General features: G+C 38.0%; 1 protein-coding gene across 2 annotated transcripts; it reads right to left on the bottom strand.

Annotated features, from left to right (window-relative positions):
- Positions 1–8,147: 8,147 nt before the first annotated feature.
- AGGF1 (angiogenic factor with G-patch and FHA domains 1) lies at positions 8,148–41,059 on the bottom strand. Of its 2 annotated transcripts, XM_054489754.2 has the most exons (14): positions 40,386–41,059; positions 36,750–36,852; positions 35,545–35,747; positions 34,568–34,732; positions 31,595–31,783; positions 27,177–27,507; positions 25,568–25,679; positions 24,863–24,914; positions 20,769–20,870; positions 19,424–19,589; positions 17,944–18,026; positions 13,627–13,754; positions 11,564–11,663; positions 8,148–10,298 (listed from the first exon to the last, which is right to left on the bottom strand). In XM_054489754.2, the coding sequence occupies exons 1-14, from the start codon at positions 40,593–40,595 to the stop codon at positions 10,098–10,100; spliced, it is 2,145 nt and encodes a 714-aa protein (XP_054345729.1). In that variant the 5' UTR covers positions 40,596–41,059; the 3' UTR covers positions 8,148–10,097. The 2 variants fall into 2 exon arrangements, 1 of the variants encoding a protein (XP_054345729.1); XR_010126404.1 differs by lacking the exons at positions 8,148–10,298; positions 11,564–11,663; positions 13,627–13,754 and adding an exon at positions 16,795–17,031 and having other exon boundaries at positions 17,650–18,026; positions 40,386–40,982.
- Positions 41,060–55,989: the final 14,930 nt, after the last annotated feature.

The raw sequence follows: 55,989 nt of genomic DNA, 5'->3' as shown, positions 1-55,989 counted from the left end.
ATTTCCAGAAAATCCTAGAAAGAAATGCAGCCCTTGTTCAGTCCAACTCCATCATTTGATAGATTAGGAAAACAGGTTCTAGAGAGTGACTTGTCCACTGTCAGGAGATGGTGGCTGTGGTGCGTCATCTGACTCCAGCCTACTTAATGCATTTCAGCCTCTTCGGCCTTGAGGGCTCCTGCTGCTCACCTGAATTCATTCCCAAGGAACCCGCAAGAGCAGGTTCCCTGGGAGGATTCCTGAGAACACCTACACGCAAGCCTCAGAGATCTGCCAAGACATTCTCTTTCCGATAAATACTATTTAATATTTTTCTATCAAATAGTTGCCAAATGACCTCCTCCAGTCAAAACTCAATCTGACTTGTGACTACAAAGTAATCTGAGGAATCCCAAAGTTACATACAAATCTATCCATCTAAGTCATCTCTCTTCAGAGTAGAAGAAATGCTTCAACATTTCTGGAACTCCTCTTTTAGAGTGGCCATGAGTCCGTAGCACATTCTTTAAAACATCCTTGAGTTGGCAAATACTCCTCTTTCCAGGATAAATTTGATTTTTTAAAAGAACTGCCAATTATTCAGAGTCTGGTGAATATGGTAGATGATTAACCAGATTAACATTTCTGGTTAATAAGGTGAGATTATAATAAAACAATGATAATTATTTTAGTGTGGCTCATAAATTGGTCTTGACAGTGGTATATTAAGGTTAAGTAAAGGCAGCATGGTCACCGTACAGATTAAAGCCCATTTTAGTTGGTTTATGATGTGAATGAATTCAGGTAGCACTGGGAGTCATTATATGTTTAAATAGTATTAAATGTTTCTTTTTATGAAAATCTTAATTATGACATTCTCTGAAATCTGGTTTCACAATATTAAAATGAGGCTTTAAGGAAAAACATTAAATGGTAATGAAAGCTTTATTCTTTCAGTATATATTCTCGTGGGCTTTTGGTCAAGATAAGTAATGACCAGATGAATGAGCTGGCAACCTTCTGCCCTCGGAAGTCTGCTAGTAATTGGAAGCTAAGTAAAACGTTGTCACATGTTTAAATATATTTGATAATATTCCACCAGCTTCTCCCTGTATTCTGCATGCTGGGCAATGAAATACCATAGCATTTTAACATAGATGAAGAGTGAGTTTTTTAAAGGAAGAATTTCCAAAAGTCATTCTTGGCTGGGCATGGTAGTTCATGCCTGTAATCCCAGCACACTGGGAGGGCCAAGGTGGGAGGATCGCTTGAGCCTAGGAGTTGAAGACCAGCCCAGGCAACAGAGGGAGACCCCGTATCTACAAAAAATTAAAATGTTTAGCCAGGTGTGCTAGTACACACTTGTCATCCCAGCTATTCAGGAGGCTGAGGTGGAAGGATCGCTTGAGCCTGGGAGGTGAAGGCTGCAGTGAGCTATGACCATGCCACTGCATTCTAGCCTGGGCAATAGAGGAAGACCTTATCTCAAAAAAAAAAAAAAAAAAAAAAAAAAGACATTCTTACATAGCAGGCAAACATTCTTTGCCTCCATTCACATTAACTTTCCGATCTGTGTCTGCTCTTCACCCTCCAAAGACTTTTTGATTTACGTGTTTTCCATCACTTCCAGTTTCCACTGACCTGATTCCTGTTGCATTTTTTTTTGTACAGTCATGAACTGCATAATGCGGTTTCATTTTTTTTGGTAGAGTCATGCACCACATAGTGTTTCAGTCTATGACATATCACACATACAATGGTGGTCCTGTAAGATTACCATACTGTATTTTTACTGTACCTTTTCTATGTTTAGGTATGTTTTGATATACAAATACTTACTGTGTTAGAATTGCCTACAGTATTCAGACCACAGAATGCTGTACAGGTTTGTAGCCTAGGAGCAATCAGCATACCACATAGCCTAGGTGTCTAGTAGGCTGTGCCATCTCGGTTTGTGTGAGTACCTCTACGATGTTTGTACAGTGACGAAATAACCACCAAGGCATTTCTCAGAACATATCCCCATCGTTAAGTGATACATGACTGTACTTAGTGCTCAGATTTAGAACCATAGAACCCAGATGTCTAAGCAGGCAGTTATTATTCTCAGGTAGAGGAGATACATAATTGAACAACGGGCTGAAGCCTCAATGAGGTCTGTTGTCTACATACCCAGAACTCTCAAACACATGACTAAAAAGATTTCGAAAGCACAGTTTATAAGATTCCCCTAAATAGATCTGGTTTAGAAACAGTCTGAAAACATTAAGAAAAAAGCCCCAAATCCTTCCTGTATCACACACTCCACCCAAATTTTTGCTTTAAAATGTTGGCTTTAAGACTTTGGAATGAACAGAAACTATTTTGGATTAATACTCTCTGGAACTATCAAGGCCTGCATGTATTACTTGGCCCTTACATTCTGCCAAATCCTATCTAAAAATACATGTAAGCTCCATGAAGGCAGGGAGCCTTGACTGTTTTATTCACTGTTGTATCCCTAGTGCCTAGAACAGTGCCTGGCCTATGCTACGTGCTTCATGGCTATTTGCTGAATTAATGTATGCTGTTGAAAGATTTTTACATATGGGGATCTGAAATCTACTTCTTCTTGGAATTCTCCCTGTAGCTCTTGTGCTCCCATGGAGTACTGAGAGCCAGGGTTGCCTGGCTAGATCTATCATTCCTCCAGATGACTCCATTTCCAAAGTCATGTAGAATCCATTCCTCCTCCTTTAAGGATGATGAGTCACCTACAATAACTTCTGTCCTTCCTCAATATTGTCTACCAATCTCCTCCTCATTCTCTAATATTCACTTAGAAAGCCAGCTCCTGACTCAGTCTTCTTGTCCACACCTATCTCCTATTGCCTTGTGGAATGAGGATGACCCATCCACTACTTGCTACCCTCATTCCTCATCCCACCTGACTTCCATAACCACGATCTCTACTCTGGGATTCTACTCCTACAACTATGTCCTTGGTATTGCTAGCATGGATAATAACAATGCTAATAATCACTAATATTTGGAGGCTCATTATGCACCAGACAGTGTGCTCAGTGCCACACAAACCTTATTTAATCTTCACCAAAACTTGAAACCACCTTTGCAAAAATTATGACAGTGAAAGAGATTTGACCTAACTGACTCCGTCTTGCTTCTAACCTGCACGCTGTCCTTGTTCATTCCTTGGCAAAGACCAAACTAACTTTTAGAGGAACTTAGTTTATATTTTAACTTTAAAACAAAGATGATAACAACCCTTTCCTGAAACAAACCCCCTTCTTGCTTGGGGACCAGACTGCCTTTGTAGGACTAACAAATTAGCCACAAGATTAGAAATTATTGTTTAGGAGTTATGCAACCAGAGGCCATAAGATTTGAACCTCTCCAGTTGCTCCTAGGGATAAAATAACTATTGTAAAACCTAAGATTGGTGGTTGAGATATCTTTCAGACCCTGCATTCTGATGCACCAGCTGGAGCCACCCAGACTGATAATCTGGTTCAACCAGTCCTGGCTCACCCAGGAACAGAAGACAGCAAGAAGAACCCACTTTGACCCCCTATGATTTCAAACCCATCAGTACTCCCCACTATCCCAGCCCCCATCTGCCAAATTATCCTTAAAAAAAAAAAAACCCAGTCTCCACATTTTCAGGGAGACCAATTTGAGTAATAAAACCCATCTCCCACTTAGCCAGCTCTGCATGAATTAAACTCTTTCTCTCTTGCAATTCCCCTGTCTTGATAAATCGGCTTTATCTGGGCAGCAGGCAAGGCGAACCTGATGGGCGGTTACAAACTCCATAGAAGACACGGGTAGAGAGGGTCAAATAAATGTTTAAAGGTCACTCAGCTTGGAAGTGGTAGAATTTTAATTTAAACTCAGGTCAGTCAGACTCTTCAGCCTGTGCTCTTAATCATCCCTGTGGGATGGAAAGAATCAAGATAGAAACCTCAGCCCTGCCACTTCTGTCACACCGGCTTTTTGACTTTGAGCAAAATAAAAACATCTTAAGCCTCAGTTTTCTAATTCATAAAATGGTGTCCAGAATAAATGTATTAAGGGCCTAGCACAGTGCCAGACGCAACACAAATGTGCATTCCATCCATTCCACCAACAAATGCTTATTGAGGACCTCCCAAACATTCAATCCTGTGCTAGGTGCTGAAGATACAGCAGTGAATAAGACAAAGAAGGTTCCTGCCTTCCAAGATGTGCACAGCATTTGGTGGGTGCTCAATAAATATTTGAACAAACTCTCAAAGAGGTCAACCTACCCTCAAGATTTCCAGTCACCACTCTGCCTCCTTTCAATCAACCACAGCTATTCTGCTATAAAGCAATCTAATGAGGTTCCTTTCTTGCTTAAAATCCTTCAGTGGATTCCTCATTGTCTCAGAGATAAAATCTTTCATTTCTTTTTTTTTTTTTATTAAGTATTTATTGATCATTCTTGGGTGTTTCTCGGAGAGGGGGATATGGCAGGGTCATAGGATAATAGTGGAGAGAAGGTCAGCAGATAAACACATGAACAAAGGTCTCTGGTTTTCCTAGGCAGAGGTCCCTGCGGCCTTCCGCAGTGTTTGTGTCCCTGGGTACTTGGGATTAGGGAGTGGTGATGACTCTTAAAGAGCACGCTGCCTTCAAGCATCTGTTTAACAAAGTACATCTTGCACCGCCCTTAATCCATTTAACCCTGAGTTGACACAGCACATGTTTCAGACAGCACGGGGCTGGGGGAAAGGCCATAGATCAACAGCATCCCAAGGCAGAAGAATTTCTCCTAGTCAGAACAAAATGGAGTCTCCTATGCCCACCATTTCTTAATTGTGTAAATTTCTTAACACAATATGCGGTTTTGGCTACAGGTAAGAGGCTCAGTTTTGTTCACCCCTTCTTTGTTATGCAATCAAACCTATCTGGAAGCTTGAACTGCAAATCAGATGAAAGTAGACCTATTGTAGTTAAGGAGCCTGAGAACTGGAGTCACCACAGTTTGGCATCCTAAACTCTCCCCACCTCATCATACAAACATAGACTCACACAGCTGCAGCTCCTAAGGCAATGCAATGGGTTCTCTGAAAAGGTTTGAAAATCTGATTGTAGGACACAGCCCATTAGTGCATTATGAAAGCAATTTAGTGGATGCAATCAGTGATGTGGAAAACAAGAGTGTATTACATGAGCTTATGGCAAAGTACTGGTATACAAAATCTATGTTACATATGCTATGAACATACTCGCGTACTGAATTGTAATACACATTGTATTCATATTATAGATCATCATCAAAACAGTTTGAAACCATTGTTGTAGATCCTCTATGTAGCCTCAGTTCCCATGTTTCTTCAGTCACAGCTTGATAAAACTCCATTCAAGCCACTTGCAGTTACCCATTGTTTGCTTCAGTGCTTATGGTTGTATAAACCAGATGTGGTGCTAGGCTCTAGGGATGCAATAGTAAGCATACCCAAGGTCCTGCTCACATGGCACTTAACAATCTAGAGAAACAGAGAAATATTACACTAACCACACTAATATGTAACTGTGAACCAAGCTAAGTGGTCTAAATGAAAGAACTGGTTTTTCAAAATACGTATCAAAGGCAATTAATCTAGTCCAGGGCTTCAAAGGAGGCATCCCTGAAGATTCAATCAGCAGAGACCTAAAGACTATGTGAGAATTAACTATGTAAAATGGGGGAGGAAGAGCATTCCATACATGTAATACAATGTTAAGAGGCTCTGTGATGACAGAAGGCAGCTGTGTTTGACAAACTGAAAAAGGGGCCAGCATGCTAGGGCCCAGAGAACAAGTAGGAAAGTGACAAAAGATGAGACCAGGAAAGCTGGCAGTGGCCAGATCCTTTAGGGTTTTATGGGCCTGGAGTTTGTTTTATGGCCTCAAAGTAATGGGAAGCCAAACAGGAGACGACGAGATGGAAGTTGTCTGCAGTGCGGAAGACGGAGGAAAGAATGCCTGCAGGAAGACCAGTTAGGAAGCCCTCAGAATAATTTTGGTGAGTGGTAACAGTGAACTGATTTAATATATTGGAAACAGACAAAGGGGAGAAGAGCTGGTGGTTGTGAAACAGAGGCTGACTCAGGCTTCTGGCTCACACAACTGGATGGATGGTGTTACCAGCCGGAGAGAGTAAACTAGAAGAGACTAGGTTTGGAGAAGATTATGGAGTTAGTCTTGGAGTTGCATTTAAAGTGACTCTGAGGTGGATATGTCAGTCATAAGCTCAGAATCAATATCCTAAGACAGCCTAGAAGTCATGAGTTTATAGACGGTTAAGTGAAACTGGGTATATATGTGAGAAAAATGCCTTGGTTTGAGCCATGAAGGCTTAACCACAAATTTAACCACTTCTGGGTAAATTCTTACCACAAATGTGTATATACATACACATAAACCACACACCTGTTTACTTTTTTAAAGTTCAAATATAGAAATAATAAAATGTGAAAGTTTGCTCACTCTGGGTAATTAGCAACTCAATACATACCTTTGTAATTTAAAAATAAAAATGGGATTATGCCATATATACTTTGCTACAATCTGCTTTGTGAGATATTCTTCTACACTAGGGTATACACAGTTCTATCTTATTCATTTGAATGGCTAGAAAGTATTACATAGTAGGGATGCATCACAATTTAAGCAACCCTGTAGTCCCGACTGATGAACAGGTACATTATCTGGCAGTTACCTACCTGCCCATTCAACATCCACTGCCCCCTTCTGCTTGGTTCACTGAACCTATTTCATTCCAATGGCAACATTCTCAGCTGCAGGTGATGGTTCATAACTGGCTTAAGCCAAATGTGACCATCCTGTTACCCACTTTTATAGCATCTCTTCTATGGGTAGCCATGCTATCTGGTTCTGGCTAATGACCCTAAGAAGTCAGTTTCTGAGTAAGCTGTTGTTTTCCTAAAAAAAGAGAACTAACACTACACTCTGCTCTTTCCTCCTTCTTGTTGCTTTAGGTATGAATATGATGTCTGAAATTTCAAAAGCCATTTTGCAACTACAAGGCCATAAGCCAACACTAAGATTAGTAAAACAGAAAAGCAGAAGAGACAGCCTGGGCCCTGAAACACACAGAAATATAAGTAACCACTGCCTCATTTTAAAGAATCAAAATGCATTTCCACTTTAAAGGCTGAAAAAGTAAAATGAAATGTTTGAATCAAAGATTCAGAGCAGAAATATAAGTTATGCCCTACTAAAAGAAGCACACTTACAACAAGATGGTGGGGAAAATACTTTCAACTGTTCCTGAGACTGCCTTTGAGTTTTGGGTCCACAAGTGCTTTCTTGCCCCCTGCCAAAGACATCCCTCTGTCCTGCAACTTTACAGAATGGCCTTTGTATGCAATCTCCAACGTCTCTTGCTTTCCCTTGTTTGAGATTTCTATCTTCTTTGCCTGCTCTTTAAAAATATGTCAAATTAAGAAATAATCTTTTGGACAGGCATGGTGGCTCACACACGCCTGTAATCCCAGCACTTTGGGAGGCTGAGGCAGGCAGATCACCTGAGGTCAGGAGTTGGAGTCCAGCCTGGCCAACATGGTGAAACCCCATCTCTACTAAAAATACAAACATTAGCCAGGCATGCTGGCATGCACCTGTAATCCAGCTACTTGGGAGGCTGAGGCACGAAAATCGCTTGAACCCAGGAGGTTGAGGTTGCAGTGAGCTGAGACTGCACCACTGCATTCTAGTCTGGGCAACAGAGCAAGACTCTGTCTCGAAAAAATAAATAAAAAAAAATAAAAATCATAAAAAATAAAAAATATTCTATGAAAAGTCAGAAGGTTTTTGATTTGCATAAACCATTACGTTCTATAAATGCAGGATAAAAATGACATATCAGAAGTAACACTTGTTTCAAAAGCAGCAAAAAGTTCCTCTTTTTGAGGATAAGAGTGCTTCCTCTATTTAATACTGGAAAAAATTTCTATTTTACTCTAATGTTGAAGGTTTCTTCTGTTCTCAACTTTGCCAGCTTCTTATGTTCTGGCAAAAATATTAGATGTTAGATTTCTTAAAATTCAGAACTTGCAGCTCCACTTAAAATACATACTTAAAAGCTACTCAGAAAATGTATAGTGTGATTAAACAAATATTTAAAATTAGACACAAAAAAATTTATGCAAAATTCAAACTGTATATAATTCACATTTATGCTTCTAAACAAATAGAAGCTCACATCTGTACTACTTTTACAATTTACAAAGTGCTTTTATATACATTTTCTCATTTGCTATTCATGACAGACATATGACACAAATATTCTTATTTTACAGATGGAAACAGACCCAGACATTATTCAGTACTTTAACCACTAATAGTGGAACCCTGAGACTTTAGATCTGCAAAGGGGTTTAATAATGCAAATATCATATATATTTCCATTTTTAACACCATATTTAAGTTTTCCATTTTCTTAACAATAGAAAATGATAAAAAATGTTTTCCCCAATATAATAATACAAATGGAAAATATTATAGACAGTCATATACTAACCCAATGACCAAGATTCACCAGAAGCAAAATCTATTTGGAGAGGTCCTATGTTGTTACATATATACAGGGCACCAGCACCAGAACCACATTTAGACTAATACTTTTTATTTCTAATTAAAAGAAAACAATGCAGGGCACTCCTGCAGCCTGCAAGTCTAATTGTACATACATATGTGTCAGACTATGCAGGTGGCCAAGAAGAATGCAGAGATATTTTATCCAAATTTGGAGTTTAGGGCCTGATTGTCCTAGCTTAAGCCCATAGGAACTTGACAACTCGTTCATACCTCTCATCTTTAGTCATGGTTTCTCCTTCTCCATCCCCTTTTCTCCATAACTACCCTGTGCCCTTTAGATTGGAAATTTGAACAGGTAGCTTTTTCTTTCTGAATTATCTTTACTACTGTATAATTTTTATTTTCAGAATATTCCTCATTGCTGCATCTTGAAAACATTTCTTTATAGTAGATGGGGAAGCCAGAGCTTACATTCACTGCCAGAAAAGGGTCAGTTCCAGTGTTAATTTCCCAGCAAACACCTGAGAGAAAAACTGAACAGAAAAGAATAGTGATAGATGGCAGAGCAGTGACACCTGTGCCCAGAAAGCCGCACTGCAATTGTCTACTATTTGAGGCTCTCCTTTGTTATAACTCTGCCAATTTAAACTAGAAAATTCTGGCTGCTTGAAAATTCAAAGCAGATCAATACATTTAAATCACCGGTTCAAAAAATCACTCTTTTTCATGTTATAATGTTTTTATTGCAATTGAGGACGTTTTCAATAAGTATCTTGAGCTTGAGGCCCTGGCTAAGTATTCCTTTTGTACTAGAAATCAGATTTCTCTGGCACAATTCCATTGCCTGCAATGGTCTTTATCAAAACTACAAAAGCCAGCACACTATTTCAATATGTATTCGGTTGTGCATATCTAAATACCTCATTAGCTATGAAACAAACCAAATATAAATGCTGAATATATACTACATAGCAACAGATTCTTCACAGAAGAAAACAATGAAAGACTAATTTTCTACAACATGTCACCTGTTCATTAGTTCTTCAATAATATTACTTAGGCTATTTCAAGGAAAACAAAATGTATGCGCCACTACCCATGTTTTCTCAACATTTTTTATCTAGGTTCTAAAGGGAATAAATGAGGATGCACATAGTCAGATTTATTTTTATAAACTTCTGATGTTTCTTTTGTTGTGCATCTTACATGAATATATGGAGACAAGAACAGATGTACACTTAAGTCAGTAGTTCTATGAATTTTGCTTATATGGCTAGTTGCTTATATGGATGTTGTAAATGACAAGATAAAATAACGAAGTTTGATAAACTCATCCGTGCCCTGTGAACTTTAGTCTATTCACTGCATAAATTGGTTGTCACTATTAGTTTTTAAAAAATGGTTCTTAAAAGCTGCAAACCATACACATTTCTGAGTCAGGAAGAGGTAAACTGTGACATAGTTCCCCCATGCTGCTGATTCTTTTGGGGAGAAAAAATAAGTTTCCAAATTCTATTTTTAAAAAAACTAGAGTTTTCTTCTATGATTAGCCTTCACTCTAAAGTCCCTTTTACCCAAGGCATGGTCCCTGGGTCATCTTTTTGAGGCTTAGTTTCTGGGAAGTTTTCAGTAAACCGCTCTCGTGCTTTGTCCCAGTTTTTTTTGTTCTTGTTTTGGAGAAGGTGAATATCTTCAATTGAGGATGGTTTGCCTGTCCCCAAGCCTGCATGTGTTCGCCGAAGCTGAAGCTGGATCTGTTACCAAAAGTTGAGCAGAGGACTTTAATTTTAGAGTCTAAACACATTGAAATCTGCTGTGTCCAACTTAGGACTCTATAATTTTTTGATTTATTAAAGATTGATGCAAAAGAAAAACCTGTCAAATGCATCAAATACATACAGGAATATATATACCTTTATACATGGAACTTACACTCATTTTTCTATGTTGTCTTGCCTTGTCAATAAGTACAGCCTACTTTACAGAAAATACAGTGCTCCTTAACTAGCAATCACCAAATTTCATTTAGATGCTGCAGAGATATCATTCCACCCTAACCAGAAATAAAGGCAATGGATATGTTTAAACCCACTGTCCTATCCTTACCTAAGTAAGTGAACAAGCAGGTTAAACATTAATAACCATAAAAAGAATTTGATTGTTTTCATAACAGGAGGGGAGCACTTCTCAATATTTTAAGAACATTCAAAGCTACCATTTACTGAGTGCCTAATGTAAGGTACAATGCTTAGGGGCTTTATCTTCAAGACAACCCTGAAAAAGAGTTCTTATCCCCATTTTTTCATAAGAAAACTAAAGTCCAAACTTGCCCAAAGCCACATAGCTAGTAAATGATAGAGCACATATTCTAACCTAGGTCTGACTACAAAATCCTTGTTCTTTCCACTGTACCTCAAAAAAAAATGAGAAAGCTGGTATATACTCACACTGATCCATCTATTATTTCTTTAGGTACTAAGTCATTATCCAGAAAGTTCTACAGTCAGGTTACTTATTAAGGTTTGTGTGAAAGATAACCCAAACCTCCTATGAACCATGGGACCATTAATTAAACCACTATGTTGTTTTTCAGACATTGTTCTCTATATTTCATGTTACATGCTCTGATTCTTGAACCAAACAGATTTTTCAGCTCATACACAGTCCACCTGTTTGTAAACTAACACCATGATTGTTCTTGAGTGCTCAATACCAGGCACAGTATGACAGTTATTAAAAATGACTCTAAAACACAGAAGAACCTTTGGCTCAGGAAACAGCACTTCTTACCCTAGCTTTAATGTAGGAAAAAAAACTCAAAAAGAGGCTTTCTAAAAATATAAAACACAAAACAAAGCACATGTATATATTTGGTAATTGTGAATGCCACAAAGGCAGTAATCATGTCTCCTTTTGCTTTCTACTATATTCTTAGCACTTAAGGCAACGTTTGGCACATTAATGTACACAGTAAATGTCTGCTCTAGGAATAAATGAATAAAAAAAATGCAAGTCTTACCGGAGTTTTCATTCCTCCACCATCCTTCCCCAGGCCCTCTCCTTTCTTCCAACCCATCTTCTCCAACATCTTCCGACCTTTGTTGCTATCAGTAATTTCACTTTAAGGAATATTAAAATGATAGTTGATTTATAAAAGATCTTTTAGGTCACATTTATAATAAATTCATGAATTAAAAGTAATTGGTACAACTACTTTAGAAAACCGCTTGGCATTACCTAACAAAGTTGAAGACACACAAATTCCACTGGTACATATCCTACTTAGAAAAGCATGTGCATGTGCACCAAAAGACACATACAACAATGTTCTTCCAGCAAATCTAACAGCAACAAATCAGAAATGATCCAGATGTCTGGCAATGATTAAAATGGATAAATTGTGGTATAGTCATACAGTAGAATATTATTCAGCAATAAAAATAAACCATACCTAACAAAATAATGTGGAACAAAAAGAATATAGACACAAAATAAATATTGAATTGTTCCATTTCATTAAAATTTTAAAATAAGTGAAATTAATCTATTCCTGTCAGGATGGTGATTACCTTTTGGGAGGAGAGCAGGACAGTGATTAGGCGGGGCACAGGGAGAATAAGCTTCTGGGGTTACTGATAATTTTCTATTTCTTGTCCAAGAAATGTGTATTCTGCAATATGTTAATCTTACGATGTATCATTGAGCTGTATACTTATAATTTGTGTAATTTTATGTACATGTTATATATTAAAAAGTTCAAATGAAATAAGACTTCTTAATCGCTGTTTGCATTTTGTCCTATGATTCTATACTCTGCTAATTTAAGAGTATTTTATGTTCCATTATATCTTTTCAGTTCCACAAAATATGCTGTTAGCTCTTCAGTTAATAACCAAGCAATGTCAAACCAATGTGTTTTATTTTAAATGTCTTATTTAATTTGAATGCACTCTTTATATTCTCCAAGATTACATTTTAAATATTAAACTTAAAAAAAAGGTCATGTTGCTTAGTGTACCTACTTTGTAATCCTATATTTCATCAAATAAAATGTTGGTAATGGATCAAACTCCATCAACTCTAAGGTACACCATTATTTTATGTACCATTAAGAAAAATATGTTGCCATTTATAACCGTAAAACTCTTAAGAGTCAATGCAATATGATATTGAATCAAAACTTTATAATTAGTTATCAGTTCTACATGAAAAATTTAAATTTTAACTAAACTCAAAATTTATATTCTGAGGAAAAAAATGCAGCTAATATTTGATTAAATGCAGAAATACAGTCATATTACAAACCTCAAAAATCACCTTTTTCATTTTTATCCAAACTACTTTGCCAAGAGAAAACTGAATCAGAGAAAAATAAATAAGAAAAATTATATTTCAGGGTCATTAAGAATGAAAGTATTTGAGTATTAAAATAATTATTAAAAAATACCAGTCCATACCAAGTTCTTACCAGTCTAGGCTTCTAGATACCTAGCATATAAAAGTATATACACTCAACTGTGTGGCTAGACTGTTAACATACACATACGTGTGTTTAAGTACAGGTGCTCATGTATTTGCTCAGCAATTTTTTAGGGGATAATAGAATTCTAAGATTAGTGGAAAGAATAAATAGACTTAGTGTCTCCATTTTGTTGTTAAAGTGTTAATTTTAAGGCCACTTATCGGCCAGACGTGGTAGCTCACGCCTGTAATCCCAACACTTTGGGAGGCCAAGGCGGGCGGATCATGAGGTCAGGAGTTCAAGACCGGCCTGGCCAACAACATGTGAAACCCTGTCTCTACTAAAAACACAAAAATTAGCTGGGCGTGATGGCACGCATCTGTAATCCCAGCTACTCAGGAGGCTGAGGCAGGAGAGTCGCTTGAACCCAGGAGATGGAGGTTGCAGTGAGCCGAGATCACACCACTGCACTCCAGCCTGGGCGATGGGGCAAGACTCCATCTCATAAATAAACAAATAAATAGGCCACCTATCAGGATATATAGCCCTGAACATCAGACCACCCTATGAATGTTATTATGAACAAAGGATGTTTTGAGCCACCGTAATTCAAAACTTACGAATGAACAGATGCAGGAGCATCATCTCTTTGGAAAGTTCCTTCACTTCCAACCTGCTCCCTACGTTTTCCAGCTCTATCTTTATATTTTGGATTCTTCAATGTCTTTTCATCTTCGTATTCTGTATTCTTAATAAACACAAAATATTCATTCAGGAAAACAAAGCTGATAAAACAGAATTTCTGTACATGTGCCTTACTTAACAAATATGATTCAATGTGGCCTCTATAAACAATGAAATAAAACAAGCTAAGATATGAAGAAACTGCTGGGTGTGGTGGCTCATGCCTGTAATCCTAGCATTTTGGGAAGCTGAGGCAAGAGGATAGAGCTAGAGGTCAGGAGTTTGAGACCAGTGTGAGCAATATAGCAAGACCCCCATCTCTACTTGATTTATATTAAAGTTATAAAAAAAAGATATGAAGAAATTGTCATATTAGATATGCTACTTTTATCCTATTCCCTTTAAAATGTTTATATTTCAAGTTATGCCACAACATACATATACATAAGAAGATGACATGGTGAAAATAACAGTATATTCTGACTTAATGCTGTGTTCTCATCTTGAAATATGAACTACTAGTATTCCAAGAAAAATACAGAATCCCTGGGGTTTGGGGGAAAAAAAAAATCTATCTCCCCTTTTCTCTAAGGAACTAAAAGTTCCAAGAGACCTATAGTAGTTTGATACTGTTTCTTGGAAGGGAGAAATGTAGAGACTTTTAAAAAACCCATTTACCCTGGCAACAATAGTTTTTTGCTTCAATAAAGCTCCATTTAAGTGACCAATTAGTCACTTAACAAACATTCACTAGATAAAGAGTATGTCAAGCTCCGTGCTAGGTAATGGAATGCCAGAGGGAAGGCACACATAACCTTTGGCCTGTTACAGTATGAGTGATTCAATAAAGGTATACACAAGGTGTGGTGGTGGCACAAAGAAGGGGTAGTCAATTCAGCATTCATAGAAGCCTTCCCTTTCCCTTTGTTATAACTTGCTGATCTTTATATAAAAAGTATGATACTCATCCAGAGAGATGCTAGGGACTGGAGAGCAACTCAAGGAAGGTACGACAGAAGCTTTTAATTAATTTTGCTTTTAAAAAGAGAAGAAAAATATAGAACTATCTATCCTAGTAAGTTTTTCCTCCAGAAGACAATAAAGAAATTGAGCTAAAATTTTTGACAAAACAATTTTATTCTCTCCTTAAATGTCTTCTATTTTCCCCCCAAATTGGCCTATCTTGTTTTTTTCTATGATTTCTCTACCTTAGTAAAACAGCAACAACAACAAAAAATACAATTTGACAGAAAAATATGTTATTTTGGCAGCAACTTCTTTTTCACATCTTCATGAAGTATAAAAATTTAGCACAAATATACTTAAGACCTAGATTCTATATCTAGCTCTACAATTTAATAGCTGGGCTACTAAGCTTTAGTTTCTCAAAAGTAAACTAGAAATATTAATTAATTGCCCTCCTCGTCTATTTACAGGATTAAGTGATAACTTTTTAAAAAACTTTATTGAGGTATAATTAACATAAATAAATCATACATACCTAGTGTACAATGAGATGCTTTTGAGATTTATGGACCTATGAAACTATCACCATAAGCAAGATAATAAACATATCCATCTCTCCCAAAAGTGTCCTTGTCTCTCGTTGTAATCCAACTCTCCAGACCTTCCCTGTGTAGCATTCCTTCCTTGTGTCTAAGCAATCACTCATCTTCCTTCTGTCACAATACATTAGTTTGCTTTCCTAGAAGTTTACATAAATGGTGCAGAACAGTTCTTCCCACTTTCTTGTTTGTAGTTCTCAACACCAACCAGAATGTGCTGGGAATGCAACATCCTGAGGTAAGGAGGGATTGGCTAAAACAGTCCAGGCTCTGTTCCAGTCCCCACCTGGAAACAGGATGTCCTTCAACATTTTAGCCCAGTGAGTCAAATGACCCTGAGGTACATAACCCAAGGTGGGATGCTTTCCAGGGTCCCTCAACTGCTGTGCAAGTAGGGCACACACAGTTGAGACTCCATTCACCTAGAAGGCAGCTTTCTGAGCTTTGGGGGGTGGTTTCACAATAAATCCTAGGCTTCTGTCATCTCTTGCTCACTATTTGTAAGTAGTAAGTTAGCTTCATATAACTTGTATGAGAGTGTGTTCTGTCTCACAGACCTCAGACAAGTTGGAAACCAGTGAATAGTGAAACTGTTCCGCAAGTGGAAGCACATATACGTGTTTTATTTGGCTTCACTCAACCTAACTATTTTGAGATTCATCCAGGTTGTGGCCTATATTACTAGTTCCTGCTTTTTTATTGCTAAGTAGTATTTTCACCATACAGATACACCATAGTTTTTGCTTATCCATATATGATGGACATTTGAGTTTTTCTCAGTTTTTGGTTATTCAAAAAAAAAAAAAATGCAATCAACATTTGTTTACTGGTCTTTTTATGCACATATGCTTGCATTTATCTTGGGTAAATGTCTCAGAGTAGAATGGCTGAACTGTAAAATAGGTGTATGTTTAACTTTTTAAGAAACTACCAAAGCAACCGCACCATTTTACATTCCCACCAGCAGTGTATGAGATTTCTAGTTCCTCCACAACCCTTCCAATACCTGTTATAGTCAGTTTTGAAAATTTTAGGCATTCTAATAGATGTGTAGTGGTATCTCATTGTGGTTTTAATTTGCATTTCCTTAAAGACTGATGATACTGAACATTTTTTCAGGTGTTTATTTGCCATCAGCATATCTTCTTTGGTGAAGTATCTATTCAAATCTTTGGCCCATTTTTTAACTGAGTTGTTTTCTTATTATTAAGTTTTGAAAGTTTTTTGTATATTCTAGATATAGAAGTCTTTGACCAGATACATGATTTGCAAATATTTTCTCCAGTCTGTGGCTTGTCTTTTCATTCTCTTAATAGTGTCTTTGGAAAAACATGAATTTTTAATCTTGAAGAAATACAGATTATCAATTTGTTCTTAAGGATTGTGCTTCTGGTGTTAGAATCTTTGCCTTTAAAAAAAAAGTTTCTAGAAGTTTTAAAGTTTCAGGTTTTACTTTTATATCTATGATCCACTTTTGGATCATTTTTATAGATGGTTCAAGGTACAGATGAACATTCTTTTTGTCTGTGGTTTTTTTTTTTTTTTGGTAAGGCCATCCAATTATTCTACCACCATTTGCTGAAAAAGACCACTCTTGGCCGGGCACAGTGGCTCGCGCCTGTAATCCCAGCACTTTGGGAGGTGAAGGTGGGCAGATCACCTAAGGTCAGGAGTTTGAGACCAGCCTGGCCAACGCTGTGAACCTCATCTCTACTAAAAATACAAAAATTAGCCAGGCGTTGTGGGGGGCACCTGCAATCACAGCTACTTGGGAGGCTGAGGCAGGAGAATCACTTGAACCCAGGAGACATAGGTAGCAGTGAGCTGAGATTGTGCCACTGCACTCCAGCCTGGGTGACAGAGTAAGACTCTGTCTCAAAAAAAAAAAAAAAAAGACCACTCTTTCTCCACCAAACTGCCATCACATCTTTATCAAAAATTAATTGTCCACACATATATATATGGATCTACTTCTGGACTATTATTTTGTTCCATCCTTTTATCTTTATGCCAATATGATACTACCTTAATCACTGTAGTTTAATTATAATAAGGTCATATTAGTTCTCCAACTATGTTGTTCAATCAATGATAGTTGATTTATAAAAGATCTTTTAGGTCACATTTATAATAAATTCATGAATTAAAAGTAATTGGTACAACTACTTTAGAAAACCGCTTGGCATTACCTAACAAAGTTGAAGACACACAAATTCCACTGGTACATATCCTACTTAGAAAAGCATGCATCTTTTTTGTAGAGATAAGATCTCGCTATATTGCCCAGGCTGGAGTGCAGAGCCTATTCATAAGTGTGATCACAGCTCACTGCAGCCTTGAACTCCTGATCTAAACCGATCTTCTTGCCTCAGCCTCCCAAGTACCAGGGACTACAAACTACAGACACTATCATGTCTAGTTATGTCAAAGCATCTTAATGCAAGTTTTCTGAAAACTAGAAATGTATATTCAAATGTAGGCTATTATCATTTTTCTACTGCAACTTCAACAGTTTTTAGGTTATGAATACCAGAACAGTAAACTAATAGAAATCACAAAATCATACTACACAACTATTTATATATAAAATGTACTGAGCATATTTAAAGTATATTTGAGTAAAAAAGATATTTTTACTCAAAACCAGATATACAGCTTAACAAATGAAACAATATTCAACATCCTCACCTGTAAACCATATTTTACTCGTATTTTCTTTAATTCTTTTCTTCTTTCCAACTCTTTTTCCTCCTTACTTAGTGTTGGACCAACTGAAAGAAAAAAAGTTTTGTTAAAAAAAAGCCACTAAATCTGATTTTGTAGAAAATTAAAACGAACGTTATTTAACTAATAAAAAACTAATATAACCCATTGGTAACCCATCCCAATTAACCAGATGTTGAAATAAACATTAATATAAAGGATATTGTGTTGTGATGACGCCCTTTCAGCATTTTGGTAACTAAACCTACTTGAGAAGTAAAGCAAAAACTACAGATAATAGGAATCTTATAGTATAGATACCAAAATGAACAATGAACATCTCGATTTTTCAATATGATTATTGTAATAGAATCTCAAATGCAGAAATATTAAGTCAATGTTGCAAAGGAACATAGCCATATGCAAAATGAAAGCCAGAGAAACCAAAATTTATGTTACTGTGTAATGCAACATATTCATTTTCAAATTAGTATCAGAAAACAAAAAATAATGAACATGCATACTTGGCATTTAGGGGGAAAATTTATGTCAAAAAAGATGACCTCTTACTAGTTCAAAGCATCTATTTAAATTTTAAGAGCTTTAGATGTGTGGGCTGAAAGCACAACAGTAATATCCTACAGTGCTATTATAATAAAAAATAATGGTACATAGACAATATACAGCATGAGCTATCAATAGGACAGAAAACATATCAATCAATAAACCCTTCATGCCTTGGCTTATTATTTCCTATGTTAATATTATATGACAGAGTTCAACTGTGGATGACTTTTTTTACATCGATACATACATGTCAAAAGGAAACCAATCTTTATTAAATTATTACTTTATTAAGTCATAACTACTTTTTAAATTATTTTAATTGATAAAAATTGTATATATGGTATACAACATGATTTTTGATATATGTATACATTGTGAACTGGCTAAATCAACCTCATTAACGTATCCATTACTACTTCATGTACTTATCATTTTTTGTGTACGGTGAGAACACTTAAAATCTACTCTTACCAATTTTCAATTACAACTGCTCTTAAGTACATTTGACTACCACTACAGTCTGCCTCAAAAGCCTACTAAACTGGATTAGCAGAAAGAGAACTAATCAATCTCTTTCCTGGTGAGAAAGCAGACCAATGCTACATATCATGAAGCTAAATTATTACACAGAAAAATTAACTACAATTATAATCTATTAGCCTAGTCTCAACCTCCAAATATATGTCATTTCTTAGTCTCATTTGGTAATATTTACTGAAATATATCTCAATCTATTATTAGATTAACTGGATACAAGACCGATAGCTTTGTATAAATATCTCTCAATGCAGTATCGTATCAATTAGACATGTAGCCAGTAGCTGACTGATATTTTTTAGAACATTTAGGTAATGAAAGAGAAATGTTATCACAGCCACATTTAATCTGTTTCACATACCAAAAGATTCATCTTTCTTATCAAGGCGAAGGTGGGCTCTAACTTGCCCTGGCTCACAGCCATCACAGGTATCACTGCCAGGGTGAATGTGAAAGGACAAGACAGTTTCTCCAATTTTGACTTCATCTCCATGCTCAAGTACATAAGGGTCACATTTAGTTTTCGGCTAGAGGGGAAACATTTTACAAAACAGATTTCAAAACAATCACTTATGGTTACCTTACATCTATTGTAAGTAATGTCTGATTTTAATTTTTAAAATATATTTAAAATAGCTATAAATGAAATAGACACATACACACATGCACACACGTCCCCAACTTAATGACCCATAAAAAAAGTACTACTAGTGGAGATGAAGACAGCTGAAGTGAGCAACTTGTCAAATCCACCAATCTCCCTATCCAATCAGAAATATCCAATTCTAGACTTCAATCTATTACCAAAACATATAATCATCACAATAAAAAAAGATGAAATGTTAAGAGAATGGGATAAATGCATCACATCTCCCTTTTCTTCTCTCTTGATAACTCAGTTTTATTTCCATTTTTACTCTTACAGACTAAGAATAAGGCCTCCCGCCTTCCTATATATTTTCTTTTTTTGAGACAATCTCACTCTGTAGCCCAAGCTGGAGTGCAATGTCGTGATCTCGGCTCACTGCAACCTCCACCTCCCCGGTGCAAACGATTCTCCTGCCTCAGCATCCCAAGTAGCTGGGATAACAGGCACACACCACCACGCCCAGCTAATTTTTGTATTTTCAGTAGAGATGGGGTTTCACCATGTTGGCCAGGCTGGTCTTGAACTCCTAACCTCAGATGATCCACTGGCCTCGGGCTCCCAAAGTGCTGGGATTATAGGCATGAACCATCGCGCCTAGCGCCTATATTTTCTTATTTTATGCCACCTAGCGCCTATATTTTCTTATTATATGCCAAATACTTTGCTACATGCTGAGGATGTTAAGTGTTAACTGAATAGACATAGTTTTGCCTTTAATACAGTTTTCAATTTAGTAACATTTCCATTAAGACAACAAAAAAAGGGAGGACCTTCAAAGTTGCTATTGAGACATTTACACACTTACTCTGAATAGCTTTACAATGGATTCATAACTGAAAATAAGGCATAGATACATAATTAGAAGTCAAAACTCAACAGCCAAGTAAGTACCCACTGATTATACACTTTTTTCAGCCTTTCTGGAAATTCCTTCCAAAGTAACACATTTGGGCTTAACTCTACTCTGAACCAAATGATAAAGATTATGCCCTTCAGAAATAAAAAAATTCAGTTTAAAAATAATGTGCAGGTAACAAATGAATACATATACACTCACCTGAAGAATCTGTTTTCCATTAACAATTGTGCCATTCTGACTGCCTTGATCCACAAGGACATAACTTTGTAAGTCATGGTCAAAATAAATTTCTGCATGAAACTTAGAAAGTGAAATCAAGCAATTATTAATTATTACACTTTTCAAAACTATGGACAATTTCTGTATGACATGATGATGTTAACTTGAGTCTTTGATAATTTAAATTTTATTATACTTAATACTTTTTTTAGAAACACAAACTATTATATGCTTCTGGTAGAAACAGAGGCTATAGAAGAAAATGTCATCTATAACTCTACCTCTAATTACCATGAAAAATTTAGAATATGTCCTACCTCTTCTCCTTTTGTACTAGAGATTATAATTTGAAAAATTTTGACCTAATGTAAGTATTTGTCCATATCATTAAAAACTTCTTTTTTTTTTTGAGACAGGGTCTCGCTCTGTCAACCAGGCTACAGTGCAGTGGTGTGATCACAGCTTCCTGCAGCCTTGACTTCCTGGGCTCAAGCGATCCTCCCACCTCAGCTTCCTGAGCAGCTGGGACCACAGGCGTATGCCACCATACCTGGTTGATTTTTGTATTTTTTGTAGAGACAGGGTTTCACCATGTTGCCCAGGCTGGTCTCAAACTCCTGAGCTCAAGTGATCCTCCCGCCTCAGCCTCCCAAAGTGCTGGGATTACAAGCATGAGCCACCACACCTGGCCAAAAATTCTTAATACAAAATGTGATTTGAAACACTCAAGGCCAGCTTCTCAGAGAAGTTCTCAAGATCTTCAATAGTTAGGACTAATCTTTCCCTCCTTGTTCTATAGCACTCTATCTATTCCTCTTATTTTGCTCCTTTAACATTAAGTCATGAGGTTCATCCAGTTGTTATACACAGTTATAAAGTTGTCGTTCATTCATTTTGCTGAATGGTAATCTATTGTGTGGATATACCACAATCTATCCATCCATCCTTCTGAAAACGGACATTCAGGGTTTTTTTTCCAAGGTTTTACTATTTTTAAAAATATTACTATAAACCTTCTTGTACCCGCAATCTATTTGTATACAAAATTCAAGTGTTTCTCTGGAGTACACACTTAGGAATGGAATTGCTAAATCATAATATAAGCAAATCTTCAACTTTACTAGATAACTGTTTTCCAAAGCGGTTGTATCAATTCATATTCCCACCAGCAGTCTGTGAGAATTCTTGCTGCTCTATGTATACTAAACCAAAACTTGATGTTGCCAAAATTTTTAATTTTTGCTAGCCTAAGAGGTGTGAAATTGCCTTATCATTGTGATTTTAACTTGCATTTCCTGGATTACTACCTAAACTTTTTTTTTTTTGAGATGGAATCTCGCTCTGTTGCCTAGGCTGGAGTGCAGTGGCATGATCTCGGCTCACTGCAAGCTCCACCTCCTGGGTTCACGCCATTCTCCTGCCTCAGCCTCCTGAGTAGCTGGGACTACAGGTGCCCGCCACCACACCCGGCTAATTTTTTGTATTTTTAGTAGAGATGGGGTTTCACCGTGTTAGCCAGGATGGTCTCGATCTCCTGACCTCATGATCTGCCTGCCTCAGCCTCCCAAAGTGCTGGGATTACAAGCATAAGCCACCGCGCCCAACCCCCAAAACTCTTAATATTTATTAGCCATTTGGGTTTCCTCTTCTGTAAATTTTCTTATGTCCTTTGTACACTTTTTTCCAACTGCATTGTTTAGAATAAGTATTTCTGTACTGCCAAACCCTATTCCAAAAAGCTGTTCTAAATTACATTCCCAATAGGAGTGATATTTAATAAATGATGAATGAAAATTCACACCTTGGCTTCATCTGTACTTCTTAGATTACTAGAAAGACTGAATGGTTTTTCATATATTAACCATGATATTTCCTTTACTCTGAACTGCCTGATGTATCTTTTGCTCACCTATCTACCGGTATCACAGTGGAGTTTGAAAACATAAATTTGCGTGAACTTTTCAAAAATAAATAATGTATATTGTGTCATATTTGTTGTGCCTGTCCGAGTCTGCCTTCTAAATTGGTTCTTAACATATAAAGAGCAAGATTATTTTGTCCTTTGTAATTTTTACCATTTTTTAAACTCAGAAAGTCTTCTATCTAGTGGTCAAATACTTGTTTTTTCCCCTAACATTAAGCTTCTTTTTTAAAAGTTTTTCGTCTATTTGGATACATGTTATATGTGCTATCAAACTGACTTCACCAACAAATTATCCACCCCACTAGCGGATGTTAGTTTAAAAGAAAGAAAAAACAGAAATGCCACCAGAAGCCTGGTGTGGTGGTGTGTGCCTATAGTGCTAGCTACTCAGGAAACTGAGGCAGGAGGCTCACTTAAGCCCAGGAGATGTCAGGGGCTGTGGTGCGTGCCACTGCATTCCAGCCTCGGCAACACAGTTAAGACCCTGTCTCTACATAAAAAAAAAAAAAGAAAAAGAAAAAGCCACCATAGAACTATCTATGGTTTAGACTGGAGGTGGAGAAGGATCTCAGATCCCTTTGCTATTTAAGTTACAGATTAGGTGTTGTTTTATTTTTTTGGAGGCAGGAGACTCACGGTCATAGTAAAAAAGTAAAAAAGCAACATAATCTGGTTAGAATTAAAATTATGAGGACTTTTTCCTCTTTCTGAATGAGTCCCCAAAAAGTGAAAGTAAATGGACTTTCAAATTGAAAATGAGAAATTATATTCCAAAAAGACAAAAATCACATAAAATCTACTTTAGGTCCACATTACAGTCCATTAAATAAAAGCAAAATGGGAACGATGGATGGTCAAAAAAAGGGAAAAGCAAAACAGGAAAAAAGATAACAACCATAACAGAGGAGAGAAAACACAGAAAACATAGTACAGGAAAGAGAAACATAAAAAGCCTCAGCCAGACGTGGTGGCTCACGCCTGTAATCCCAACACTTTGGGAGGCAGAGGCAAGTGGATCACTTGAGTTCAGGAGTTTGAGACCAGCCTAGCGAACACCCAGGTGAAACCGCATCTCTATGAAATACACAAAGATTAGCTGGGCATGGTAGAGTATGCCTGTAGTCCCAGCTACCTGCGGGGCTGAGGTGGGAGGCGGGAGGATTGCTTGAACCCGGGAGTTTGAGGCTGCAGGGAGTTGTGATCACATCACTGTACTCCAGCCCGGGTAACAGAGTGAAATCCTATCTCAAAAAACAAAAAGAAAGTAAAAATATATAAAGAATCTCAGTAGCTAAACCTTTAGTTATTTTCTACTTATAACTTGAGTTGCAATTCTGTTCTATTTGTTTTGAAAACTCAATTGTTCTTTTTCCTGAAACCATTAGATGCTCAACTGGGAGAAGTTTTAAACAAAATCCCTGAGTGGTATAGGATATATTCTTGGGTTATAAAATCCTCCGGCTCAAAGTAACCACCTACTAAAGTAGCCAGAAGCCAGGTAAGATTCATTTTTTAACGGTCATAAAATGTAGCCTATTTATTTCACTCAATAAATATTCATTAAATGGGTACTACTTTAAGACTTCATATGTTTTCTACTCTTGTCCAGATTCTTAAAAATAAACATAAGTTTGTTGATTCAAATTGGGCCGGGCGCGGTGGCTCATGCCTGTAATCCCAGCACTTTGGGAGGCCGAGGTGGGCGGATCACCTGAGGTTGGGAGTTCGAGACCAGCCCGACTAACATGGAGAAACCTCATCTCTACTAAAAATACAAAAATTAGCCGGGCATAGTGGTGCGTGCCTGTAATCCCAGCTACTCGGGGGCTGAGGCAGGAGAATCATTTGAACCTGGGAGGCGGAAGTTGTGGTGAGCCGAGATTGTGCCATTGCACTCCAGCCTGGACAACAAGAGTGAAATTCTGTCGCAAAAAAAAAAAAAACCAAACAAAACAAGCAATCAAATTGTGATGAAGAATTTTTATTTTCTCAAGCACTGGAATAAACAGATCTGCACTGCCTTCATTACCATTACTACACTGCATATTAACCTTCCTATTAAATGAGAAAAAGCCCTAAGCTTTCTACTGTAATAATAATATAAAAAATTACATCTAGGGGACTATATTTGATAAATCAAAGAGCTTACCTTACTGACACCAACTTCAGGGATTCGGAGAGTATGTTCCATATCCTTTTCTCTGCAGAGTTAAGTAAAGTGTCTTTAATAATTTTTGAAGCATATTATATAAAGTGACATGGAAAGAATTTTAAAAAACAGATAATGTTAAAATACACGTCTATCAACGGTAAATCTCCTGGTTATGGATTATCCAGTTTCCTTATTGCCACTCTAGATTTCCTGTGCTTTCACACAGTGATTATTTACTCATGTCTTTTTTTCCCCCCAGACTGTGCTTCCTTTGGGTAGACATTTTGCATTAGTCCTCTTTGTATCCACAGCACATAGAATAATGCTTAACATAATGGCCAGGCGTGGTGGCTTATGTGCCTGTAATCCTAGCACTTTGGGAGCCCAAGGTGGGTGGATCACTTGAGGAGTTCGAGACCAGTCTGGCCAACATGGTAAAACCCCCATCTCTACTAAAAACACAAAAATCAGCTGGGCGTGGTGGTGCACGCCTGTAATCCCAGCTACTCAGGAGGCTGAGGCAGGAGAACTGCTTGAACCCAGGAGGCGGAGGTTGCAATGAGCCGAGATCGTGCCACTGCACTCCAGCCTGGACAACAGAGCACAACTCTGTCTCAAAAACAAACAAACAAAAATACATGCTCTTAATAAAGCCTTTCTGAAATAACTGAAAGAATGATATAATAATATTAACCATTTTACCTTCCAATTGTAGCAGGGTTTACAGCAGTTATGATAAAGAGTGATCCTATCTGCAACACAGGTGATCTAATGACAATTACTCTAATACATGGGGGCCAAATTTTGTCTTCATCTGCCAACGAAAGAAGTGAGTAAATATTAATTTAACTACTATGACAAAGAACTTCATAGGGATAACTAGGAGGCACCCATAAAATAAAAATGTGCTGGTCAAAAATCTTAATTCTGACTAAAACAAACTTCTTAAATTCTGCTGTATAATACATAGCAATGGTTAAGGCTTAACACTGTTATTAAAGTGATCAACATAAAGGTTGCTGCATATTTAGCATCTATCACAGTTATCAAATAATCAACTCTTTCTTTTTTAAGGTTTCAGAATCTGAAAAAATCCCAAATATTTTTATATTATTTTAAGTTACAAAAATTGAGTCCATTAAAAAAAAAAAAAAAAAAAAAAGGCTAGGCACAGTGGCTCACACCTATAATCCCAGCACTTTGGGAGGCCGAGGCAGGTGGATCACCTGAGGTCAGGAGTTCAAGACCACCCTGGCCAACATGGTGAAACCCCGTCTCTACTAAAAATACAAAAATTAGCTGGGCGTGCGTGGTGGCATGCGCCTGTAGTCCCAGCAACTTGGGAGGCTGAGGCAAGAGAATCACTTGAACCCAGGAAGTGGAGGTTACAGTAAGCTGAGATCGCGCCACTGCACTCCAGCCTGGGCAACAGAGCAAGGCTCTGTCTCAGGAAAAAAAAAAAAAAAGCAAGAGAAATGCCATTGAGAACCAAAGAACAAAATAAGCTCATACACTATACAGACGGCCCTCAGTATCTGTGGGGGATTAGTTCCAAGATCCCTCCTCATATGCCAAAATCTATGGATGTTCAAGTCCTTATATAAATGGTATCATATTTGCATATAACCTATGTGCATCCTTCTGTACAACTTAAATCATCTCTAGATTACTTATACCTAATACAATGTAAATGCTATATAAATAGTTACACTGTATTTAGGGGATAATAACAAGAAAAAAAGTGTGTACACGTTCAGTACAGATGTAGCTATCCATTTTTTTCCCTGAATATTTTTGATCTGAGGTTGCTTGAATCCACCAAAGGAGAACTGATTGATACAGAAGGACAACTGTAATATGAAATCCTGTGTTTTAAAAGTATGTCTTTATATATTCAAGTAAAAAAAAAAATTAGATTTACCATAATATCCGTGTAGCCGAATTCATAATGTATACTTTTTAAAGACAACTTGATTTTCTCTCTCAATTACAAAAGTAGACTACAAATATCTAACCCACTAAAACAGCCTTCATCTATATTTTAAGATTAGAATGCAGGTAACCTGGTTTTGTATTCTACTGACTATGCCATTCAATACAATGAAACTTTCTGAAGGTCTAAGTATTAGTCATTTATTCACATCCTACTCTCAGAATAACCAAGTGGCAACCCACAAAATTTTCAATAACATCATTAAAACAATGTTTACTTTCTGGCAGATATACTACAACTCACTAACATTTTTAATGGTTTTGCTCTTTTATAGTTACCAGACTGGGCTATTTACTTAAATAATGATTATTTACTCACCTTCATCCTCACTATCTTCTGCAGTTACGTTGCCTTCACTGGTAATGTCTTCATCATAACTATCCTCAGTCTGAGAGTCTGTAATTTCACCTTCTTCTGGTTCACTATCAGTCTCCATGATTTTCTCATCTCTAAACGATGTTGACTTAGAGATGTTTTCATGAAGAGGAGACTCTATAGTATTTCCACTAGTTGGAACAGTGACTTTGGGGGGACTATTTTTGTGATGAATGTCTATTTTGGCCTTCTTTTTCATATTTGCAAAATTTTCTTCCTCACTGCAGCTTGTATGTTCAACACTGAAGGTTTTTTGATCCTCTGAGTTCAAATCCTGGAGAAGGGTGGGTAGATACGTGGGAACAGGGGAGAATACTCTTAAACATCATTATCTTATAACATTACATCAAGTTTCAATGAATTCTTGAAGATATATGTCAGTAAAATAACAATGGTTACTATCTGTTCCCCCTCTCCTTCTCACATTTCCTTTCTTGGTTAATGACATTACCATCTTCTTATCATCCAAATTAAAAATCCTATAGTTATCTCTGAGATCCCCTTAACCATATATAAAATTACGAGGTGCTACAGACTTTTCTCAAAATATATCCAAATCTGTCTCTCTATTCTCAATGTCTTAACATTCCTACTTCAGGCCCTCATCACATACTGCCTGGACTATGGGATAGCCTAGACCAATGGTGTCCAATAAAAATGTAACACAAGCCATATTTGTACTTTTACATTTTCTAGTAGCCACATTTAAAAAGTAAAATTATTAATGAGATAGTTTAGATAGTCTGCAAAATCCAGAGTGTATTTTACATTTAACAGCACATTTGAGTTTGGACTAGCAAAACTTCAAGTGCTCAACAGCCACATGGAGCTGGTGACTACCTTACTGGACAGTGCAGGCCTAAATACCTAAATTTTCTTTTTAAACTTGTAATCAATTAGCAAGTCAACACAAATAAAATACAGAATTAGCTTTACTTACAACATGAATTTAAAGATCCAAATGTACTCAATATGTAGCAAAATTGTAGTTTTGCTAAAATTTAGTACTTCAGATTCAGCTTGATAATATATAAAAGTTTAAAGTACAAATTAACTGTAACTATCTTATTCTAAAATTTTAACTTGCCTGGCATAAGTCTTTTATTATTTATTGTACATTTATAGTTGACATGCCTTATAATAAATGAACAAATCTATTTTTTAATTAACAAAAATGATGTATTTTTATCATGTACAACATGAAGTTTTGAAATATGTACACAATGTAGAATGGTTAAATTGAGCTAATTAACATGTACATTACCTCAAATACTTATTTTTCTGTGGTAAGAAACTTAAAATTTGCTCTCAGCAGTTTTCAATAATACAACACATTGTTATTAACAATAGTCACCGTGTTATACAATGGTCAAATCTATTATTTTAGCCTTAGAAAAAGTAAATAATTATTTTCCGTTTTTTTCCCTTGGTTTCTAACACACTCTCACTTTTCTTTCTACCTCAGAGCAACATGAGGCGAATTCATATGCTCTTCTGTTATTTTATAAAATATGAGAACATCTTATACACCTTTTTTTCTTTTTTTTTTTTTTTTGAGATGGAGTCTCGCTCTGTCGCCCAGGCTGGAGTGCAGTGGCGCGATCTCGGCTCGCTCCAACCTCCACCTCCCAGGTTCAAGGGATTCTACTGCCTCAACCTCCCGAGTAGCTGGGACTACAGGCATGCACCACCACACCCAGGTGATTTTTGTATTTTTAGTAGAGATGGGGTTTCACCATGTTGGCCAGGATGGTCTCGATCTCTTGACCTCATGATCCACTCACCTCACATACCTATCTTTAATAATAGCATAAGTTCAGCTTGGAGACTGGCTAAACATTCACAGTGTGATAAATTATATACACTTCTAGCAATACAAATTCACCAAGAACAAGAACAAGGGCAAGGAGCTGAAAAACCATGAGGAGCTTTTACACTATAAAATTATAGCAAAAAAGTTCCCTATCTGTATATACTCTTAAAAAAGCAGTTTCCAATCTTGTATATTTATTACTTACTGAACAACATATGCAGGGAAAGCTATTTGCCAGTACAGAACGTTAGTTAGCCATTTAGTGAAAAGAAAGGAGGGCTTATTTACGGGCACTGACGCACATACGTATATTTCAAATTATTTACTCCTATCTCCCCTACTGTCCTCCTTCCACCTAACCTTCACCTACAAAAAGTGAGGCTCAAAAATATCTTTAAAAATAAAGAAAACAGACGAAGATACTCTCTTGGTCTCATAGGTACCTTTTAGAATCCTCAGGAAATTCTCCAAATTCCAACAGGATTTTTCTTAAAGTTCTTGTCTTGGAATTCGCATATTTTCAAAGAAGAATAGCAAAGATGAGTAGTTATGTGAGCGAGGCTGGACCAAAATACCACGGAATGCTTTCCACCTCTACTCTCTAGTTTTTCAGGCAAGTCCATTTGAGGAGCCCTATATACTCTTTTTCTATTGTTAGGGAGAGGTGCTTTCACAACCTAGCCTTCTTTTTTTTTTTTTGAGATGGAGTCTCGCTCTGTTGCCCGGGCTGGAGTGTGGTGGTGGTGCAATCTCGACTCATTGCAACCTCCGCCTCCCAGGTTCAAGCGATTCTCCTGCCTCAGCCTCCCAAGTAGCTGGGATTATGGCATCCGCCACCACACCCGGCTAATTTTTGTATTTTTAGTAGAGACAGGGTTTCACCATGTTGGCCAGGCTGGTCTTGAACTCCTGACCTCAGGTAACCCACCTGCCTCGGCCTCCCAAAGTGCTGGGATTACAAGCATGAGCCAACACGCCTGACCTACAGTCAAACCACTAGTAACAAGCACAAGCCATTAAAACACAGATCTTGAAAGCAAACAGAAAACTGATTTTTAGTATTTTAGTCACATACTCTTCTATTCCTAAGTATTGTCCACAAAAAAATAGAAGAACAGAAATAAATCAAATAAAGAACAGAAAAAAATCTAATAGAATCCTAATTCCTTATGTGAACTTTAGTATCAAGTAATTTTTCTTTGGTTAAGAAAAGAAAAACTGGCTGGCACAGTGGCTCACGCCTATAATCCCAGCACTTTGGGAGGCCGAGGTAGGCAGATCACTTGAGCTCAGGAGGTCGAGGATGCAGTGAGCCATGATGGCACCACTGCACTCAACCTGGGTGACAGAGCAAGACCCTGTCTCAAAAAAGGACAGGACAGGACAGAAGGACAGAACAGGACAGGACAGAAGGACAGGACAGGACAGAGATAGGACAGGACAGAGATAGGACAGGAAAGGACAGGACAGGAAACCATGAGATAAAATTTCAAGAGTAAGATAACAAATAGTTGCCACAGTTCATAAAATGTCAATAAAACAAGCAAGCCTCCTTTCTAACCTATAAACCACCAAACTTACCTGTTCAGAGAGTAGAAATAAAGAACACTGATAACTTTTTATATTTTCCTTCTTTCAATTTAACATTGCATCATCGTAAGCATTTTTGGGGTTCCCCTTAGTCTTTACAAGTACCATCTGAAAGCCTACATAATACTTTTTTCAATTAAATGTAACTATCGCTTTCTTAACCATTGTCTTGCAGGCCATTTAAACTATTAATCCTAATAAATACGTTATCTCACTCCACAGTTGTCAGCAATGGATTTTTTTTTTTTTAAAATATTTTCCTGGCCGGGTGCGGTGGCTCACACCTGTAATCCCAGCACTTTGGGAGGCAGAGGCGGGAGGATCAGCTAAGGTCAGGAGTTCGAGACCAGCCTGACCATGTGGAGAAGCCCCGTCTCTACTAAAATGACAAAAAAATTAGCCGGACGTGTTGGTGCATGCCTGTAATCCCAGCTACTCGGGAGGCTGAGGCAGGAGAATCACTTGAACCTGGGAGGCGGAAGTTGCAGTGAGCTGAGATCATGCCATTGCACTCCAGCCCAGGCAACAAGAGTGAAACTCTGTCTCAAAAAAAAAAAAAAAAATTGTCCTAATAAGTAAAAAATTGCTCCACATGACTAAGAAAGTTGAACCTGTATCTATGTCTACCTATAAACTGTGTTTATCTTTTATCATGAATTGTGCATTGACATCAACTTATCAACTGAGGATCTAAATTCTTCTTCCAAACTATATACAACACGAGATATTTTATCTGCCCTTAATCTATCTCCTTCAAATTTTAAGAAGTGCTTTCTATTTCTAGTGACCGAGTTTATGACAAAGTCCATGTTTGCTCCATCTAAACTTTCCTTGGTTGTCATCTTAATGGGCATGTTTGAAATACAGAGTTATTGAATGATTGTCAGTTTCATAAAAAATTGTCTTAATTATTATGTTATCACCATTATGTCAATTTTTAAAATTGTAAAGACATTACCTTTTCCTCATTTGTTGCAGAAGAATCTGGATCTTTTCTTTTCTTCTTCAATTTTTTATCTTTACTTTGTTTTGTGCTAGAAGTCTGATAAGGTTGCAAATCTACTCGAGAATGAAACTGATAACGACCACTTTCCACATCACAATAGTAATAAATTCCAGTGGAAGGATCATAATAGAGTTGATTTTCCTTTGAAAGTCAAGAAAAAAACAAATTCTATTCATGTAAGATAAAATAAACGAAAATGCCAAATACATTCAAATGTGGTAAATACTTCTTTGAACAACTATAGTATTTTCAGAAGACAATGAATTAAAGATAACAGCATAAAAAATGCTTTAATCTTCCAAAATACTTTACCATTCAATAGCTGATCTAATTTTCCAAGTGTGAGAAACAAGTAAATCTAAATATTAAATTTAATCATATAAAATTGTCAATACTTAACCATTTTTAACTTATAAGAAACAGCAATTTCATATGGTTCCACTTAATACATTAAGAAAAACTGATAATGTTTTTGAAGGTATGAAAACTAAAGCAAGCATAAGAAAAAGCTGACCATATGAGCGCAATTCTAGACTCCTGATTCTTAATGACTGCACAATAATGGTGTGGCAGTATAAACCCCTAAACCCTTTTCTCAATGTCATAAAACAAAGATACGTCTTTTGATGTTCATTACTTAAAATTAGTGAAGAAAATTTTGAAAATAAAGCTCATGCATACCAAAAAATAACATTCTATAAAATGCAATCAATAAACTGTCTTCACTAATTAATTAATTCTACAGTAAATAAGACTTATAAGCAACCATACAAAAATGAATTTGGCAAATTACAGATTTAAAAACCAGAAAGATAAAATTAGGTAATCACCTGTATTTATGATATACAGGCCAGTACTCTAAAACCAAGATTTAATTGAAGAGTCTATATTTTATTTACATCCTAAATCCATGCAGATCAGACCTGGAAACATCTTTAATGTACTGAGATTGAGCAACTAAAACTTCCTGAAAAAGAATAATTTATTTTTCTAACTATTGACACTTGCAATTTATTGTCTTTAATCCATGCATTTTGCAGATCTCTTACAAAAAATATTTAGATTTCTCACCATCTTTCTCTTAACTAAGAAACTGAATGGAGGCTTTCCAATCTTTATTTCTAGTAATAATGGAACTTTTATAATTCAAACTTTTTAATCTGTCAGTCCAAAATATAGACATTTTCAAAATACAAAATTTTATTAAAATATTAGCACAATAAAAATGGCAACACAATGAAGTTCCTAATTTACTCAGAAATATAACCTGCAGAATGTACTAACCATTTACAAAACAACTGATGTCAAGAGAAAAGATACAGAAAGGCAGGCAGAAGACTGACAAAGACTAATGTCTACTTGAAACTATTGTTTTCCTAGAAACTAACTACTCCCTTTGGATAAGTGTTTAAACACTAATTTTCTGGTTATTAATTAGCGTTGTCAATTAGCAACCCCCATGAAAGAAAACCCTCTCTTTACAAAGGACTTACAGTTTACCATATGCAGACTGACAAACTAATGACACCTCTTATGTTAATTGAGATATTTAGTATTATCTTATGTTCTCTAGATAACAATAGTTCCAGTAACAGGAATGATGAACGTCAACTCCACTTTTGTGTACCACATTCTATAATTCCTCAGAAAACCAGATTACTAGATTCTTGAGTTTGAGGTATGTGACTGAGTTCTATCACTGTCATCAAATCTTCAATGAAATATAATTAAGTATTAGACTTCAATAGCTATAACACTGTATTATAAATCAAGAACTTTATTTTCTGGTTCTATCCTAGTCAGTGGTCCATTATATTTTAGATCCCATATTAATGAGCTCTCATTGCTAACAGATTGATTTTTGTTTGCTTGTTTTTTGAGACAGGGTCTCACTCTGTCACCTAGTCTAGAGGGCAGTGGTGCAATCATGGCTCACTGCAGCCTCCATCTTCCCAGCTCAAGCGATGCTCCCACATCAGCGTCCTGAGTAGCTGGGACTACAGGGTGAGCCACTACATCCAGCTGACTTTTAAAATTTTTTATAGAAAGAGTCTCACTGTGTTGCCCAGGCTGGTCTCGCACTCTTGACTCAAGCAATCCACCTGCCTCAGCCTCCTAAAGTGCTGCGATTACAAGGAGTGAGCCACCATGCCTAGCCAACAGACTGAATGTTTAAAGTGAAATAGTTAAAAGGCACAGAATATAAAACACTGGCTAATAATAAACATACTACTAAGAATTCAATAAAGAAGTCTCCTTATGTGGCCTAAAATGAATTCATAAAGTATTTGATATAATTTTTAAAATTCTCACCCCAAGCCTAAAATTAACCTTACTTCTCCATTAATTCTATGAAAAAAAAATTAGTTTAGGTTCTAAAATATTTACAATGTAGTTTAACTATCTGCTTTTACTAACAAAAGCTCCAAAATTTTTGTATGTTATTTTTATACATAAAGACTGCTCCAAAACATTGTCTATAATAATCACAATAAACTTTATTTTAACCTTAACCTTATTTTAAAAACTTAGAAGTGTAGCATCATAAGCTATTTTAGAATTCTTCTGTCAAATAGTTTTCAGTCAAATATAATTTTTAAATGCAGCTTTTTGCTTTCTTACTTCGGCTTAGGGTTTAATATTTGATATCAGGCCTAAGTATGTATCATACAGTATTAAAAGGTCTGAGATGTAATTCGAGACCAGCCTGGCCAACATGGTGAAAACCTGCCTCTACTAAAAATACAAAAAATTAGCAGGATGTGGTGGTGCATGCCTGTAATCCCAGCTACTTGGGATGCTGAGGCATAAGAATCGCTTGAACCTGGGGAGTGAAAGTTGCAGTGAGCTGAGAACACACCACTGCACTCCAGCCGGGGTGACAGAGGGAGACTCTGTCTCAAAAAAAAGGTCTGAGATACTTACAGAATCATAATAGAAACCAGTGCTGTGGTCAAAATACAGTCCAGTATTTTCATCATAACTAAATCCAGTCTGTGATACAGCCGCTTCTGCTGCAGCTCTCAAACTTTCAGCTAATGATGAGCCTTCTAAGGATGTATCTTCTGTTGCTAATGCAGATGCTGGCTCCTATAAAAGACATAGTCATGCCAAATAAGACAAAAGCTTCTGTATATCAATTAAAAAGTTGGCTGAACTCAAGACTTGAGACTATGTTTAAGTAATGACTTCAATTTCTACAATGGAAAAGGATGGCTATCAATTACGATTTGAACCACTTTTTACAACGTTTACTAGTGTGTCAGTAACTTCAACTTTGACCCAGTTTTGAAGGCACTAAAAATGAGTGACAATTATTCGAGAATAAATGTATGATGCCACAGGGAAGCCATCCACAAAATATAGACCCTGAAATATTGGCTAAGACAAAGATCTAGGTTCTTCAATAATTATATGTTCAACTGGAAAAAAAATTTCAAAAAGACAAATGAAGGAGAAAACTGTAGATTAAATGAGATATATCAAACACAATAGGGATCCTAATTCAAACAAACTATAAAAACAAATTTATAGATTCAGGGAAATTTGAACAGTGGCAGGGTATCTGACATAAAGGAACATTAAAATTTTTGTAGGTGTAAATGTGGTATTGTTGTCCACAGTTCTTTCGCTGAGTCAAAATATCTGGACAAATTTTGTTTTAGTTTATGTATATCACAAAATTTTGGAACACAATGTAGTAGGAAAACCACTACACATATGAACAAGTTCTACTTTTGGTTTTGGAAAAACTACAACATTCTTTGCATAATTACACATAAGAATGTTTATAACCCTTATATATGCTGTGACAGACCAAAGAAGTCTATCTTTCCACATAATAACAACAAAGAAGGACAGGTTCTTGGGCATCAACAGTTTCATGTTTAGCATTTTATTACCTGTGAATTTGAGGCAAAATGGTCCACTTGTCTACATTTAACATTTTCTGTTCTATCAGTACCAGGGTAAGCATCATTTTCTACTTGTAAATGGTCTTTAGAACTCAAAGTAGAAGTTTCGATAGCTTGATCTTGTTGATCTGACAGTTCAGTCACTTTATTTGGAAGACTAACATCATTGTAGTATGTCTGATAATAATAATCTGTAGCAAAAAAATTAAGTGAAATCATATATTAGAATAATGTATATAAAAAGAACTTAATTACAAAACACTGGCATTTAAACACAAAAAGCACATACTTCAAATAAATCATGATTTTTACAACTGTACAAATTTTAAAAGATTAAAACAGATGGTACAGATAAATCTGCAGAAGTGTATATCTTTGATTCTAATGTCTCCTTCAAGACCCTAGCTGTCAGTTAAAAAGAAAAAAAAAGGTAAGTTGGTTACATTTTCCACAGCAAGAGTAAAATAAAAATCAGTAGATCGGTTGTGTTCTATTTAAAAAACTTAACTTCTAACTGGATACCTTAATATTGTTGCTTATCAAGTGATAATGAAATAAAGGCAAGGAATTAGGGGTTGATTTTTTTTTTTGTCAAATTTCTCTCCCCATGCAGACTTTTTAAAACATATCACGCAGATAAGAAAGGTTAGCACTATTGCTATGTTTAGCAATTTAGTCAAATTATGTCCTGAAGGAAGCAAGGCAAAACTTAATAGGAAAGATGATTTCTTCTTGTGACACATATATATTAAAACTCAGTATCTCAGCTCTTTTGCCTTATAACATAATGCCACTCATGAGGCCATGGTGGTGGGCTCACCATTCCCACAAGGGTGAGAGACTGATACTATACATAATTCTAATTAGAACACATCAACAAGAAAACAAATGCCCCCGGTTACAAGGAAGGCAGATATGGAAGTAGATGGCTAACTGCGTGCCAAAAATTACTCAGTGAGTGTGCCACTGAAAACATTAGCAACATTATAGAAATCACAGGAATGACAATACTACTTTTTCCTCCAGAAGAACAAATTGATTATCCGAAAATACCATATCATATGGAGAGACGTCAACAGTATTAACAATTCTCATTTGCCTTGATCTCAGTTTATTTTAAATTTAAAGAAAACTCAACATTAGCATGACTTGAATGTAACAGTATTAGCATATCCTCACTATAAGCTAAATACCTGAGATTGACCAAGGAGCATGGTTCTCTGTTTGTACTTCCACATCAGACTTTTTATTATCTTCATTTCTCCCACGTTGGAGTATTTTACTGAGTTCTTCCACCTGAGAGAAAACAAGGCTTTAGGAAAAAGAAATCATGTAACGATCTAATAATATATATACCAGTCTCCTGCCATTACAAATAACTGTTTTAGAGAAATGTCAAGAGCAGCAAGTTTCCATTTCAGAAAAGCTAAAATTATTATTTTACTTTTTACATTTAAAAGACGTTTTTATTCCTAATCTCTCTTACTAAACGTCCAAATATCTCCTCCAAAAATCGAAAATGAGACTTTGTGAACAAGGTCCTTTATTTTTAACAAATAAGAATGCTTTTATGTTAATAAAGTCAGTTCTTTCTAAAGAATTCAAAAATTAAAAAATTACAAATTCTCATCCCTACTGGATTATCTAATATTCATTTGGTATTCTCCACTTGGAATTAACTATCCACTTGAATATGTTAATGCCACTTACAAGCTTTAATACATTTTTTCATTAAACAGTAGTCCTATAATTAAGTAACTGTAGCAGAAGAGAACAGGGAAGGCGATGGCCTGAGAGGGGCATCTGTCCTCCATGTACTTCACACACTAAAATACCCTTAAAAGGATGCTACTACATAGGACAGAGAGAAACTGTGTGGAAGTGCCAAAAAGCAGGTAACATGCTGCCACAGTCAATACGCTGCCTCAGTCAATACACCTCAGCCTGAGAGGACCTCAATGTGAGACAATGTCTACTACACACGTGAAACCAACTAAAAAACAAGCTTTTAAATATTTAATGATACATAAAGCTTAAACAGAGAAAGGTGATAAACCTGATTATATACAGATTATCCGTGCACTTCATGAGTTATCCAATCTGTTGCTAATACTAGGGCAGGAACTACAGTGAGGCAAGCAAGACACTGATCATGAAAAATTTGAGGCCCTCCTCTGATTCATCCAAGTACAGAGTCCATCGCTGGGAATTAGTGCCCCATTAAATTCCTTGCCCTAGGAGCCTGATTGCCTTGCCCTAAATCCTGGCTCTGGCTACTGTCCCTATTACTATGAATTAGATTACCTAGTATCTACTACATGCTGGGCACTATACTTGATGCTTTGGATAACATCTCATTAATTCACAAAACCACCTGAAATATTCGTTGTCCTAGCCCCTATTTTACACATAAAATATCAGACGAGACAGAGTAATTTGCACAAGGCTATTTTGGGGTCTTGTACAAACCCTATACCTATTATGGTTCTCCAGTTATCATTAATTCTCAAGCAAAACTTTTTAACTGCTCCAGATAAAACACATTCAGTAATTTGGAATGACAATTAATCAAATCCACCCTCTCCCCAACCAACGGAGGCTGACTAGGAGAGTAAGGAGTTATCACTATCCAAACTAGAGTCAAGACTTTCTATGAGATTAAATTTTTAATATTGGACTAAAATGGAGGCATGTGGAGGACAGATGATCCTCTCAGGCAATTACCTTCTGTTAGCTTCTGCTGCAGTTTAGTCACAGAACTACTATTTTTTTTAAATGTATTAAAGCTTGTAAGAGGCATTAACATATTTAATAATTAAATCCACGTGAACACTGAATGATATTAGATAACATCTAATGATATTAGATAACAAATATCAAATAACATTAGATAATATCTAATGATATTAGATAACAAAATTTAAAATTAATAGCTTTTAAATTTTCTAATTCTTTAGGGAGAATTGCTGACCTCCCGAAATATTAGCATAAAAACATTCTTTTCTGTAAGAAATAAAGGATCTGTTCGCAAAGTCCCATTATTTAGTCTGATTTATCAAATTAACAGTAACACCAAAATGCTGGCTCTCTGAAGATTAGCAAAAAACGTTTTCTTTTAGAATCTCTAACGCAAGCAGTACTTCAACAATTTAGAATTATAAAGGAGCTTTTCAAAAGGCTGTCATTAAAAAAAAGGCTGTCATATTTTGCTCCCCTCTCCCTTTTTTTTTTTTTTTTGAGACGGAGTCTCGCTTTGTCGCCCAGGCTGGAGTGCAGTGGCGCGATCTCGGCTCACTGCAAGCTCCGACTCCCCAGTTCACGCCATTCTCCTGCCTCAGCCTGTAGCTGGGACCACAGGCGCCCGCCACCAAGCCCGGCTAATTTTTTTTGTATTTTTAGTAGAGACAGGGTTTTACTGTGTTAGCCAGGATGGTCTCGATCTTCTGACCTCGTGATCCGCCCGCCTCGGCCTCCCCAAGTGCTGGGATTACAGGCGTGAGCCACCGCGCCCGGCCCCCCTCCCTGTTTGTTTTTTTTTGTGTTTTTTTTTTTTACCATATTTGTATTTTCCTAGCATAGTTATTACACACCGTAGGTGTTTAAATTGACTAAACAAAAACTTTCCAATAATGTCATGATGTCAGGAACTCTATGTAATGGTCATACAAAGTCATTGCAACTCAGCAGTTATTTTCATAGTCCATTTGGTAACAAAACATAAAGAAGTCTGATGACGTTTCAGTGTTCAGCCTATACACTGGTTTTAGGAAACGAACTAATAAATTATAAAGAACTAGACAACGGTCATATTGAAACTAGTTACTATGTGGAAATAATCTGTTGGCAGAGAGAGCCTGCCAACAAGGTGGAAAAAAATATTATGCTCTTGGTTTTTTGGTTTTTGAGACAGAGTTGCACTCTATCGCCCCGGCTGGAGTGCAGTGGCACGATCTCAGCTCACTGCAACCTTCACCACCCAGGTTCAAGCAATTCTCCTGCCTCAGCCTCCCGACTAGCTGCGGCTCCAGGCGCCCGCCGCCACGCCCGCCTAATTTTTATATTTAATAGAGACGCCCGGCTAAATTTTGTATTTCACCATGTTGGCCAGACTGGTCTCGAACTCCTGACCTGGTGATCTGCCCGCCTCGGCCTCCCAGAGTGCTGGGATTACAGGCGTGAGCTACCGCGCCCAGCCAAGGTTTTTTGTTTTTAATGTGACAGTTCATTAACATTTGCCCCTACTATCTATCTTGAAAACGAAATAAGCTGTTAAACGTCTCCAACAAAAGCAGTTATATATCTTCCCTACTTCCACAAGAAAGCCCAAGATGATAAACGCCCAGAGCAACCTTACACAGGTGCACCGTTCAAAACTTTGTAAAACTGTTTCGTTTTACTTCACCTTTACAACTGTTAGCTATCATTCTCATTTAATGGGGAACTGAGACTCGGTATAAGTTTACACATCCAGTGAACGGCAGAGATGGAATTCTGACTCAAGTTCAACATTTTAATAAACTCAAATGTGATCTACAGTAAATGCGCCTACTGCCAATGGGATGTTAGCTCAAGTGAGAATGAAGACAATGTAGCCACAGTACTTAAGTTCAATTCACGCCAGCCGCGAGACATTGATTTAAATCAAGTAACCTGAACTCAGGTTTGCTCCTAATGTACTTGGAATTGTAACTGCGCTGACCTTCTACTTATTTACTTCAAGTACTCTACAGTAGTTCTGAGCCCCTGCCAGGGACCCCTTCCGAGGCTATCGGGGCTTCGAAGGCCTCGCCTGGGCTGGATGGGGCGCGGGGCTGAGGCGGACCGCGCACCTGCGTGCGGAGCTCCTGGTTGTTGCTTTCTGCGTTCTGGTACAGCCGTTCTGTGTGATGCAGCAGCTTCTCGATCTCCCGCACCTGCCGCTTGCAGCTCCGCAGTTCACGTTCCAACTTCTCCACCTTCCGCCTTAGCTGGGCCAGCTCAGGCTCGGGGGAGGTGGGCGGCAGCGGCGACCGCGGCGGGGACGGCGCCTCCGAGGCCATGAGGTCCGGCGCGAGACTGCTCGTCGCGGCGTAGGGGTTGCGTTCAGGCCGAAACGGAAGCCGGCGGACCCAGAGGCCACGGAAGCGCGCGGGCAGCGAAAGGCAGCCTCACACCCGGCCGGCCGCGGTGGCCCCTGGCCATGACGCCCTGAAACTCACTTATAGCCGAACGGGGCTGCGAGCAACGAGCAAGGGGACCGAGGACGGCCCCTGCCCGATGTGCGCGGCCTGGAAACCGGAAAACTTTCCTGGAAACTACCTTCTCCAGCTACAGAGACAGAGGGAGGAGCGTCGGATAAGCGGTCGGAAAACCAGGGACCAGAAGGGGTCCAGCAACTCCCTAGTTGAGCCGGAAACAACGGCGCCAGCGGCAGGCGGGGCCAAGTCGGAACAGGAAGCGACGGAAAGCGGGAAGGACCTGAGAGTGTACGTGCCGACGTCTCGGCCTGCGGAGGGGCGTTACCTGAGGGCGTGGAGAGCTGGTGGGAATGTGGCTACCGAAGCCCTAGAGCCATAGGGAGGCTTGGAGCCTCTGGTCTCAGACATTTGCACGTGCTGATGTTCTTTGAACAAACTTTTAGTATAGCATGCATTTCCTATCTCCTTGTTTTACAAATAAGGACAGAGTATCCCAGAAATGATTTGTGGGGACTATGATGCTCTACTTATGTCAACTGAAGAATGAGGAGGTTGATAAATTTAGAAAAGGGCTTTACTTCTCATGAAGGGTTACAGCCTGCAGGGTGGCCATTCTGACAGGCTTGGAAGCATAGCCTCTGGTCAGAAGCTGAGAACAGACACTTGGAAAGAAGGGCAAAGGGAACAGAAATTTATGCTGAGCAGGGTGGCCAAATATATTCAATGAGCTGTAGGAGGATTCATGAATATTTATGAAAGAAGAAATATGCACATGCACAATTAAGCTTCCTGCCTCTCTATGGGACCCATTTTCAAAAAATGGTGGTGTTAGCATGATCCCAGTGTGAAGTTTTCAGCCCTCTGACGTCAAATGGCAAAGCAGAGGACATGAAAACCCTCACTGTAAGTCCCTGGTAGATTGGCCAGAACTTCTCTGTGGTTGGTGGTCTCTTATCAGGAAGGAATGCTGGTTGGTGTGAAATCAGCCCAACTGTCCTATAGAACTGATGTTTATGGTTTTGAATAAACCTGGAAATTTACCCTCCCAGTCTTAAAACTTCAGAAAGTTACATCTGTCTTATCTGAGTTCCTTTCTTGGGAAACCAACCATGAGGCCTCCCAGATAGTATCAAGGAACTGAAACTTACCAGATCACTGCATCTGGACAATGAGGCACCATACCCCTCACCCATCATGATTGCCTAACCAGCCACCTGCTGCCTGTTGAACAAGTCCTCATCCTTACCGCTCACTAATTCCTGTTTTCCCACATGTAGTCACATTTCTCCCTTGCCATATAAACCTCTAATTTTAGTTGGTTGAAGAGATGGATTTGAGACTGATTTCCTATTCTCCTTGGCTGCAGCACCCATAGAACCTTCTTCCCTGGCAATACTCCTTGTCTCAATGACTGGCTTTCTATGTAGTGAACAATGGGTCTGTTCAGTCAGTTAAGGGGCTCAGAATTTTATTTTTATTTCTCATTTAGTCATTCTGCTGGTTCCTGAGTTTAGACCCCCTGGGAAAATGGAGCAAGTACATTAGGTCTGAGTCGCAAAAAGGAGCATCCCTGGTGGCAAAATAAGAGAGAGACAATATTCTGTGGAAAAGGGGAGAAAAATGCTCTGGTTTGGTGCATTTATTTGGTCTTTTGTCTGCATGACGCTGGCATTGGTTTGCCAATATTTAAACTGATGAGGCCTTCTTTGGAACACACTTCCTTCCTTTGCCAAAGTCATTTAGAATTAGATGATGAGCTCAGAGTCCTGGGCCTGAGATTCGTGGAGGTCAGCAGCTGTGTTGTGCAGATGCTACTCTCTCAGGGCCCAGCACAGTGCCTGTCACAGAGCAGTATCCATAAATGCTGAACACAGCTGAACAAGAGAATCCTGTTTAATGTCTTAGATCAGTGGCCACTTCCATTAACTGTATTTTCTTATTTTTTGTATTCTTGATGCTCTGGCATTTGGGGTCTCCCTAACCAGGGAGATAACCCATCCAAGGGTCAGCTAATTCCTAGACATAGCAAACAACTCACCCAGCATGCCACGCACTGATCATCTACCTTCTTTATCAGGCTGTTACACTCCATGCCAATATTCCCCTGCCCTAATTACTCCAGGGCAAAGTACCAGACAACTAGGAACAACTCCTACATCTCAGATCCCACTGAAATTATTCAAACTAAACCTGCTTATCCTGACTTGTCCATTCCTTCCTGCAAAAATCGCGTAATGCTTTTTTGCCATGTTTCCTCCCACTCCTTCTGCCTCCTTTGGACCTTGGTGCTTCTCCAAATTGCCTTGTGTGGCTTGGTGTGCATCCTCCTCTTGGGCTGGGTGAATAATAAACTGTCTTTTTAATGGCAGACCATCTCCTGATCTGTTGGCCTCACCATACATAAATAATAATAAAATCTAAATTTTAAAATATGGCTCTGTATGCATTTTTCTTGTGCACTGCCCACTAGATTATTCATAAACAGTGAGCTTTCCAGCAGAGACCTGCCCTCTCTAGGTCCTGTACACATTCCTCCTTAGGCCTGAAGAGCTCTTCACAAGGCACTGTATCTGGAAACTTAGAGATTCTACCTTATTGTCATATCAAGAGTAACCCTTAAGCCATCAAAGGAAGTTTAGTGAGAAGACATGGTACGTCCCCTGTGATGTAGAAAAAAGATGTATTGCAAAAAAATTCTGACTTCCCTTGATGCATTATGACTCCATCAATGAACATATTGAAGTCCTTTTAAAAAGATGCTATTTTCTACTTTCTCCACCTTTAGGGGATAAGAAATTCCATAAATACCATTTGAAAGGTATCTTTAAGATGATATTTCAGTTTTTAGTAATTAACTGGAGAATAAATAAATAAGCTTATTAACTGCTACTTGAAGCAGTGCTCCTCTTATTTGTCTTAATCTGTTCAAGGCTGTTATCTTTACCTTTTAATACCAGTCTGTATCTCACCTCTGACCATTAGAAAAGAATGAATTTTTTTTTTAGAAAAAGCCTTGAATGTCAGGAATTGCATTAAGGTGCTAGTATCAGAGGTGGTCTATAGTGGCTTATTAAACAAATTAGGGTGTTATCCTGTTACATTACAGAAGCCTAGAGAGGGGCGGTCCATGGCCGGTGACTCCACAGTTCTTCAGGGACCCAGGCTCGGTATGTCTTTCTGCTCTGCTATTCTCGGAGCATGTTTCCAGAGCCTCCAGGTTGATCCATGGTGCAAGATGGCAAGGGATGAAAGGACTTTCCCAAAGCCCCACCCATTGGTTCCTGTCTACCTATCAATAGCCACCCCTTGCTGCAAGTGGGGCTGGGAATTATGTGTATAGGTGTGTTTTTCTAAGCTAGACACATTATTCTCCTAATAATATAGGGGTTCTACCAGTGAGGAAGAAGGGCAAAATTCATGTTGAGTATGTAAATAGCAGTCTTTGCCACACCTAGTTTTCAGATCTAAGAGGTACTTAGCATAGTGGGCAGAGGCGCTGCCCTAAAGAAGCATTCTACTTGACACCCTTCACGATTTGATTTTGTTTTGTAATGTTTTTTTCCCACATCCTCTCCAATAAATGATATGAACCATTTTTGTACTTTTTGCCATTATGAATATAATGAGCTATTTCCTTGCTGTTTTAATTGATACTCCTCTGATTACTAGAGAATCTCATACATTTGTTGAAATGTATGTATGTTGAAATGGCTATATGTCCTTTCCTTTCTGTTAATTGCCTATCCATATCTTTTTGCCCATTTCTTTCTTGTTATTTTGCAGTTCTTTATATAAACAAGGTATTCCTTCTTTATCAGTTTTCGATATTACAGATATCTTCTCCCAGTTTGTCATATATTTGTTAGCTTTGTCCAGTGTTCTTTGTTAGCCAGGAATTCTTAATTTGTATGTAGTGAAATCAGTCTTTATTTTATTTTACTTTTTAAAATTTTATTTGGCTTTACAGTGTAGGGTTTCATGAAGACTTTCCTTACCCCAAGTCATATTTTCTTCTATTGATCTTATAATTTGAACTTTCACATTTGTTCTCTATTCCAACTGGGGGTATTCAGATATGACCTGGTTTTCTCAAGACCATCCCCTTTGCATTGCTTTGTAGTACCATCATCATCTTCCATCAGGTTCCCATCTTTATATATGGGTCTGGTTCTGAGCTCGCTATTCTTTTCCATCTGTGTATTAGTTTGCTCCCATGCCAGAGCCATTCTGTTTTTATCACTTAGGTTCTTTAGCATGCCTTAACTGGTAGGGCAAGGCCCTATTTTGTTTTTCTTTTTCAAAATCAGCTTATTCATAAACCTCTATTTTTCCATATAAATTTTAGAATGAGTTTATTGAGTTCCTCAAACAATCCAATGGGATTTTTATTAAGATTACATTGAATGTATAGATTTATTTAGGGGAATTAACATAAAACTTTATTTAGATAGTCAATTCACATACATTTTTGCTTAATATTTTTCTTGGACTTTAGTACAATTTTAACCCTTGTTTCGGGAAAGGTCTTGGGTATTCTTTCTTAGGTTATTTCCTAGACACTCTGTAGTTTTATTGTGAATAAAATTTTATACTGTAGTATATTAGAGAGGGAAAGAAAAGTCAAAGTGATGAATAGGTTTCTAGCTTGGATGAGGAAGATAGGGACTATTGGAGAAGAGTATGTTGCATGAGGAGGAAGGGATGATTTAGTTTCAATTTTGTTAATTATATTGAATTTGAGGTGTTCAGTAGATAGTGAGCACTGCAGAAGCCTATCTGAAGCTTGAGAAACAGATCTGGCTGTAGAACTAGTACTGTGTAAAGCAAACTCAAATGGCTCCATGGGCTAGGGAGATAAAGCAAATGAATGGACAGGGCAGCTGTCCACATTCCCATATGTCCACAGCTCCAGAGAACTGTGGAGACATATGAGAATGTGGACCCTGTGTTGCAAAGCTTCTGATTTTTCAAAAAAAAAAAAATCAATCAGGATTTTTATGTGAAATCTGTCTGTTTTAAAAAAAAATTATTCATATTAGAAAAGTGATTTCTGTAACTTCAGTGTCATATGATTTATTTTATTTTGTTTTGTTTTTTGAGATGGAATCTCGCTGTGTCTCCCAGGCTGGAATGCAGTGGTGCGATCTCAGCTCACTGCAATCTCGGGCTCCCGGGTTCAAAGAATTCTCCCACCTCAGGCTCCTAAGTAGCTGGGATTACAGGCACCTGTCACCACACCCAATTAATTTTGTATTTTTAGTAGAGACAGGGTTTCACCATGTTGGTCAGGCTGGTCTCGAACTCCTGACCTTAGGTAGTCCACCTGCCTCGGCCTCCCAAAGTGCTGAGATTGTAGGTGTGAGCCACCGTGCCCGGCTGTCATATGATTTATTATAAGGAATTGGCTCAGTGATTATAGAGGCTGAGAAGTCCCACAATCTGCTGTCTGCAAGCTGGATACCCAGGAAAGCCCGTGGTGTCATTTGAAGGCATGAGAGCCAGGGAGCCAATGGTATAGATTCCAGTCCAAGTCTGAAGGTCTGAGAACCAGGAGTGCCAAGGGCAGGAGAAGATCAATGTTCCAGCTCAAGCAGTCAGGCAGAGCAAGAATTCAACTTTACTCTGTCTTTTTCTTCTATTCAGGCCTTCAGTGGGTTGGAGAATTCCCATCCACACTGGGGAGGGCCATCTGTTTTACCTAGTTTGCCAATTCAAATCTCTTCTGGAAACAACCTCACACACACACACCAGAAATAATATTGAATGAGATAAATGAGCATCTTGTGGCCCAATCAAGCTGACACATAAAATTAACCATCACACTTTGGAAATTGCATGAATGGCCCCAGTTCTTTATCTGTCTTGCTTCCTCATCCTTTGACATGTGATTTTGTGGTTTTCCTCACTAAAAGCGAAGAATCTCCCCTTCACCTTTGAGCTGGTTTGGCCATGTGATTTGCTTTGGTCAGCAGAATGAGGTGATGTGCCAGAAGAGTGGCACATCTAAGCCTAAGTCCCAAGGCCTTAGTGATTCCGCTTGCCCTCTGGAATTCCTGCCATTGCCACAAGAAGAACATACCCAGGCATGTGTTCTGGTTTCAGGAGAAAGATGAATAATACAGGGAGCAGACCTCTCCTAGCTTAGATGCTCCAGCTAAGCCCAGCCTAGAGCAGAGACTTCAGGAAACCCTCAGACACATTAGCAATCCTGGTGGTGGTGATCAGCCAGCCCACACATCACCCCTAGGCTTGTGAGAAATAATGAAGGATGGTTGTTTAAAGCCACTGAGGTTTGGGGTGTTTAGTATGCAGCAATAGCTAATTGATACTCAATCTGATCTAGAGCCATTCCAGGAGCCTATGAATTTAAACAGGCTGAAGTTCAAATGCCTGAGATATTATAATATTCCACAACAGAGGAATATTGTCAATTCAATAAAAGCTGATTTATACCCAAGTTCTTTTAGAATGTCATAAATTTATATTTAATTAATATCCACCTGTCATAATTTATATTGAATATTGTGGGTAGCCAACTTTTCCTTACCTGATTCAACTTTTTGATGCCACAGGAGAATATCTGGGGGAACCATAGCATTTCAATAGTTCTGATTTATTGACCCATTTTACTTTTGGTCAATTGACCATTACCTGTTTCCTCCCTTGGAGGCCCAAGAAAAGAATGGGTGGATATAACATTAAAACACTGGAGTGATGGTAAAGGAAGCCAGAGGAAGCTAGGTAAGACACTCTTCTCCACCCCCAGCTAAAATTCTTACATTTTGTACCTTCCTTTTATGATGGTATAATGAGTTAAAACATTGCTGTGTTACGAATCTTCCCAAGTCCTCCTCCCTTCTACACTCCCTTATAATAAGAATTCGAACTCTCAAAGGACAGTCTGTCCCACTGGACCAATTCTAGGTCTTTAGAAGGCAAAATCAATGGTTCATACTAGAGCTGTACTTAAGCTCTTTGTGGTGAGGATGTTTTTAAAACTTCTGGTTCATTATGGATTCGTACTTTTGTAAGATACAACAAAATGCGTGAGTGAATGGGAGAGGAGAGAATAAGGGATGCAAGAAGGGTTACTGGGCAGTGTGAAATGGTGCCCTTTCAATAGTTCTCAAGAAATGCCAAGTCAGTTTGGATTTTTAATTTTAAAAAGTTTTTTTGGCTATTTGAACTGTGCTTTTTTGAATGCAACTGGCCCATTCCAACAGGAATTTTTTAGTGTTAAAATTGGATACAAAATACAAAAATCAGCAATCATTGTTAAATTCTTCTGAGGGTGTTCATTGCTTGCTGGTGCCTTTCAGGTATCCTACAGCATAAGCAGGAAGGTGCCTGCCTAGTTCTTTAAAAATCACTCAAGCTAGCCCTTGCTCAGCTATGTCTAATTGCCTGCTGGTGGGAGCAAAGGTCATATCTTTGCCCTCAGCCTGAACCTGAACATGAGCCTGAGGCTGTAAATAATTTTGTTCAAAATATTAAATTATTTCATTTTCTCACTGTCTCCAAGGTTCCTGGGAGTTAAGCCCTTTCTGGCTGCAACTTTAAAAAGTGTTTTTGTGGTAGGCACTGCTAGTTGTCAACCCAAAAGCCATATTTTCCCCTTTCTGACAAGAGAACTTGAATTTCGTTCTGGGTAGCAATGCACCTAGCTAAAGTCTACATTTCTCACTCTTGTTTGCAACTAGGTGACCATATGTCAAAGTTTTGGCCAATGAGGTATAAGTAGTAGACTACAGGCAAGGTTTCTGGAAAAGCTATAGTTTCCTGTTGTATTAGTCCATTTTCATACTGCTGATAAAGACATACCCGAGACTTGGCAATTTACAATAGAAAGACGTTTAATTGGACTTATAGTTCCACGTGGCTGGGGAAGCCTCACAATCATGGCAGGAGGCAAGGAGGAGCAAGTCACATCTTACATGGATGTCAGCAGGCCAAAGAGAGAAACTGTGCAGGAAAACTCCCATTTTTAAAACCATCAGATTCAATAATCTCCCACCAGGTCCCTCCCACAACATGTGGGAATTATGGGAGCTACAAGATAAGATTTGGGTGGGGACACAGAGCCAAACCATATCACCTGTTTAAAAAAGATAGATTCAGTCTTTTGTTTTTGCCCTTCTCTTTTTTCTTCTTCTCCCTACCTAAAAGATGGACATTATGCTCGAGGTGGAGAAGCCACATTGTGACTGTGAGATGAACACCACACCCTAAGGAAAGCAAACCAGAAGGATGGGAGAATCCTGGGATGTTAATGTCACTGTGAACCACCTGTCTCTGAACTTCCTCTTGATTAAGTCACCATAGTAGGGTTTTTATTTCATTCAGCCTAATGTAATGCCTAAATGACATAGTCTTTTTTAATGTAGTTTATCTACTTTGTTAAACATCTTAGTAATTTTCACTAACCTAACTTTTAGGTGAAGCATTTACTGTACTGTCCTCTAGGAACACTTTAAGATAATTCCAACTCAAGGAATAATTGCTGACATTATGATAAAATAAGAGTAAGTTTAAGAATATCTGGCTTCCTGGTGCTATTTCCATTAGCAATGGAAGATTTGGGAATATGCAGGGTTCTTCTTGACCATCTTTTGTTCTTCCTCTGTGTGAATGACCTAGGAAACCTTTAAGTTAAGAAATATATCAGTTGGCTTGAGTGAAAGTTTTATGTCCTCCAACCTTTTCCCCAAAAGTCAAGTGCAGTCATATACCAAATAACATTTTAGTTGATGATGGACCCTATATATGACAGTGGTCCCATAAGACTATAATGGAGCTGAAAAACTCCTATCACCTAGTGATGTTGTAGCCTCTGTAACATCATAGCACCATGCATTAACTTTTCTATGTTTACACAGTATTTAGTACAGTCACATGATGTACAGGCTTATAGCTTAGGAGCAACAGACTATACCATGTAGCCTAGGTGTGTAGCAGTAGGCTATACTACCTAGATTTGTGTAAGTCTTTGTGTAAGTACACGCTATAATGTTCACACAATGACAAAATCGCCCAAAACTGATGAATGTCTCAGTATCCCTATTGTAAAGCCACACAAGACAGTTGTATTAATTGACAAGTCTCCAGCAATTAATACCTTAAAACTTACCAGAAATTTGGTAAAGAAATTGTGAGGCTGAGCGCAGTGGCTCACGCCTGTAATCCCAGCACTTCGGGAGGCCAAGGTTGGCAGATCACCTGAGGTCGGGAGTTGGAGAACAGCCTGACCAGCAGAGAGAAATCCGTCGCTACAATAAATACAAAAATTAGCCGTGCGTGGTGGCGAGTGCCTGTAATCCCAGCTACTCCAGAGGCAGGAGAATTGCTTGAACCTGGGAGGCGGAAGTTGCGGTGAGCCGAGATCGCGCCACTGCACTCCAGCCTGGGCAACAAGAGCGAAATTCCGTCTCAAAAACAAACAAACCAAAAAAGGCCGGGCACAGTGGCTCACGCCTGTTATCCCAGCACTTTGGGAGGCCGAGGCGGGCAGATCACGAGGTCAGGACATCGAGGCCATCCTGGCCAACATTGTGAAACCCCGTCTCTACTAAAAATACAAAAATTAGCCGGGCATAGTGGTGCGTGTCTGTAATCCCAGCTACTCGGGAGGCTGAGGCAGGAGAAGCACTTGAATTCGAGAGGTGGAGATTGCGTTGAGCTGAGATCCTGCCACTGCACTCCAGCCTGGTGACAGGGCTAGACTCAATCTCAAAAAAAAAAAAAAAAAAAAGGGAAAAAGAAAAAAGAAAGAAATGTTTGTGAATATTTTTCAACCAGTATGACATAAAAATACTCCTGGTGTGTTTTGAAGTTTTGGGCTTTTCTCCTTCCCCTTTGACAAATATTAACCAAGAAGTGATATACAGAAGAAGCTGTAATGATAGTGGAAAGAAGAGGGTAACTGGTTGTGTGTGTACGTGCATGCACATGTATGTATATACTACATGGGTTGATGCAAATTGCAATTGGTTACATTTGCAGATTACCGTTTGAGTCAGACTTTTAAAAATGAGTAGTAAAATTTGCTTTTAACTTCAAACTATCCTAGAAAATAAAATTTATTTTTAAAATGATTACTGAACAGAATACCTGTGTATTGAGCACCATCAACACATTCCCATGATAGTAAGTGTTCAGTGTATACTACTGAATTAAGTTGAAAGACCACTAAATGCACAGGAAGACCCGAGTTACTTATAGACAGATGTCTGAAGTGGTGTAGGACTGTGGAACTCACAGAGCTTATGAGCTAAAAAAAAGTTGTGTGAAACATTGGATATGTGTGATTATTCCTTGGTCCCACTTCTCTCGGCAGGGTGATCATGTCAATGTGAGGTGTGATCAGCACGTACACAGCAAGGATGTAGCCTCTCTATACTTGGCTCTTTCCCTCCGAGCCCAGGCTTGGCTCCATAATCCTTCTCAACACAATTGCCCCAGGTGGCTATAACCAATCGCTGAAACTGTCATGTGGGATGAAGCCTTAAGTCATCTGGGTAAGACCCAGAGAGTTGTGGCACAGGAAACTTAACATCTTTAATATAGTTCTACCAATATTCTTGTTCATCCTTATCTCTAAAGTGTAGATAAAATCTTCAAGAAGTCTTTGAAGGCAAAATAGAGAAATGTTTATTTGTTCAACAAATATTTATGGAACATCAATTGTGTATTAGGCATGGTGCAAGGCTCTAAGAGGGAGGGGTACAAGGTTGAGTGAAAATAGGTTTAGTTCCTTGTCATTTAAAGTCTAGTGGGAGAGAAAGACAAATTAAGAAATCACAAAAAGTACAATTGTAAAATAAGATTACCAGCATTAGAACTATATCATCCATTGAATGCAATTTATTCTATAGAAGCACAAGTCTAAGAATGTCATGGGAGTTATGTTTAAAGGACAAACATGCTACAGATTATTAGAGAAAATAGAGTAAGTGAAGTCTTGTAACGATTTATTTGGTTACACTAACTAGATGTAAAAAAAAGCAATGCAAGTTTTCTTTCAGAGGATCAAAATAGATACCTGGGACAAAATAAACACTCTCTCCTTACTAGGTAAACAAAATGTTCTCAGAACCTTTCCACAACTCTCCCACACTCAGACGATCTCCCTGGAGCAGTTACATACACACAAGTTAGAGTAGAAAGATAGCAATGTTCAAACCATTTTAATATAATAATAACTATATATATGATTTCAAAGTAAATTTATATTTTAACATTTATAGCATTATAACAATATAATAATATAATAAATATTAAAACCGTTTATAAGATGATGAAATGCTACAATATTATAACAAGTGTTATACAATACTGTTATAAGAATAATAACAATATTATAACAATTATAATAATTTAACAATATAATGTCCAAATATTATAAAATAACATTATAAAATATTACTACAATAATTATATGTTGGCCAGGCATGGTGGTTCACGCCTGTAATTCCAGCACTTTGGGATGCCAAGGTAGAAGGATCACTTGAGCCCAGGAGTTTGAAATCAGCCTGGGCAACATAAGGAGACAAATAATAATTTAAAAAATAAGCCAGGTATGGTGCCGCACTCCTGTGGTCCCAGCTACTTGGGAGGCTGAGGTAAGAGGATCACCCAAGCCTGGGAGGTCGAGGCTGCAGTGAACCATGAGCACCCCACTGCACTCCCGCCTGGGTGACAAAGCAAGGTTCTCTCTCACTCTGTGTGTATGTGTGTGTATACATACATATATGTGTGTGTTATATAACAATTATGTCATATAATTAATATAGTATCATTTTCCCTTAGATTCTGTCTGAAAGGAAAGGAATGGGTTCTGAGTGTGATGCACATCAGCCTATCAGAAAGAAACAAAAGACTAGGGTTTGAGGAAAAGCAAGAAGTACACTAGAGAAGGTTAGGAGCTAAAGGAAGTAAGAAGTTTTTCCAAGACCAAAAGGAAACAAGAGGATACAGTAAAGAGGAAACAGGGTTTGGGGCTGGTTTGGGCATTAGGAAAAGGTGTTCAAGAAGAGAGAGAGTGCATTGCCCAGGAAGAACTGGGTGGGCAGATCTGATAAGGGACCACCATGAGGGCTATTGGTGCTCAGGAACTGCTTGGGAGCTGGGCCATCACCTGCAGTTGGCTCTACTTTCATTCATAGGAATGTCACCCCTGCCTGCACCAGGGGACTCTGGTAACCATCCTCCCTTGGTGCCCATGAGGACTTCATTCCTCCAGCATCCTCCCCGACTGACTACATAGGAACACTCACAGCCATCCCCCTCTCCCCAGCTTCACTACCCAATGCACATAATACCCCAAGACACTCATGAACCGAAGGAGAGGGAGAGGACTGATGGGGTCCTAGATTGGACCCCCAGTGGAGTGGGTGTGAGGAAGCATCTCCCACCTGTACTTGGGGGTGGAGTAGGGTGCTGAATTAATCAAGAAATGTGAAAGCATTTAACTCTGCAGGAGTCTTCTCCTTTCTTCCCTTCCCTTTTTTCCCTGAGGTGGAGCAAGTTATTAACAATTCTCTTATAATATAAAAATATTTAAAAATATAAGAAAGGAAATTAAGATGATTCAAAGGAAACATTGGAATGCCACGACTACGTATTTACCTTCTTGTTGTTTCAAGGAAGATCCTGGTCATGATCCCATCGTTTATTGATATGTACTTCTTGTCTTGTGTTAGTTCATGAGGATTCAATCTGAGATCATGATGAGTAAATATTTAATTACCAAAGTTATAGATTAGTTTCTTGGAACTGTCTTCTGATGAGCAAGGACAGAATGTAAGCCTAACAACTTCTTTATTATCATCATACACTTATTAAATATAGTCACGGCATTTCACTTGGCATTGAATATGTCTGCATATAAAATAGCCATGAACAAATGAAGATTCATCTGAATGTGTACCAAAACCCTAGAAGAGAAAGACAAAGTTGGATGCTTATGTAGCTCATTTGGGTTACAGAGGATTCCAAATAGTATAGAATTAACTTGATAAATCGGTGAAATGGTTTCGTTGTAACAGAGACATGTGTTAGGTAGTAAAATAACAACTTCTAGACAGAGACACGTTAACTAAATCTCCGTTCTGTTACCCACATTAGCTGTGTGACTTTAGGCAAGTTACTTAAGTGCTCTGTGTTTCAGATTTCCTCATATGTCAGATGGAGATTAAATAATAGTGTGGAAAGCTCTAAATTTAGAACCTACCACATAGCAAGTTTGCAATGAATATTAATTATTGTTGTTCTGTTTTATAAGTAGTGTTTGCTACATGCCAGGAGCTGGTTTAATTACTTTTCAAAAATAATTATTTATGTGCTAGGCACTGTTTTAAGCACTGTATTGATATTAACTCATTTAATTATCATAACAGTCTTGTGGGATAGGTATCATCATCGTCATCACCATCATCATCATCCTCACCTCCATTTCACAGAGAACAAAAATGAAGTCCAGAGATTAAGTAACTTGCTTAAGACAACACAGCCAGTAAGAGTCAGAGCTGGGATTCAAATTCAGACAGTCTGCTCCAGAGGCAGTGCTCTTAATTCACATGTTAGTGTCTCATCATCATCGTCATCATCATGATGAACCATAAATTCAGGTTTATGCATCAGCATGAGGCATTAATGTATACATGTTATGAATTGATTATTAAAGTTTTATCTACACAATAGATGGTTTAATATGATGTGTACATTACTCTTGTAAACTACATTTTAAATGCAAAAGTGGGCTTGCTAATGAAAAAGTAGATATAGAACCATTCTAGAAAGCTTAAAAAGATTAATAGGAGCACAAACCTGCAAGGAAAGTTAGAGTTCATTGACAATTCCCTGTCTTTTTATAGGATGGCCAAAAGATCATTCTATTAATATATCCTACTTGCCTCTCAAGTTATTATAATGACTAAATGTGAAAGCGCTTTGTAAACTGTTTTTTAAAAACAAAGCCCTGTAGAAATGTTAAGCTATAATGACCTGTCTTTTATACTCTACAAGATTCAGAACAGTATTCATTTGTGTGACATATACATGCATTCACATCCTTGGGAAATTTCTCAAGGGATATATAACATTCTGTCCATGTTGGCTACCACTGGAGAAGTGGGATTTCTGCTCTGACAGGGACTTCATTTCTCTCAGATCCTTTTTACTGAGACCAAATGATGTCTTGAAGAAGTAACACAAAACACAATTTGACCAGAAGGTGGCAATAAAGCATTGACATTTTCAAAAGGTTTCAGGCACAAGTTTAAGGACTAACATGGTATTGTCTATCTAAAGAGCCAAAATGTTGCCTGGAGCTTCTAATGGTCCACATTCTGGGCCTGATGTTCTTCAGATGATTATGGAATTAGAGGCCTGTGTTCAACTATAAGGAGCAACTCCCCACCTTCCCACCATCACCCCAGGTGTCCCTACCCTGGAGGAGCCCAGACAAGAGGTGACTGGAATGTAGTGAGATAAATGCCAGTACCAGGAATGCACAGGGAGCTCCAGGAATGCTCAGGGTGCTCCAGGAGCAGGACTATTTATCTGAAGAGTGTGTCCCCATCTTGGGGCATTATGGGAGGAAATTAACATGAAACTAAGAATCCCCACTTGAGTTAACTTTATTGTGTAAGTGGAATGATTATTGTGATAGTGTAATTATGTTATTTTTAATCCTTTGGTGAAGTTTTTCTATGTACCCATTTTACTGCATCTAGCAATGTAATGTCTTCTCTTTGTTCTTCATCTAAGGAATGGGAAAGAATGTCGGGAGAAACTGGTGTACTCTTTGATTTGGTCCCCCACACCTTCTACCTCAGGTAATCAAAGAAAAGGATCCTAAGAAGACTCCCTTACTTCTGGGAGGTGCACATTAGTGCTGGATAGAGTAGGCTGGGCCCAGGTTTGTTAGAGAAAAAATCATTCTGACCCTTGTTAACATGGTAAGGAGGATCCTAATAGGAACTATTGCAATAGGTAAAAGTGTCAAGACCATTGCAATAGGGGAGAGAGACTGGGTTCAACACTGAATACGGCAAGAACGAGCGGAGATTTTACAGCCAAGGAACAGGTTGGGAGTAATGGTGGATGGAAATTTACTAAGAAGAGAAATCAAAGACGGGGGATTCTTGCTAGACTGGCCAAACAAGGCTCTTGCTGAGGGCAGGAAAGGCTGATGAGACATCAAGGGTAGGGTATGAGGAATTTGATTGACATCAACAGCGATCAAATATCGAGGGTG

Source organism: Pongo pygmaeus, chromosome 4, assembly GCF_028885625.2.
Source record: "Pongo pygmaeus isolate AG05252 chromosome 4, NHGRI_mPonPyg2-v2.0_pri, whole genome shotgun sequence".
In the NCBI taxonomy this organism is placed as follows: Eukaryota; Metazoa; Chordata; class Mammalia; order Primates; family Hominidae; genus Pongo; species Pongo pygmaeus.
Note: the sequence above shows the minus strand (reverse complement) of the source record. Positions and strands in the feature narration are given on the sequence as shown.

Excerpts from the sequence above, each read along its gene's own strand:
- AGGF1 (XM_054489754.2), bottom strand. The coding sequence starts at position 40,595 with ATGGCCTCGGAGGCGCCGTCCCCGCCGCGGTCGCCGCTGCCGCCCACC. Across the intron at positions 31,784-34,567 it reads CTGGTTTCTATTATGATTCT|GAAAATCAACTCTATTATGA; the intron begins GTAAGTATCTCA and ends TGACTTTCAAAG. Across the intron at positions 10,299-11,563 it reads GTGGAGGAATGAAAACTCCG|ATCCAGCTTCAGCTTCGGCG; the intron begins GTAAGACTTGCA and ends TTTTGGTAACAG.